We start from the raw sequence: 60,948 nt of genomic DNA, 5'->3' as shown, positions 1-60,948 counted from the left end.
GCCGCCGGCTCCTGTCCCGGCACGGCCGCCGCGCAGCGGCCCCGCGCCCCACGGGGCAACAGCCGCGCTCCCAGGGCCGAGCGCTCGTTCCGGCCCCGCGGGCGGCCGCGGCTCCGGGCTGCGGCTCGGGCACTCCCGGAGCAGCGTTCCCATGTGGGACACCGAGAGCTGCCGCTGCCCTCCCCACCCCAAAACTCTTGTGCGGACGCGAAGGGGTAGTTCAGGGTCTTCCTGCCTTTCATTCCGCACCAGAGGGGCAAAGGCAGCCTAGGTGCAGCCTTTTTTGTAGATGGAAAAATACATCACATACACAATACCCCAAACAGCAACAGTGAGTAGTACCAGTTCTTGTCAGACTCGGTTTTATTTTTAGTGTTTTCATACTACAGCTTTAAAACATCTTTAATATCAGCTACAAAGTTTCCAGCGTTTTGCACGAAGGGCCTGGTGCTTCTCCCACTTGCAGAATTGCCTGGGAGATGATTTCTCTTTAGGAAGCTGGAGGTGGAGGGTTTAGAATTAAAAAGTCGCATTCCAATTTCAAGCATTCCGCGAAGTGAACAGTTTGCAAGGAAGACTTAGCACCATTTCCTGATGACAGCCAAAGTCTGAAGTTCTGGCTTCTCCCCACCATCCCAGAGCAGAACACACTGTCCTCAGCACTCCTCTGTTATGTCACAGCATGTCTGATCTGCATAGCCCAAGAGAAAATGAACCACAGCAAGAGGGTGAAAGTTGGGGGTTAAAGTTGACAAACTTAATTGCTTTGAGAATTAGGACCTGCACCTAAAGCTACTAGTGAAAGCCGAATGGAAACTGGTGGGACTTGAACACTTCTTGGAATTGGGAAATAACCACTAAGAATAACCTTATTTTCCACACCCCACATTCTTCAGTTATTCTGATAATTATAAGCATAGCAGAAAAAGGTAACAAGAAGAGTCTAAACAATATTCCCTGCACATCAAAAATTCAAATAAAGTTTGCATTAACAAACCTTTTTAAAAATGCAACAAAGTCAAATGATTTTACATTACCCTTAAGAAGGTAACAGCAACAGGAAAAATAACTCTTTTGTTTATTTTCCTTTTTAATAAAGCTAATTCTGCAAAAATCTGTGATTTGGTCGACACTCATAACACATAAGTGTCAACAAATGCTGTTATAGGACTGAGGTTTATTAATTTACAGGATTCCTCAGTAACAACCCTAGTCCCAAGCAAATATAGCCAAGACACAATACAGGTGGTGTAGTAATACAAATGCTTTAGATTAGCAAGTATGCCATGGGGGGCATAAAAAACAAAACCCACACTTTAATATGGTCAAATTGGGTTTTTTTGATCACTTCTTTGAATTTTAACTCTCTTATTTACTAGAAAGGGAACTTCCCAGGAAAGGTTATCTGGAAACATCATGCATTTACTAACTGAATCAGCCATTCTTCCATGAAGTTCTGGAAGTGCTTTTCACTCTCCATTTGAAGGGGCAGAGAGGAGGGAAGAGGCTAATGCAATATTCCTTAAAAGTTGAAAAAAAATTCACGTCAGAGGAGAGAGAATCCTAAATGGGATTGTTATCATAGCAGGAACATAAAACTTTTCAGAAGTTTTACTGAAAGCCTAACACATCTTTGAACATGGTGCAGGGATTTATGTGAGCACCTCACAACGCCAGGGCTGCATCAGGACCTCACTGTGCTCCGAGCACACAGCAGCCACAATCCAACAGCATACAGATTATTACCATGGGATCTTACTGCAGTTCCCAAACAGCCTGATTAAAACCCATAATGTAATAGTAGTGCCAGGAGCTCCTGACACCCAGATTCAAAAGAAAAAAAACATGTTCCTATATGCTCATGTGTGCAAGCCTCAAATTAGGCTTTATGTGGTCACTGAATTACGTCTGTATGTTTGACAAAATGCCTCTCACAGAGAAAAGAAACTTACAAAAATTATACAGAAACAAAATGAGATTTAAGTGAATTTACTTCAATGGCTTCAATTTTTTCCCAGAAGGTACAAAAAAATAATAGTTTTAAATTATCTGAAAATTACACTGAAAAAACCCCACCACTCAAATAAAAGCTTCCTCAAATAGAAAGGCTCACCATGTGTCAGCCGTGGTGGAAAAACTGCAAGTTCCTTCATTTGTTGTCTGTCAGAGACCTCAGATTTTGCCAATTATCCTAAAGTTATATACCTTAACAGCTTGTCCAGAACAAACAATATATAGATTGTTTGCTCCAGTCACTTGTGCCAGAAAGGAACAATTACATTATTTTCAATTACCACTACCATTGCCTGAAATGGAATTTGCAACAGTAAATGTAAGGCTAGATGTTTCCACCCAATCCTCAGGAATGTTTTTATTGAAAATCCCTCACTAAGGAAACAGAACTTGAGTTTATGGACATTTTTGGTTGGTTGTTTTATGTTAATATTCTACAACATATGAATTTAATTTATAATATTTAAACTGCAAACTAATTTTAAACTCATTAGTTCTCCAACACAGCTCTCATTTTGTAATTTTACTGTGCTCTCATTTTTTTTGTATTTGTCTCTCAAAATGCAAACATCAAACCAAGCCAAGTACTACTTGTTGAAGTTATTCCTGTTTCTCTAGGAAGACAATCTTAAAACAAAGACTCCATACTGTGCAAAAAATTACCTTCAACACACACCATAACCCCCAAAAAGTTAAACTGTTGACTTGACTGTGGTATACAGCCATCTTCTGCTTCTGAACATCAAGGCATGATGTATAAACAACAAATACACAATTAAATCTTGTCACTTGTTTCTTTTCATACAAAGCAAGAATAAAACCACACAAGTGATACTTCTTAATTTCTACAGCTGGGAGTTAGCCTCCTTCACCCTCTACTTGATCCCAGAGCAAGGTAAGCTCAGCACCTATTTTGGTATTTCAGCTCAGAGCCAGTCTGCTGTGCTCAGCATCAGGCAGGGCCACAAGCAGAGCAGCAATCCATACTTTCCAAGGACTGTGGTTTTTAACTGAAGCAGACAGATGATGCCTTAGGGACCAGAATAAGCAACCCAATTCAGATACCTGTTTTGATACCAGTCTTATCTGTGTGATTAGATTAACTGATGAAGATCACTTACATATATTTAGTATCTATTTACTTATGCTACACACTGTCTACATCCATCCAATTTCTGCCATCAAGATCCATCTTCCCCTCTGCAGGCTGTAAAGGATCTTGTCTTTGTCTGAAGCTTACCCTAGACCTATAAAATAAACCAGTGCTCAAAGAGCCCCCAAAACATTTAATTTGCATATTCTAATCACTTCTGCTGCTGCCTTGATTTTCCTTAGTTGTGTCAGAACAACTTTTGTAGCCCCAATCTTGTAGCTTAGCTCTTTTGTGCCAGTGTATCTCATCTGGTTTTAGTCCCTGATTTGATGCTTCTTTAAATCACTCATAACTTGCTTTGTCTTCCATAGATGGATTAATATTCCTCTTTAAGTGATATGGTTTGTACTAGGCACCAATGTAATTGTGAAAATATTTTTCAAGACATTCAGCTACTCAGTGCATAGCAAAAAAAGAATCTGTGCCTCCCTATTGCCAGAATAGTTTAAGATCTAAATGTCAGTCTGTTTTTTCACTTGAAGGAAAAAAAAAAGGGTCTAACTGATTATATTAAGAAAACCATGTTTCTAGTGGATGCCTTATCTTCTGCACATTTATCTGCAACTTCCAGATTTGTATTTGCAGATGAAATGTTTTTTGTGATCATCAACCTAAAAGAAAAATCCAAAACAAAAAATAACATACTTTGGTTTTCTAATGGTCCCCAGGAAACAGATTCTGGCTGCTACACTTGTAAAATGCAAATTCCTACATTTGGGACAGTGCTCTTTACTGAATGACCAAAGGACAGCTTTGGAGAGAAGGACCAAAGGGTCCTGGTGGACAGTAAGCTGAAGCCAGCACGGTACCCTTGCAGTTAACAGCTAACAATAAACAGGCTGTGCTGGCAGAAGCATGGCCAGCAGGACAAGAAAACCAATCACTTGCCTCTACTGAGCACCTAGGAGATCACATCTGGAGTAGTGTGTCCAGTTTTGGGCCTCAGGACAAGACACAGCAGAGCAGGTCAAGCAGAAGGCCACTAGGATGGCTGGAGGGTGAGAGGGTGTACAAGGAACAGCTGGGAGAGCTGGGTTTATTTGGCTTGGAGAAGAAGGAAATACAATTGCTGTTTTCAGCTGCCAAGTGGGGGTTAGGAGATGGAGCCAGGCTCTTCTTGGTCATGTGCAAAGGACAAGAGGCACATTTTGCAGCACGGGAAAGTCCTACAAGGCACAAGGGGAAAAGGGAAAAAAAATGTGTTTCCAGTGAGAGAAGTCAAGCCCTGGGAAAGGCTGTCCAGTGTTGTAGAATTTCCATTCTGGGAGGTGCTCAAGGCATAGCACAACCCATCTCCCAAGTCAGCCCTGCTCTGATCAGAGGACTACACTAAGAGACCTCCAGAGATCCCTTCCAATCTAGAACTTTGCAATTTAATGTAGTACCCAAAAAATGAGAGCAGAACTTTTCACATGGAAGTCCTTTAAGTGCCCCAAACAAATACTAGTACCTTTCATCAGGCTAACAGGACACTATCCTCAGTGTACAGCAAGAATAACTAACACCAGGATTAATTAAAATCCACACACTGTAGGGCATTATGCCATAATCCACCTTTCCTCAGCTGTTACACTGCAGACCTATTCACTGCCTGCCTTGCCAAATCCTGAATAACCTTTCAACTGCCTCATGCTCTTGACTTCTGCTTTTCTCTAGTCCAGCCCCATTGGCCCTTGAGCCCTCCCAATGCCACCTCTCACTCCTTTGAGTGGCAGGCATCACACATTTCATCTGACTCCAGTCAAGTAACAGCACTTCAGGCAGTACAGCTGCTTAAACTCATCTTTCCTTCCTCTTGCAACCAATGAAATACCTTGTCAGGGTTTCAGAAACTCAGGCATTTGCAAGTTGCCAGTCAGTTCTCAAGTTTATTTCCCAGTCTTAGAGACTGAAATCTAACAAACCAAGCAAATTTGGTCTTTTTAAGTTCCATGCTTTTAACCTGGGAAAAAATTTGCCAAAAACTGGATGCCTGAGCTAAGGCAGCACATTGAGAGAGGAGAAAAAACCCTCCCATTTCAAAAACCAGCAAAACAAGATGCTTTTGTGTTTAGTTCTGAGGTTTTTTTCTTGAAAAATGTGTATGAGGACACCTCATTCACAGAAACAAAATCAAACCTTTTGATATACGGAAAATATCATACAATTTGCCTGAAGCAATGATATTTTTAAAAAATATTTTCTGTATTTTACAGCTTAAAAATCTCTATCACAAATATTTGCAAAAGGTATTTTAAGCAAATATAAATTTAGGTAATACTTCAATATAAAAAATACTCTCTGTTAGGTTTACTACTTCCCAGAATTCAAACTTGTACTGATGTAAAATTAAAAGGAAGACTGTGAAATAGGAGACTTGATTTTCAGAAGTACCAATCAAAATAAAGACAGGGTGCTGTGTCTAAGTGTATGATCTGCTTACACTGATTTTCACAGCAAAAAGCTATCATACTGAATTTATCATGAATGAATCTGAAAATTTTCTCCTGATGAACCTCATGAAATAACAGATCCAAATGCTGACTGGGATCTACACATTTGTCACACACTTCTTTTGGGATGTCTGCCATAAGTGCCTGTGCAATTCTAGGAACAGGTAAGAGCAAATTGCAAATATGAACATTCTCCCACTGCTCCATTCCCTGAAACAGACCTTGAGCTTTTACTTTTTGATTTTTTTCCAATCTGTCACATGACTGAGAATATTTTCAGAATTACTTTTTCACACAAGCGTTGTTTTCTGCCACGGTAAATGAAGATATCCAGGCAATGACAGTGGTGCTATGTACAGACCTCAGGACCTGAAGAGCACCTTCTTACCACTCCAACAACCTCAGGGTATGCTACAGGGTCTTTTATGCTGATATGTCTTTCATATTGCCTCAACCCAAAAGCATAAAAATACTGAATGTTATAAAATGTAGCATTAACATCAAAGCAAAACTGCTCTGCTCAGTAAAGTTTGGAAGTTCAAAACAGTTATATTTTTTGAAAACATTACTCAATAAGGAAAACCTTAAAAGTTCCTCGATGTTTCAAGTTGGGGTTTTCCCTAGTGTCTCCTGATATGCAATGAATCTTCTCAAATTCATCTTCACATTGTCAAGAACACACAGCTGATCAGTACTATATTGTCCTTTGCCTTCTTTTCGTATCTGTAAAATCAAAAAAACACATGGTTTACTGATGGAGGAGTTTCTCCCATCAGATCACCTCAAGTTTACTGTAATTCTGTGCACAGGTGTTCTGTGAGAACTCCAAGGTGTTCCTGTGTACACATGTGGAGCTCAGCAATTATTTCTGCAAGTCAATCTACTATAATGCACTGCTGCCTAAAGCTAGACTAATGGCACATTGTTTCATCCAAAAATCTGAGACATACACTTCTTTTCTGTGGCTTTTTATATGGAAAAGCTTGCACATTTAACCCAACACCTGAAGCACCATCAGGTATGTACTTTGTGTGTACAGTGCTTAGCTTTTGGACTATGGAAGTCACTCCTCAGGCTGCATCTGACCAAAGAAACAATGTGTGGAAGGTCAGTCTCTGTTTAAGTCTAAGATGTATCTAAAATCATAGTTTAGAATGCCAGCCTTGTTATTCTTGAAAATACAGGATAAATTAACTGTTTTAATTAACCCAGAATGGAACAAAAACATTGTTGTTGTAACTGCTTTGTTGTAACTGCTACTGCAAGTTAAAAACCAAAGATGTCAATGTAACTTCAGAAAGGACTTTTCTTCCACCTCCAGAGACATCTGCAGGATTTTTGTACAACTGTTTCAGAATAATACAGTGATTTGGACATCAGTAATACTGATGGTGTAATTCAGATATTGCAATGCAGGTGCTGTACTGTTACCTTGACACATCCATGAATTTTAAGGTATTTGCTTTTTTCTAAAGTCGAGTATCAGAAAATTAAACACTTTTTTTCTGTCATCTTATAAATCAATTATATCTTCTAGGAGTCCAAAATTCAACCTTTAACCCACATTGTGCGCTGAGACCCTGAGCAGGCTGCCCTTGATGCCTACCCTCATTCTGAACACTGGCTGAAATTCCTTCAGTGTTGAAAGCAACTTGATCTGTAACGCTGCCCTTTCTGCTTCTTCACCATCTGCAAATACATCAAAAAGTGCATCCAAGGCTTCCCCTGCTACCACAAGAGAAGATTCCTTCATAGCAACCTCAAGAAGAAATTTTCCAATCATCTGTAATAAGAAAGAAGAATTGATTTTTCCAGAAATGCTAAAGAAAATTGAAAGAAACATCAAAATTCTTTTAAGCCTGCAATGCAAAGTTTGCTTTTTCACCTTCAGTGTTTCAGCTGTATCTTGTCCTTTTGCCAGGACACTGCCAGAAATTCCAAGGATGCTCACCACGTTCACTCTAACACTGGCATTGCTGCTTTGAATACCAGCCTCACACAAAGCCAACAGCTGCTCAGGAGTCATGCACTGGTCAGCAGGGGAAAGGAGGTAAAGAAGGAAGACACACAGTTACATTTTCATGGAAATTTTGAAATATGACATTTAGAAACTGTACTTTTACAGAACACAGGCAAATTCTTCACAGAGTCCTAGATTATGAAAACTTGAAGAATTCTGAAAATGCAATTACCAAGAAATTTCAATTCCCTTTCAACTTGGTTCCTCCAGAATATATCCAAGGCTGAGATGAAGTTGAAGGAAAGGTTTTTGAGATTCTCACAAATTGACCTAGCTCAATAGCTGCTTCAAACTCATTACAACTTACAGCATAAAAGCTCAGTTTTCAGTTTAAGGCCAGAAAGGACTAGCAGACTATCTAGTACTGTGTCTTGTATAATAAATCATTATGCTTCATTCCTGTATTCAACTCACTAATTCATATCCAACCGAGATTCAAGGACCACCAGCTAGGTGACATCGGGAAATAAAGAAGCCACATTTCTAGGTGCTAAATTTCTGAATATTTGTCATTATAACTATCTTCTAAAGATATCTGTGGCTTATTGCTAGTCTGGTTTTGAATCTTTCATCTGTTTACACGTTGAGGAGGAGATATATAAAAAAATATTCCCATAAGGTCCATGAAAAACACAGTTAATGTTACTAATCTGCTCTTCCAGTGTTCACAACTGCTGAAATTTTGAACTAAAATTATATTGTTTTGTTTCAAAAAATTTCCAGTCTAATCTCACAGGAATTTGAACCTACCAGAGCATTTGAGTTTGAAAGCTTTTACCTGGGAGATGTTCTTTGATGCCATTGTTTGTAGGAGAGCCCTCAAAGCACTGGTTACAGCTTCCAGGAATTCTGTGTCTGTAGGGAGTTCTGTCAAAGAATAGAACCCAGAGCAGAAGTTAAACAGTAATATGAGGGACACAGGAGGCAAAGAAATACAAATTCCTTAATCCCTAATTGTTCCTCCAGGTACTACCACAACAGAAAAAGCTAGATTTTCAGAGACTGGTCTCTGTAGGTTGTAACCATAGTGATTTGTTTGAATTCAGCATTGAGGCTGGAACACAGCTGGGCCTCCTTTCCAGGCACATCCCTGGTTGAGACACTGTGTCACCTAAGGGACAGTGCCAGCCACTTCACCAGAACAGCAGCTGAAAACTGCTATCACATGGAAAAACATACAGGAACTGAGGAAACTGCAGGAGCTGACTGCAGACTTCACCTCCTTTCTTCTGCCTTCTTAAGCAAGCTTTTCAGACACCCAGAGAGTGTGCTGGACTCTTTCCAATTCATATAAAGAGCATGTTTTCCGGTGGTTTAATAACATTCCAGGAATGTATGACTCAAACACTGCATTATTCTTGTTTAACTACAAACTCATCAGTAGCAGCCATCACCTCCAATCTGTGTTCTGCATTTCTTGAGGCTTTTCATTTTCCTCTAATGGGTTTATTTTCTGGACCACTCCAGATGCAGAACTTCCTGATTTATGTGCACTCCTCCCTTCTCATGTAAACAAGCAGATCTTTATGCCTCTCTTTCACTTTGTAAACCACAGAATTCCTTCTAACCACATGTTGGTATGTTATCAGCTCTATCTGGCAGTTTTCATTACACAGCATTTAAACATGAAAAAATGGGCCTATGACAATTAATTAATTTTAGCATCCTTAGCTATCTTCAGATAGCAACTTCTCCAGCTTCATCTGAGAGCTTTCTATAACAAAGCATAACATATAGACCCAAAATTTGGAAGTCCTCTCTTCAAGCATGAGACATATTTTATGTGAACTTCCTTGGATATGTTTTCATAGATATTTTCATTTCTGCATTTTAGTGTTCCACACACTGCACTCAGTAATAATGTTCCCATAGACTCATCACATGTCTTTAAAAACATTGAGAAAAAAATGTGTTTTACAGGCAGATGCATTTTCAAGCACTAATGCAGTGTCATTTTCTACACCACAGCAGAGCACTACATAAGCTACGTCTATGGCTACAAATAGACACTTGAAGGAAGGGAAGGAAACTAAATTTCTTGAGCTTCTAAGAGATGAGAAATGACAAAGCCACACATATGCCAGACTTCAACAGAACTGTCTTAGGGAAAATGTTTTCTGACAGTCTGGAGAATTGGCAGCTTTTCCAGGCTCTAAGAATCTCTCTTATTTTTTGGAAACCCATCACCACTGATCTTAAAACAAAGATTATCAGAATAGTCTGAAGAACACAGCCTGTCAGGGACCCACATCCTCAGTTTGGAAACAGGTGGGCTTTTCTTAAACCTTTTTTTTCCCCCTAATCTTGGTTCAGCTTCTCTCATGTCAGTAACAGAGAGATCATAGCATAAATCATCTAACAGGATTATGGAAATAATTATGGAAATGATGCTGCTCTCATGTTCATGATCCCAGAAAGCAGCTGGAAATGCTGCCTGCTGTAGACACGATCCAGTAACACTGTACTACCAGCAGGTGTGTGGGGAGACCTCCATAGCATGTCTATGAAATAATGCACTCTGGAGGAATCACAGTGAAGACATTCTAGTATTCATCAGGAAGTATCACAGAATCTGTGAGGCTGGGAAAGCCCTGAGATCAGTTCAGCCTGTGACTGACCAGAACCTGGTAGTGAGTGCCACGTCCAGTCTGTCCTTAAACATCTCCAGGGATGGTGACTCCACAGCCTCCCTGAGCAGCCCACTCCACTGTCTAAATACAGATCTTTATATATATATATAGATAGATAGATAAATAGATATAGTATTTTTAGAAGAATTACATTTATTACCTTCTCTGTTGAAATTGAATTCACAACCAGAACAGGGAGCTGAGCAGCTTTACCACTTAGTTGTAAAAACTTTGCACACTTTCTTACTACAAATATAATTCCAATAAAGCTAAGCCATCATAAGCATAAAGCATGTCCTGGGGACAAGGTGGCTGCTCTCTTTTCTGCTGTAATAAGGATGGACATTCTTGAGATTTTTGCATCAATTGCTTTTGCCACAATTTGTTAAGATTACTAGGAAAAAATGATGTGAAAGACTGTGCTAGACATGTATTGTTTTCACATCTCCTTAGGCTAGTTAGGGCATTTAAAAAGAAAATGTCCCATCTTCTTCATGCTTGTCTGATGGCTGAAAAACTGTTATTACCACAAATATGATCCAGCAAACAGTTCTGGTCAACAAGGCAGTGTTAATCCACTCAGAGACTTTCTGTGCAGACCCAAACATGAAGCAGGTTCTTGCACTACAAGCAGACCTGCTCAGGGTGCAGTTTGGATAAACACATCCCAACAGGATACACTGTCCTGTCGGTACATTGCCAACATTCAGTATCCTTATCTTGCAGGACTAGAGGGATAAAGTTAGTAATAAATATAGCATAGGAACATGGCTACCTTATATCTAGACAATCAGCAAGGGGGATCAGCAATTCCCCTTTACCATACATCTTACCTGTTTTAGAAAAGATGAGCTGTGAGAGATGCTGTGCAAGGGACTGAAGTGCTGAAGCTCCCCCAAGACAATCCACATCTGACACCAACAAAATGCTCTGAAGACACGTTAAAGCTCTGCACTGCACTGCATTCAGTCTGAAACAAACAAAAAACACACTGAGCAGGTATTTTTGAACACACCTGTTGAAATATAAAGAGGAATCTTGAATTTAATAAGGCTGCGATGCAGTATGCAGTTCACAAAAACATCTGTATCTCTTTATTCAAAATCATCTATCAGATCTACCAGTTTCCAGATCTCAAGAGCAGCCCAAAGATGGGCAATCCTTCTACGCGTTCTAAAACAACTGAATTACATGAAAGATAGTAAGAGAGACAATGAAATGCCTACTTTTTAATTAATGGTTTCCAAGATGGATTGTGCATACAGATGTCTACAGCAACACTGTTCGGAAAAGCAGTTTTTTCAAGAATCTGAGGAGGGGAAAAAGAAAGGTTTAGCAATAAAGCCCTTTTTTCATTTTCTTTTTTTATAGTATGTTCAGAGGGAAGACTGAAATTTTAGCTTAATGTCAAATAGATACTTCTAACTACATATTTCAAAGTTCTCCAGATAGCAAATATCTTGCTTCTAAAAATGCCAGAATTTTCCTCTATCACTTAAATGGTGCAATTATACACTGAGTTTAGCATAGAGTATTTAAAGTGTTGAACTGTACTAACAACAGGTGATTTTCTAGGTCTCTGCTTTTCTTTCTTCTTTATCTCTTTCTTCTTATAGATTCTGCTATAGGATTTTCAGATAGCTGCAATTCTGGACGGCCTTGCCATGAAACTCTGGCTATTAAGTACAAAAACCCTTCAAAGTTTTCATCTCACACCTTGATGTCTTAGCTCAGAATTCTACAATGCTGCTGAGCTAACACAGTGACTGATTCAAATAACAAACTTCACCTTTACAACCCCAAATAAAAATGAGCAAAACAACTCTGAAACAAAAACATCTGATTTCCTGTCAGTGCCAAGTACTGTATTTCAGACACTTTGTATAAAACAGGGGGAGAGGAACTTGCACTTTTTCAGTGCTGACTGTTGCCATTCATTAATGTTACTTCCACCTCATTTAGCTAATACAGAAATCTGGCTGTCATGCTTCAGCCAAGTTTCTTTTCTTTCTGTGGGTAATCTTTTCCATGTCCAAATCAAGGAATAACAACCATTGTATTTTGGGGGGAAAAAATTTTAAAAAGACCTACCAGATTTCTGAAACACATGACCCTTCTATTCTCACTTACATGAGTAAATTATTTAGGTCATGCAACGATGCACCATCTCTAGGCCAAAAAAGTGAGGCCAAACTCACTTAAAAAAATACTCCCTTCTCCAGGTGGATTGGAGTAATTTGTTTGTCTAACCTGGGATACAAAGCAGAAACAAGGGCAAGACTGTAACATGTGCTGGGAATAATAAAGAAGACAATACCTTCTTTGGAATGAGGTTGTTCAGAAATGCTGAGTTAACTTCATCAGAGAGGCACAGGGGTGACAGCAGCAGCCCACTCCCCTCATTGTATGAGTTTTCCATGAACAAGTCACTCTCATCACTGCTGGAGAGCTCTTCCCACTCATCATCAGAGGGATCTGAGAACACAAAACAGATTTGTAAATGTAACAGCCCTCATGAAACAGGTATCTCATTTCCCAACTGAAACCGGCTCCTCCAAACTTCTTGGTTTAGGAGTCTCTAAGTTCTTGGGCTCTAACAAACTCCTCACAAACCAAGCACCATTAAGCGACAGTTCTAAATATCTTATTAAAAATATTTTACACTCATTGAGACACAAATATTCTTATGAGAGAGGTTCTTTATATGTGGGCACATTAATCACTGATATTAACAATGTGTTGTTTAAAAATATCAAAAAAAGGTACAGAAGAAACATTTCATTAAGATTTTAACTTGGATTGTACCACTTCATTTTCTGAGGCTAATTCAAGCATGCAAATACACCAGTTTAACTTAACTTGTTTACTAATTGCAGTCAGTTGAAGGCAATTGTTTCCTCTGGCAATACTGAAGCCACAGACAGATGTCCTCTGCCTGGGCAGTAACTGGGCTGGATGAAGATGTTACTGTCTCCACAGCAAGGTCAGTTGAAACAAAATGATGACAGCAAAGAAAGCCAAATAATCTCTGACAGTTATTTCAAGCAACACATTTCACATAAATTAAACTAGGTTTATAATCTTAAACCTGAACTAGGCTACTTACATGACTTATTCTACCAGCAGATCTTTAAGGGCAGGTATGGTGAGAGGAGTAGAAGTTCTATTACCAACAGGCTGCTGTGTGAATAATCTGTCCACAGCTGAAGGGGGACTTTGGCTGACAAGCACAAACTAAAACCACCCTCATTTATATTTGAACTCATCTGTCTACCTCCACAGAGTTCACATTTAGTTGAAGTTTCTTTAAATTTGGTTACATTTTAACTGGTGTGTACCCAAGTCCTAAGTCTACAGGTTGGACTGATCCTCCTTTCCAACAGATGAAAGCTCTGTGTACATAGGTCAGGATATTTAACTATTGTGACAAAAAAAAATACACCATCATATTGACTCCTGAGTAATTCTGTTTGACAACACAGATTCTTATGAGATGTAGGTCCTGTAGCAACTACAGAAACAGACATGCACTTCTGTGGCAAAAGGTAAATTCACTAAAAATACAGCAAGAAAGATCCAAATGAATGCATTTCACTTGTAGTGTGCAAATTAAAGAATTTATTTGAAGGTGATGGTTATTGTTTATGAGATGTAAAGATGTCAAGGTGTAGCAACTTGACCACACAGGCATCTTATGGTAATATCCAATTAATTCTACAGCCATAACTTGCTGGTGTTAATAGCCTAAAACATGAAAACAAAGCAAGATATCCTGCTTTCAGTCTCTTACCTCTTCTAAAAAATTACTTTTGCACCTTTAAAAAACAAAGAAAGCAAAACGCATCCCTTGAAGACTAACTGATAACAATACAACCTGACAATGCAATTCAGCAATAACAAAGACAGAAGTTGTCATAAGTCGACAGCAAGTGACCAGGGCAGAGCAGGAACTGGGATCTAGAACTCTGGCCCATAACTATGGTCAGGTTTCTTCTAATGTTCTGAGAAACACAGAGGCATTTCCAGCAGCAATCCCATCTTACTGGTGACCCAAGAATTACAGACTGCACAGCAGTGCAGGAGCCTCTTGGCTTCTTGCCCGGGTGCCCATCAAAGGGGAGCTCTCTGCTCCCTCCAAGCACTGCCCAGTGCTCAGTACAGCACATCCCTCACCAGCCTGGTTACTTCTCTCAGTCCTGCTGCAAGCTGAGTGTTTTAATGAACTCAGCATAATGGCTACAGCTATTTTAGTCCTCAAATAATTTGAAAATTAAATGAACAGCTGCCTCTGGATTCATCCTAATTTCTAGAGACTGTCTGCCCACGAATGGGTAAAGTACTGTAGCAAAATACAACACAATCAATCTTACATTACACTGAGTGAATGGCAGAATATGCAGCTTATCCACAAGAGATTTTCCAATTAAAGGGGAAAGCTTATGAATTACAGCTCATTAGATGAGAAATGCAGTTATGAAAGGAGCTTCATATACTAGGTGCAGAATTTCCGTGTGTTGTAAGAGGAAAAAAAAGTTACCATTGGGAATAACTGAGTATTACTGTGGATTTTATAAGAACCTGAACATTTTACTCAGTTACTTTCTACACAATTACTCCTGCATCAGGCTGAAACTACAATAGCAGGCAAAGTTTTCAGGTTTTGGAGGGTTTAGGGGATTAGTTTCGTTTGTTTGTTGGCTTCATGAAATAGAATTTGATAATCTCTCATTTGTTTTCCTGAAGGTTAGAAGAAAAGCTATCAAAACAGAATTTGAGTTCATAAAAGATACAGAATATCAATAGCCTACTCCCCTCCAAATCACAGCCTCTTTCTCCTCCTCCTCAGGCTCATAAAGGCAGGACTCTGGAAGCCAAGATCTACATTGTTGCCAGAGTTGCATAAAAAAGCTGTCCCTACTCCTAATTTTGCAACACCTGTAGTATCAAAACTAAATCAAAGCTGTAAGACTTATCTGTTTTAAAAAATTTGATGCCCCCATCCTGCAGTCAGATTCACACACATCTTGCATCAGAAGTCAGACCTCACTCTAACTGACCAAAGATTTTGCTGCAACACTTTAGGAAATACCTCTCTGGCATGAGTGTTTTTTTGTTTGTTCTTAAATGTTTGCACATGCAGGATCACACAAAAAAATTAAGCAACATAAATCATTTAAATGAAGAAAAAACAATAAATTAGTAATAGAAATTAAAACCTACTTTGCCACCAGATGAGGGTATCAGGGACAATATGCCCATGGGCATTTGCCCTTGAAAACCCAGATGAGCAAACAGCAACCTAAAGGTGACCTACTCAGAAACAAAACACACCACAACAGTTGCAATGAACGAGACTCCTACAAACCTTCACTGCAGCACATATTAACAATGATCTCCAGAGCAGTCTGCTGAGCCGTCAGTAAAGCTGTCACTTCTTTCAGTTCCCACTTATCAGACTAAAAAATTAAAAACATGAACCAAATTTGATTTTGGAAAACAACATTTAAGTGCCATTTAAAGTATCCACGCTGTCAGTTAAAAATACAGTCCCAGCCATCTCCTCTTCTCAGTCTACACCCAAACTTGAAAAAACCCCCAAAACACAAATCCAAGCAGTGTTATCTACCATCTTTCTGTTGGATGTTCCAGAGCAAATTTAATTCTCAAGGAATGCCACTTGCACTAAAGCTGTCCAAAAGCCAGCCAGCCACACTTACTGGAAGTAAATCTGAAACATCATTTTCTGTTCTGAATTTTCCTTTTGGTATTTCTTCCATGTTATCATCTTCACTCAAAACACAGTTTTCTGTAGTATCACTCATGTTTTCCTCAGTTTCTGGTTCCACAGCAAGTTTTAACCTGTTTTTCTCAGCTTCATTCATACGAATAATTGTTTCACCAGCATCTATTGCCAATGATTCTGAAAATATCTTCAGGATTGCATTAACTGTGCTTCCCAGGCTGCCTGGTGGAATGGTATCCTTTATATTCCAGATAGTGCCTAAATATGAGGTAACCAAATCATATAAATTATTAAAGTGCTCAATTCCCAGCTCTGTAATAGCCATTTTGTAAGGACACAGCCTCCATTACTTAAAACACTCAGTGCTTATATTTACTATAAATATTAAGGTCTTTTCTCTACAGATTTCTTTTTTTTTTGTACAATTAATATACTTATCTGTAATAACTGTTATGCCCACATCTTAAGCTCAAGTAAATTTCAGCATGTAAATATTTACAGAATATTTATGTGGAGTGACCTCGGTGTCACTCTGTACCTGAGATAACAAATCCACATGCAAGAATCATGTTCTACGGAGTCTCAAAATTAATTTTTAACACTCCAGTATCAAAAATCACCCTGGTTACCATTTGAGGTAACAAGAAGAATTCAAGGTAGAGAACTTGAGGTAAAAAAAAATTTACAGCTAGTAAGATCAAAACAACTCCTGTACCACTTATTATTGACTCATTTAACTGTTAAAAACTAAATGAGCAGTTAAAGTAGGCAATCACATTGAGCAGGGGCTGAATTCAGAATCAAGCATTCAAGCCAATTTTAAAACTAGTTGCAAATACCTACTTGCAGTTCCGAAAGGCAGCTATAACCTCACAAACCATCTTGATTGTACACCTTGACAATGACACGTGCAGACCACAGCAGAGAAGACTAAGCCTTCTGTCCTTCCCAGCCTCCTTTACCTGCCAGGCTCCCCACCTCAAAGCAATGAAGCCCCCTGAGCACTGTACCTGCTATCAGTGTTCTCAGAAGGATGTGCTTCATGGTGCTCTCTGGACTCAACATCACTGCTTCCAGTATTTGCTGCGCAGAAGCATTAAATGAAGAAAGAAGATCTGGATTATCTTCTGTCACTGCCTGCAAGCAGTTTGCTGCAGCAAACAACAAGAGCAAACATAATTAACAAACCCAGTTGTACAGTTGTAGCTTTTGCTCTGCTAATGAGAAAGCACTATCCTCCTGAAAGCTGGAGTAATGAAATGCTGACACAGGAAAAAAATTTCATGCAGCATCATGTTGTAATGGCCTGACACTGTGCTTCACAAGCTGTATTTTGGATTAAAAGACATTCTGTGGTAAACCCATACATAAAACAGGTGAGGATGATACCACATCAGCCATAGAATTGGTTATATTAATTTCAGCTACTCAAAATTAAATTTATCCATTATATACTGACAATGGACAACATAAAAAAATATTGGAAGCACACATACCTGCATGACCATTATGAAACTGTAATAACAATAAGATTGATAAAACCAGACTGAAAATGATTGGAATTGTTTGGGGTTTTTTTAGAAGGACTATCTCCTCTGCTCAACAAATTAAACCCTCCATTACCAAAACATGAACACAGAATGAAAAAACACAGCCTGCCTTTAAAGTCCTCTTCCCACAAAATTTTTCTTCCCATGCAACCACCAATAAGCCATTCTCTTTTGGACTGAAAATAAGCACACCAGACGTCAATTTCTTTTTATGTGCTGTTCAAAAATGAATGTACAGTCTTACACTCACAGCAAACTTCAGCAATGCTAAAGCAGGTCCATTATGCATTGAATGTAATATCAGTGTTACATTCATATAATTTTAAAAAAAGGTATCTTTAAAGCTTTATCTTCTCTTTTTACCACTTACCTACTGAAATAGCCAGATCCACATTCGTGGCAAATTTCTTCATGTAATGTAAGACAGCCTCCAGACATCCTTCTTTATTGAATATGTATAGGGCAGTATTGTTGCATTCACTAATGTATGGAAAAGATCAGTCAAACATTTTTCTAGGAAAAAAAAGTACTGTAGCAACATCTTAAGCACCCCATACTTGTTATTACTCACGTTTTTAAAAGCTACCTAAGAATTATGCATTAGTCAAAGAGCTATCCTTCATTACTGAGGTTATGATTAACTCGGCACGAGATGCTGAAAGAGAAGCTGCAAAATCCTGGGCACTTTTGAGGAAAGCTGGCTTGTGCCAGCTGCTTTCTTCACAGTGTTTGGAGTTTATCTGGGAGCCTCACTACAGCTCCTGCTGGAGTGAGCAAGGCAGTTCAGAGCTGTGGGCTGCCAGCCAGCCCAGGGCTTCCTGCAGCCACAGGAGACTTCACCCACAAACCCACTGCCAGCAGAGCAGGCTGCTGCCTCTCAATCAGTACCCACTCACTCCAAAAGTGACTGCTCTTACCATTCAGAAATGCAGTTACTTTCATTATCCAACAGCAGCATTTGTGTTTCTTCAAGTACTCACAGCTACTCTCTGTTTTAAACTTATATGTTGATATAAGAGTAATTCAAACTAAAAAAAGCACAGGAGCTAACTAGCTACAAGGGTCTTCAAAACTTTCATTTTGAAAATATTATGTCTCAGCATCTATGCCAGCCCTAATTTTATCAGAATCAAACTTAGCAAGGAAACAAGCAGTTCACATTCATTACCACAAAGTTCAAACTACAGAAGTGATTTACATCACACTTAATAATCATACTTCCTGTTCTCAAGCACTGACTAAAAAACAAAAATAAATATGAACACACAACATTGCTGAGTCAGTTACAAAAGGTCATGTATTCTGTGCAAGATGCTGAACAAGGAGTTTATCTACTGTTCTAGATTCCAATCCCTAAAAAATAAATATCCCAGTTCAGAAATAAGGCCTCAAGCCAGCAGTCACATCACACAAACAGGCACAAAGGCAGTTCCACTGTGGCACTGTACAGTGCTAAATAAAATCCTCTATGCAAAGTGTACAATGTGAGAAAAAATAAAGAGAAACAACACAAAGTTCAAGGAGAACTTTGTTTTGGAACAGATTTGTATCACTTCAATGTTTACAGTAATTTCTGTATTAATAGCATTGCCATTTCTCTTCCTTCACCGGGTGTTTCCAATATAAACTACTAATAGAACAATTTACATTTTCTCACATAATAAGTACATTTTTATCAGTGTCTCAGTAACTAAGGGATAGTTGCCCCAAACAGTTAATATTAATTTTTGGGGATGACCTGCAGAGGAAGGAAGTAGTATAAAAACTCCTCATATTCCTAGAGCACTGATCCACTGATTAGAATTTCATTTTCTCTGTTTCTTGTATCGTGATACAGATCTACGGGAAATACCTGCAAGAAGCCACAATCCACACAGCAGACTATGACAGAACATGTTTAGAAAACAGGATCAGAACTCAGGATGAAGAACCAGTAGAAAAAGAATTTGTTACTCATCTAAAACTATTTACCAATTTCTGGAATCCTTCACTTAAAACAAGTAATCTATACTGGAAGATAAACTTCTATTTCACATGGGATGAGGGCTCATCATTATTAAAGCAAGATAGGAGAAACACAATCAGAATCAGCAAATGAATGCATCTTCCCATGCCAGGACAACCATTTCTTTTCTGCCTCAATTACCACACTCCTTTTCAGGAACAATTTAATTGTTTACACAGTACTTACCATATATTCCACAGTAAATTAATAGCCTCATTGGCTATGTCTTCAATATAATTTTTGTTCACTCCTCTGCATTTCTTTGGAGAGAGCTGGTTAGCATCCAGTCCAGTGCTGCACTACAACCAAACAAAAGAAGCAGGGTTGGGAAATAATCAGCCACAAAGAGAGGCAAAACTTTAAAGTGTTATCAGCACTGAGTGGAGAGATCCTCTCATGCAGTGTTTATTACCTGACTAGCTTACATGTATTACAACACCTGACTAGCTTCCTTTCTTTATGAAAACTTGAACCATTGATAACTTTTCTCTTGTAGAAAGACTCTTACAGTACTTGCTTTGCAGTTAGTGCTTAGAAGCACTTTCTATAAAAAATTAAAAAAAAAATATTGGGAATTTTACAACCTGAAGTACTGTTTCTTGCTATTAGTCTGTATGGAGCTATCAACAGTTATTTCTCCACAAAGATTAACTCAGCTAATACCTTACTATGCTCTATAGTAATGCTATTACTCATATTTTAAAAAGGGGAAGAAACATACAGAAAATGATGACATTGCTCAAGGTTGCTCATACAAAGACAGCAGGTAAGAGAAATCAATGCAATATCCAAACTGCAGTGCAACACCTGGACCAAACAAAGAATACAAATTCAGTACATGTTATTCTCCACTAACTACCCAGTTCTACATCCATTGAGACAAAATTGCTCAGCAAAATAACATCACTGGAATAATGCTGCAACATAAATGAAGGACCTTGATTCTCACTGACGGAATAAACTTGTCTTAACTGACATTACAGACCCAAATATCCAGACCTTTCACTCAAAAATCACCCTAGGCAGCAAACCTCACTATGGACACAGGTTAGCTGGCCAGAAGGCAGGGGTTAGAAATCTCTGGAATAACTTTTGTATCACTAAACCTATCAAAACATTCTTTCAAAAGATCTTGCAAGTACCTTATTGTATTAACAGCTACGGAAATAGAACTGTGTTTGCATACGGGACAATTCAGCGGCTAGACCAGGTTTAAAATAAAATAAAAATAAGCACACCTCTTTCAGAAGTGCAACCAGGGGTGTCATGATGTCATCTGTCACCATGTCATCACAGACATCAAATCCTCCACAAGCACTCAGATTTCTAGGGAAAACAAAAAAAAGTAATGCTTTGGATGAGATACAATACTTTCCAAGAATGCTTCAAAACCCCCATACCTTTGATATTCTTCTCTACAAGTTATGGTATGCTGTCACCTTATCACAGGGGTTCCATACTGTTGTCTCCTTATCATATAACTTTCATACCTTCTTGGTGTTTCTCGTGGTCAGCTCCTCCAAGCACTGACTCTTTCTTCTTCACAAAGCAGCCGGTGACTCCAGCTCCCTCTCACCCAGCCACCCCACTCTTTTATAGCACTCTTCTTCTCACTGCTTACAGCTGTGGCCTGTTAAAGTCAGGCCTGTTCCTAATCTTTGCTCATTGACCCAGCTGCAACTCCTTAGGGGTAAGATTACTTTCTGCACTACCTTTATTTTCTTATATTCTATCCCCCTACATGGTACCTTTTGTTTTAAACTCAATTTGCTTAAACAGTAGCTTTAGTCTTCTACCTCACTAACACAAGAGAATAGCTTTGGAGTTAAAAACAAAATATTATGTCCATTTATTCATTGTCACAGACATATTTTCTGAAAAATCCTTTCCTTAGGATTTCTTCTCCTGAGAAGCTGAGAGGCCTCAGGAACATAATGCAAACAATGATTATCTGCTGCTGAGGAATGCAAAAGGTGCATCTGTGATTGGTCTCATGTGGTTGTTTCTAATTAATGGCCAATCACAGTCAGATGGCTCAGACACAAGCCTTTGTTATTCATTCCTTCTTTTTCTATTCTTAGCTGGCCTTCTGATGAAATTCTTTCTTCTATTCTTTTAGTATAGTTTTAATATAATATATATCATAAAATAATAAATCAGCCTTCTGAAACGTGGAGTCAGATCCTCGTCTCATCCCTCATCCTAAGACCCCTGTGAACACCATCACAATTCATGAATTAGAAACCTTATCTGTACTAAAACATCATGATACAAAATGCCATCCAAACTGCACTCGAGTCTCTATTTCCTCATACAGCCATACATTTCATAAAGCCTGCTCCTGATATAAAAGTCTCACAGAGCAAGAAAAGCCCCTCTCTCACAGACCTCAGCTGATGTAGGCATAGTTCCTCACACCACAATTAAAGCAAGAGAGGCTGGCACTGCAGCCCACAGCTGTCACCAGCAGAACCCCAGCTTTCCCCCATGCCAGGATCCCTGATTAAGCTGAGCAGCAGCGAGTGCTCACCTGAGAGCGCCCGCAGCCGTTTCGCGCACAGCCAGGCTGGGGTCCATGAGCAGCGGCCCCAGGCAGCGCACCACGTCCCGCTGCACGAAGGCGGGGATGACCTGCTCCTGCTGCAGCAGCTGCGAAATGCTGGCACAGGCATACTCCCTCACCTCAGCACTGGGATGCTGCAGCTGCGGAGACACAGAGCACATACACTGAGGGAAAAGGGAGCCAGAGGGTTTTACTGAGTGAAGGGATTGATCGGGACACTGTGGCTCCCATTTACTGCTCCTGAGTGAAAGCAGGAACTTTTACCTTCCATGAAAGCTTATAAATCCTTGCCTGGGTTATGTGTGTTAACTTTATGACTAGATAAATTCCATTCTGGGTATTTGACGAGATAGCCAGTCCAGACACAGATTTGACACTAGCTGGCACTGGTGAGACCTCAATTACCATGCATTAAAAACACTGAAGTGGGGGGAAAATATCATCAACTAAGTATAAGACATAACACATGCCACCATAAAGGAAAGCTGAAGAAACATAAAACAAAAAAAAGTTATAGCCTTTAAATTAAAAGTATCTGCATAACAGCAAGAAACAAGTCTTCCCTACATTCCCCAAGACAATGTTGACACATCCTATAACAGAGTTTTAGGTGAGATACAGGAATTACAAATTGCAAAATAATAACACAGTAGAAGTGCATATCCTGGAAGGCTACGGAGTTTGTTGAAAACCTAGCAGATAAACATCTGCTGAAGAGCAGAACAGAGGAGTGGTAACATCAGATCCTGCCTCTATTGAAAAAGACGTCTCAGCTCATCCTCACCTGTGCCATTATTTATTCTCTCTTTCCTAAACAGGTTAGTCCAGAAAAATATCAATCAGTGATCTGTTCAATGAATTAGGTTGGGTGAAGTGAGCAAAGGGAATTTAATTACTTAAAGGAAAACGGATTTTTTCTTCTGATTCTAAAGTAACACCTGCAGAAGGAGATTTACATCCGTTTTTACCTGCAATACTTAAGCCAGGACTATGGTCGTGACCATAGTCAAGTGACCAAACCCAGTCTTCCTCAACATTTTCCATCCTTTATACCTTACATGTGGCGCTTGGACACTTGGCTCTGGCCAAGTAGAAGTCTCCGGCCGGGGAGCCCGAACGCAAGCCCCGCCGGAAGGGCCTGGCACCGGCGCAGGGCCGAGGGGCACGGCGCTGTCCCCCGGCCCGCCGCCGCATCGCGCACGACGGCAGCGCGGGCGGAGCCGGGGCCGCGCGGCCGTGACGCCGTGGGAGCGACGGGAGGGGAGCGGAGTGAGGCGCGGCCCCGTGCGGCCGCTCGGCTCCTGCCCGCCGGGGGCGGGACCGCGCCCGGGCCCTCGCCCCGCACCTCCGCGGGGGAAGCCGCGGCCTCGCCCCCCGCACCCGGCCCCGCAGCCCCCGCCGCTCCCCCGGGCCGGAGCGGGGCTCTCGCCACGCCCGCCCGCGCCCGCCGCCCGCCCCCGCCCGCACCTTCTCCAGCAGTTCCGCCGCCGCCTCCTCCTCGGGGCCGCGCTCGCCGTCGCGCTGCAGCGCGGGGCCGGCGGGGGCTGCGGGCGCCCTGCGGAACCGCCGCGCCCGGCTCTTGCCCATGGCTGCGCTCGGCGCCGGCGCGCCCACGTGTGCGGCCCCGCGCAGGCGCCGCGCCCGCCCCGCTCCGCACACCCCGCCCTGCCGCGGCCGCCGGACATCCGCGCTCGGCCCAACACCGGCACCGCCGCAGCCCGCACCGAGGGAGCACACCGCGCCTACTGCGCTCAAACAAGAACATTATCAATAGAAACAATTTCCTCTAAGGGCACTTACAGAGGCGGGATTGCCTGGAGGATGGAAACCTGGAAGGGGTTTCCTCTCTGATGTCAGTATCTTAGATTATAAAACCCACATCAAATACAGGAAATGTTGGTCCGGTATGAAAGTTAGAGAGTGCAGCTATAAATTTTCTGAAGTTCTTCTGTGTTCAGTGGAGATCTGTATTTGTACAGTACAAAAAAAGATAACACCTGTTTATACAAAGATTTTATTTTATACACATTTACCTACAAAATATACAGCAGTTAAAAATAATGGATGGGCAGAAGACTTACTGGAAAAAAAATCCAGAAGACGATTCTTAAAGTTTCAACTGACAAAGTTACATCAATAGGCTGCCTTTAAAAGCCAGTCTACCCTGTAGTAGGGGTTACTGAAGTTGCAAGAGCTTTGCAGTTAGAGTCAATTTAAAGAGTTCAAAACATTTAAAAAGGCACCTTGAACAACTTAAACTCTTAAAACTTGACAGTTTTAGCTATTCAGAAGTTACACTTTATGCATATATCATCCACACCTGCTTGTTAACACTCTGAATAACAAATTTTGTTATTTTATTGTGGCATTCCTTAGATTTTCTTCACCAAATCTGATGTTACACATTTGCAATACCGGTTTCATATTCTGACTATCAGAGCATAAAAATCCACTCAGAATGGTCTGGTGGATTTAGATACAGTACTACCTTACAATTGGGAAGATACAAGCATATATTTAAGACAATTTTTTAAAAAATTAAAATCTTAAAATAAGTGTTTTGAACCAGATCAAAGAAGGAACTACATATGACCACAAGGAAAGTGGCTGGTGCACTATATACACAACTTGACAAATGTAATCCTTGATATATTTGCGAAGTTCTTTAACAGTAAGACCAGTTTTCTCCGGCACAAACAGTCAGTCTTCCTGTGAGCCTTTAAACCAGTTCCAAAAGTGTGACCAGGAGACAAGGACGGCTGTAATGAGGAAGTGTGCTAATAAAACATCAGGAGAATGGCAAATGTTCCTTTCAATACTCCTCATGAGAACAAGAAAATCCATACACCAGATATTTCTTTTTTTCCTCAACATTGGCATCGATCTGCTATTTACAATAGCTTAGAAAGACACGTAACACAAATGAGGTTTCGTTTTCAAGTTCAACTTCATTGCCGATTAACATACTTCACCTGTATGTTCTGTTCTAGCTGAAGTAAAAAAGTGACACTAATACTGAAAAAGAGGTAATCAGAAGTAGCAAAAGCACTGATAACGTGATAACAAAGAATTTGGATAAATATTCAAGAAAGTAATATTGCACACTTTCACTGTCAACTGTGTTAAGACTTTTACTCCCAGGCAGTGACAACCAGTCCATTTGATTTTTTTGCTGTCATACTACCTTAAAAAAGGTCATTTTTGGTTTCCATGGCAGTGGAAAAAAAATGAAGGAAGACAGCCCTTATTGAACATGAGGCCTAGGTTTCAAAATTAATTTTCCAGTCTGCAAGACAGAAAACAAAATAAATAAAGTTTAAACCCTGAAAGTTGAACCCAACAATTAAGCTTCAATGTTACAGGGAGAGTTTAAAACAACACACAAAATGATACTAAGTATTCCACATTCCAGTTTTACAGACACACAGAATTTGCAGAGGTTTATACAAATGCTGTTCGGAAAAACAGACTATGTGTCTCTTTGGATTATTTCCTTTTTTTCTTTTAACAAAGAAGGTTTAAGCAATGAAGCAGCAACACTTACATCATCACAGGACATATTATATTCTGCCAAAACAGTCCGGCATCGGGCTGCTATACTGCATGGATTGTGTCAAGGAAAGCAACCCACACTTGTCAGCAAAAACTAAAACAGCAGAATTAGCACAGGCTCCAACAACTGCAGGAACTACACTTTTAATGTGACAAACATTATCAAAGGATACATTGATGGTGCCACCACTCTTTTATGTATTCCAGCAAAGAACAAGCCTATTAGGGTAATACAGCTAATTGTGAAAAATGGGTGATTCCAAAGTGACGTGAAAAATGATACCTAGGAAAGAAATCAGGTTAGTTCAACTGCATACTTTCTAAAACACACAATGTCACTGCCTAGATCCCTTAACTAAAAATAAAATACTGCTCCCAGCCATTTCCAAGTACTTGTGAACAATTTTTTAGATAAGCATACAGTGTTTTGGCAGGCATCGTCCCAGGACACATTCCACAACAACTCCAGACAGCTTGATAGCTTTACTAAAGATCACCTCCCAGTTTCATGTGAGAATGTGTTCGGCCTTTCAGTTTTCAATACACCACCTGACTGCAGCACCAAGCTATGGAACACAGCACATTTGGCATTAGCCTGACCTTACCTTTTGTGTCTCTGGGTCTATTAACCAGTTCCAAGCCCCGGTTGCTGTGCAGACTGACACCACTATCAAAATCACTGATGAGGAAAAGAATGAGAGTCAAACAGTACACCTCACTCAAATTTAAATGCATTTATTTGTCAGCAGCAACTCTTAAACACTTATTTCTTTTCTCACTTCTGAGAGAGGAAAAGCTCTTAACTGGAAAGCAGAAATGAAAAGATGCAAAGAAACTTCTAATTTGTGAAACCCTAAGGAATCTGTACAAAGTTCCCGGACAGAACAAGTATATCTGAAAATCTAAATTCTGTCAAGTAAAAACATCCTGGTCCTTTGAAAGAACCAAAGTTATCTTTTCAAAAGGAAGTTGAAATAATTCAATCAAAAGCATAGAGCTTCTTCTCTATATCACATAAATACTTTCTTTTCAGGATAACAGGAAGAAAAGTTAACATTGGTCACACACCCCATTATAATTAAAATAGAAAGTCCTTCTTTTATGTGAATTATGAAACAAGCAATTTGGGAAAAAACATGAGCCACTGAATACAATACCAGTTATGCAAACCATTTAAATATGCTTAAAAGTTTCCAGTATTTTTTTTTAAATTATAACTGACAGAAAACAGCAATTTTGGAAGCCAAATGCATTCCTAAAGTAGGTGAGCACAAACTCAGCAGAATTACATGTAAATATCTGACTCCTCTGAAACAAGAGGGTTTGAGGTGGTGCTAGTGATGTTTGGTTTTGCTCTCTAAGCAGTCATTCTTTCAGTTCCTTCATTCAAAATTGACCTCTCAGGAGAAGAGATGCTATTTTATGTGTTCTAAAAAAAGTCTGTATTCTTTGAGTAGAAAAACTTCAGCAGAGTCTCAAAAACAAAACAAAACAAAAAACCACCAAAACCCCTAAAGTTGTGTCTTTCTACCACAGACCAGATCCCAAAGCTGGCAGCATATCTGTGGAATTTTTTGCCTTCCCCCCCTCCTTCAAACCTTCCTGTCATAACAAAGCTGCCATTACAGTCTGGGAAGTCTGAGTCTTGAAGAATAAAACTTCAGTAACATAATAAAAACTGAATAAAACAAACACAACTTATTGTTTCAGATATTTCCAGAATAATTCAGCTTTGAGCTAATTCAATCTTAACCTCATTTTCCTAACTCTGGCTAAAATATTAGTTTATTATCCTGTATGAACTTGCTGCAGAGTGTTTGAATGTATGCCACAAATTTTAAACCAAGTATAAATAAAAATTTTTCTTTGGGCAAATTTAAATAAAGGATAAACACTGGTAAATCTAACAAGCTTGAAAGACAGACTCCTATTTATCCCTTGGAACACCAAACTTACTTCTCCAACGTCCTGTAGCTGGTTGCAAACATGCAATGTATTCAGTAAGTCTTCTTTCAAAAGCTTTGAGATCTGGGAAAGATGTATATCAAGCATAATTAGATCTTCATCTATTTAGTCATTTTTTAAAGTAGAAGATAAAAAGAACTCCCCCATGCACACTCAGCTCTTAAACAGGCAGAGAAAACCACTGCAATGATTCTTTATATGCAGTAGAAGTCCAGTATAGCAGCTTTACTCAGCTTCAGGTAAGAAGTTCAGTGGTGGAATTAATCTAAAAGCAAAAAACATTCCCACTTATAAAAAGAAAATCAATTCAGTTGAGAAATCACACTATTTCAGACATCTTTAGAATAGTGACTTAGATTTATAGTAACTTAAATTGCCTCTTAAAACAAAGTAACACATTTTGAAGTACTAAGTATATCAGGAAACCATTACATTCTACTATCAATATAATGGCAATTTAAAAAGTTGGCCATTTGCCACTGTTCAAGGGGTAATTGTAGCAGTGTGTAGCAGTTGTAGCAGTTGATGACTTTGTTTTGTAGAAACTTTGAATGTCATTTCATATATATATATATATATATATATATATATATATATACATACATACGCATATGCAAAAAATACCCCAGCACAAACACTGCTCCAATGATCTTATTCCAATCAATATTCCTTAAAAATAGATCTTCCTTCTTACTGCCATCGTTCTCCCATGGTCTTTCCACTGAAATTGCTGTTAAATCTATTTCAAGTTGATATTCCTAATTGTCTCCAAGGAGCTGTTTCACCTTAATTCCAGGTTAGATTTACACTTCCTTTCAACAAGGTCAATATTTGATAATATTCCAGTTAAAGCTAGAATTCTACCTGAAGTAAAGTTTTAATTAGGATCAACGTAACTTTCAGCTAAAGTCTCTGTCAGGATCAATGTGGAACTTCAACTTCCAACTACTGCTATATTAGTTATCTCAATAACGCAATTAAAGAATAAGCTTGGAAGAAATAAATCTATTAATATCACTATGAAAGCATTTTCTACACTGTGAATTTATTCCTAAATGGCTTGCAGGTGAATTTATGGGAGAAGATTACAGTACCTTGACTTCAGCCAAAGAACAGCTAACTAGTCTTAATTACTGCCAAGAAGACGGAAGTTAATGGCCTGTCCTCCACATCCCTTCTGGGGAAGTTAAACCACCGCCGGCAATTACAGCTAATTAACTGTTCCCTGACTAGCACAAACCCCCCCAACTAGTCACTGAAGCGAGAGGGGGAACACAAGGCACCACACGAAAACCTGCTATTTGAGAAACAGCACCCTGAAGGCATAAAAACAGGCTATTGACAACAAAGCTCTCAAGAAAACACTCACATAATGCAGCCATCGCTGAAACAAAATATGGAAAAAACTTTTTCAGAAAAAAGAAAACGGAAGTTTAAACTTATTTTCAACTATCCACATTCTAAGAACCTTCTCTGAGTTGATCCCTTTAGCAGCTGTGGCTAGCAGGGCACACTTTGGGAACCCTCAGATTGCACAAGCATAGCAACAAAGCCCTGACAACGCCGGACTACCGGTTTCTGTGGACATTGCCTACTTCTGGTGCCAGCTACAAAACACCTGCTAATTCCGAAACATTCTGGGCCATTCTAAAAATCTCTACAGTCTTTGGACACTGAAAAGTCCTTTCAGGGTTTTGACACTTTCTGTAAGCTGTAACTTCAAAGAACTTGTAACCCAAACTATCAAGTGTCCCCGGACAAGAAGGGGCTACTTGAGGTCGCGTTCGTCAAAGGCGAAAGGAGCCCCGGCTCAGTGTAATGCCTAGTGGGGCTCAAGAGCCGTAAGAAACGCGTCTCCTGCAAAAAGCCGGGAGCGGGCAAGGAGCTCCCACAGCACAAGGGGATTTTCCTCAGCTGCAGCCGAGCAGCGGCACCGAAAGGGAACCGCGGGCACTCCCTCCTCCCGGGGCAGGCAGCAGCCCTCAGCACAGGCCCTCCCGCGGGCGCTGCTCTCCGGGGAGCAGCACAGCCCGCCCCGAGCGCGGGATGCCGAGCAGGCCCCGGAACCCCGCCCTAGCTCGCCTGTCTGGGCCGAGGAGGAGCGCCGGGAGCGCGGTGCAGAGGGAGCCGAGGCCTCCCGCGGCCGCTTCGTCCCGCTCCGCAGGGACGGGGCAGCGCGCTCGGGCAGCCCAGGCGCAGAGCCGGCAGCTCCCGGCGCGCCGAAGAAGCAGCTCCGGGCTCGCTCCGAGCGGCCGCACTCACCCTCAGCCTGGTCCAGGGAGTTCATGGCGGGCGGGCGGGCGGAGCGGCGCGCACCGGGCGGAGCACCGAGCACGGGCCGTTCCCCGCGGCCCCGCGCACCGCCCCGCCGGCCCGGCCCCGCAACAACGCCCCGCGCTACTCGCCCGCCGCGCCGCCCGCAGCAAGCGCGCCTCGCATTGGCTACCGGCAGCGAAGGGGCGCGGCTCGGCCGGCTGTGGGGATGTTGCCGAGCAGCTGTGTTGAACTTTATTTATTAAACAGCAGCGTCGCGGTTTTTTCTTTTTCTGCGCCTACTGACATCCTCACAACACTTGAGACGGCTTTTCAATATACGTGTCTCGGCAGAAAATAAAAGCTAGAAAAGAAGATACAGTATTCTTCCTTCAAGACAGCACAGGTCAACCTCTACACTTGTTCATTTTCTACATCTCCCCACTCGCAGTCACCAGCCAGCGCTCCGGCACGGCCAGGCTGCTCGCCCAGGCGCTTGTGAGAGCCCTGCAGTGCACAGGTTTAAAGGCTGCTTTTGGAAACAGGCCCAGCAAGACTGGCCTGGGATTTCCTCAGTAGGGCCAAGCAAAGCTGTTGCAAGCTACAGGCCCGAGCAGTAGGCTGAAAATCCTACACAGGCAATTCAGTTGATCAGGGTTTCTGTGCAGGAGGACGGCACTGGGGCACGAAGACCGTGTGTCTCTGGGTATGGGCCTGTATCTCTGTCAGAAGGGCTGTGAGGTGCTTCCACATATCCCCCCTCACCCCCATCCCCTGGGTTTATTGCTGCAGGAGCGCTGTGGCCCCACAGGGACAGCAGCACTGGTGGCGGCCCTGCTGAGCCGCCAACCCAGGCCCGGCTGTGCTCCTGCGGCAGCAATCGCGGACTGGATGGCAACAGCCCAATAATGGTCAGCCAAAAGCAGCGCTGAAGGGTTGGTTTTCTTTGCCTGTTGTTGGTGTCCCATGGGGCATCAGGGATCAGCCATCATGATCCCACAGCCCTGCCTGCTGCTAGCCCAGCTGGGCCACGGAGGTAACTGAACTGGTCTGTTTGCTAAATGAAAGCTTTCTGAGTTAGTGAGTGACTCGATTAGTGAGCTCTCCCGGGAGCCGGGCTCTCTGCACTGCCATCTGTTTTCAGCTAACTGGTACTGGAACCTGGATTGTATTTGTAGTCCAGTAAGAATTTTGTGTTGCTTAAAGCAGAGGCACTGCAGTGCTCTCGAGGTAGGGATGTGGTCTAATTTCTCTCCTTCTGTTTCTTAAAAGGAACCTAGAAAATCATGAAAATATGATTTATAGTAGTTTTGCTCTTACTGGTTTAAGCATAACTACAAAAAAATGTGTATTCTAGAAATTCATGCATTACTTTTGCTTTGGTGATGTCTCACTGAATGTAAATGATGGCCTGTTATTTTCTTAAGAGTGTTTGAGTCCAGCCTGTTATAGGTTCGCCTACTTAGTTTATACCAATTTTGCCAGTGTAAAAACCAGAAGAACAAGGAGATGTTTTCTTCCTTTCTACAACTGTACTCTTGCAGTTTGTAGAACCTTAAATCAATCAGACCCCAGGAAACTGGATGCTGCTCTGAAAAAGTGAGTTCTCTGCATAGCCCTTGGAGATTTCCAGCATCCTGAAAGGATCAGAAGGTTGTCATTTGCATTAAGCTATTTATATTTGTGTCAGCTTGCTGATGTGCAGATCTCCTCTGGTCTTTTACATTGCTCCAGCTATTAGGTTTATATCTGGACAGATACAGATATTAAAGCTGTTTTTTATTCGAACCTCAATGATTTGTGACACTCAGAGGCTGAATATACATCAGGGAAAAAATTCCAAGATCTATAACCCTTGATATACCTAAGTAAATTATAATTCCTTGATTGTTTCTAATGTGAAACTTCTTGGATTGTTAAAAATGTTTTGGGTTTGTTTTTTCCCCCAAATAGCTTTTACTGTCTACTATACAACTCTGTTGACTAGCCAGGATAAATGAGGCAAGGCAATGTAACTGTCATCTCACTACAGCTATGACTTAAATAAACTGTTTCTTAGGGTTAGTGCATCTGCTAGTAACCCTTGATATCTTTCTCTGCCAACACGTGTGAAGCCTGAAAATGAGCAGCCTAAGCAAAAGGGCTGGGTGTACACTGGATTGCTTCACAAGGCAGAGGTGGTTGCAGAACCATGCTTTGTCACTTTCGAGTGCCGTCTCAAGTATCTCTTCTCGAGGTGCAAGGAATGCATCTTTCTGAGTTTAGCGTCTTTGGTGCCTATTTCTGATTCTCACAGCTGTACTTGGAGCATAATGTGAGAGCATCTGTTGGCAGCATCTGCTATCAGAGATAATTAGGATGGGTCACTTGTTTCTTAGTTTGCTTTTCCAGCCATCTGCATTTTTTAGTCTACATATCCTTTCTCATAATCATTTTCCTCTGAACAATCCCTCCCTCTTGAGGCCACATGTTACTTCAGAGATTCTGTGGTAATGTTTAAGACTGTTACATATTCAGTCTTTTTGCATTTACTAAACCTGTATTTTTAGAAATCTGTTTACTGTAATAAGTTTTAAGAGTATAATCCTAATTTGTATTTAGTGATACAGTGATAGTGTTTACATGCTTCATATGCCTTTCTTGAGTAGATTTTGGAAGCTTAAAGCTTAAATCTTTTCAAGAGACTGTCCTTTTTTTTCTTCATTCTATCTCATTTTCCCTATGGAGTCTTTTACTTATCTATAGTACTGCTGGGGTTTTTCTGTAAGAGGATCCATACCAGGACTTCTTGGTTTAGACAACAAAAAAAAATCTGATCAGAAAATTCCATAACTTTTTTTTTTTTTTTTTTTTTTTTTTTTTTTTTTTTTTTTGTAGCTGGCCTATAGAAAATATTTTAAAGTTTATCCTGGAAGATGAGCTTCATCAAATAGATGCATATTCTGTAGAAGAGAGAATGCCTTTTGTTAGACATCTGAACGAAGTCCAGAGGATCATCTCTCCACAATGTAAGTATAGGGTAGAAATATGGATTTTGTGTGTGTGGCTTGATGTAATAGAAGATTCATTTTCACTTCTTGGAAGTGTAGTATGCAACTTGTTCTGCCACATTGAACATGATAAGTTATGTCTTGAAATGCTATAAATGGTTTGAATTTTGGTAGACTGTAAAGCTAATTTGTGTTCCTCTGCTCTTTTTCTGCAACTGGAATGACATTTATTATTTGAGGTACTTACAGCAGATGTGGTAAAACTTCACTGTCATATTCCATCTAACACTTCATAAGAGGCTTCTTTTATTCAGGATAACTTAATCTCTTATTTAGTTTATTGTTCTTCTGTGCACAGCTGTAACACTAGAGGCACATCAGTTTCTGAGCAAGAAATCAAATCCAGCAATCCAATAAGAATCTGCATTTCTGCTGCTTCAATAATTTGCTATTTGTGAATGAGGCTGTGATAGTTCTTATGGAATGTGGCTGAGCCTGTAGTGCTGAACTGGCTCTGCACTTACTGTGCTGAATTGGCTTTTACTCAGAAATTAGGCCCAGCCACCCCCAGCCCTCTGATAACTGAGGATCTGCTGGAATGCAAGGGAATTTATTTTTTGCCAAATTTGCTTACTCTTAGCACAAGAAACTCCCTCATCAACTTCTTGTTCACTTTTTTGACACTTTTTAAAAATAGGATATGGATTCTTGCTCAGTCTTGAACCATATGTATTCAGCTTCCCCATTTTCTAGTCCTTCCCATTTAATTCCCCAGTAGAGTCTTCTCAGCCTCTTAATCCCCATGTTCTCCTACACATTGTATTTGATTTTCTAAAAGCTGTCAGGGAACAAATTTATTCACCTGATTTTGCCTTGTTTTCAAGGCTGCTTTAGTACTTCAAATGTCACTCCTGGTATGATAATAGAGTGACAACATTGTCTTCTTTTACTGACTCTCAGGTTGAAAGTTAAGTGTTTAGAGCAAGGACATTTTTTTTGAAATCTTAGATTTATGCCAAAAACATCAGTCCACAACAAGGCTTATAGGAAAACCAAACTGTTTGCTACTAACAATGCAGAGAAGCCAAGACTGGAAGCTGGCTTTGTTTCATTTCTTTTGGAGGTAGTGGTGTGGGATCTGTGCTGTGGGCAGGCAAACCTTGAGAGGTGATGGGGCTGCTGTTCCTGTGTGCCTGGTCATTCTCCGTGGGTATGTCCCCATCTCCCTCCCTGGCTGGCAGCTGCCACCTCTCAGTGGGGCAGCCCTGAGGTGTTCTCAGCAGCTGTGATGGGTGCAGGGCACAGTGGGACAGGTTGTGCTGCTGAAACAGCTGCATTCCTGTGGCAGCTTCTGAGAGCTGGCATCCAGTCCCTTGTTTGAGCTGCTCTGTCACAGCCTGCTTTGTGCCAGACACAGGAGTAGGAGGTTTGTTGGCTTTTGAAATGATGAGCCATGTACACTGCTGGCTTGCCAGGAGATGCTGTATTTCTTGCTGTATTTCTTGTTGTTTCCAGCAATCACTTTGGGCATTTGTTTGTTCAGCTTGAGATCCTATTCACAGCAGCTGCTGTGAGGGTTGTTTGCATTCAGTTGTCTGCTTGTCCTGCAGGGTTAAAGTTGTTACTACTTTTGCATAGGATTCCTTCCAGCCTAATAAGTACTTCTTATGAAAAACAAACAAAATAACCACAAGAACACAAATCTGATTATAGCTTTTTGCTCACATAGCTCCACCCTACACCTGTTTCCAGAAGGGCATATCCTGAAATAACATGGCAATCTCTCTGTTAAGTAAACTTCTCTTGCTTTTCTCTCTGTAGTATTGCAGCTACACCAGAGAAGTGGGAGATAATTTCTCTTGAGGTTTTTGGTTAATCATCTTCTGAGGAAAAACACTGTTTTTATATAAACACAGAATTTAAATGGATTCTTTATATTTAATTATTTGTACTCAGGTTATCAGTACCTTTATAAAACAAAATTCATTGTTAATGCCCTTATAACTGGCAATTCTGAACCCACTTTCCTGTTGCTTCAATGAACTGTGCTATTTATGAACCTGTAATCATGGAAGTTCTTATTGAATTCAACCAGACCTGTACTGCTGAATTGATTCTAATCAGAAATCAAGCCTGGTCACACCCAGCCCCTCTGAGGACCAGCTGGAATGCAAAGGGGGTGTTTATTCTGCTGAATTTCTATTCCCTTAATGCAGAACTCACTTGTAGCTGCTGATGCTTAATGAAGGCACTTGCTGCTGTACTACTTTTTCAGTAGCTCTTTACTTAAGGGGAAAGTGGATGTAGCAAAAGCTTTACAAGCATCTTGTGTAAGCAGAAAGTTTGGATTAAAATGTCCCACTGTGGCTGCAAATTTTTGCCATGACTGTTGTCATGTCCATGTACTTTAGGTTTTATTTAAGCACTGTCAGGAGGAGCTGACTGAGCTGCTCTGTGTTATCAGGCATTCAGTAATTTAGGCAAGCCCAAAGAAGGAAATCTGACCTTTTCACATCTCTCTAGAGTTTGTTAATGAAGAGTGGTGAAGGAAAAATAGTATATCACTTCTACTGGATATGGCACTCTTTACAAAACAAATGTATGAAAATCTATTAAATATGCTTATTTTATCTGTTTAACACCTTGGATTAGTCTAGCTTTTAAAAGTCTTTTCTGGTAACCTATACCTAAACTTATATTCTTATCTTTTCTAGTAGAAATCTTTACAAAATGGATTGTACCTTTAAATCAAGGTGAGAGAAACTTAAACAAATAATCATATTTAATAGTATCTAATAATAATAGTAGCTTAGCCAGGTAGTGATGTAGATTCGTTATGCAAATATTGCCTGAATAGAACTGTATAAATATGCTTGTACTTTTGGCCTTTGGTATGCTGTGTGTAGATTTTGCAGATCTTCAAAATATTGGAAGGTGGCTTCTGTTGGAGATAGGCATGCAAGCTCATTTCTCATGACTCCTACATTGGTGAACATCTGTTGTGGGTATTTTTGCAACGTGGCTTTGAAAGTATTTAGGAAAGATGTTTTGTAACACAGGTAAAAAATGTTCCTGGTTAGTTTCTAGTGTCTGGCTGTAGTCTGGTGGCTTTTCCTAGTCCCACTGCCTTCCCTTTGAGTCCCAACATCAAAATGGAAGACAGTTCAGGTGAGAATCCTACAAAAATAATATTCTGTGGATTGGAATAGATTAATGGGCTGCTCTCAGTAGAATAATTCTGAGAAGTTTGCAGCCCAGTTTAACCAGCCACGTTCTTAGCATTTTTTACATGTCTAAGAAATACACTAGGGGAAATGAAAATTGGGGGGGGGGACCCCTTGCTTTAAGAAACTGTTTTTATCATTTTTAGCAGCATTGTTAAGCAGTAAAGTAGTGAAACTTGGTGACAGTCTAGTACAGTTTTGCAGTCTGTGCTGCTCCTTAATTGATTTTCCAGTTGGTTGCAGATGACTACACCAGGGGTGATTGTAGAGAGAAGCAGTTTTACCAACAGATGCAGAAAGAATCAGACACTTCTGGCTGTCATAGCTGCCACCAGCAAGGAGGAAAAGTAGGTTTCTGTTAAAGGGTTTGGCTAACTCTGTTACAGAGATGGTAATTACGTAGGTAGGTGTAACCCAGTTCAGAAATGTGACCCTGCAAATATGTAGATAATGTTTGAAGATCATGCCTATTTAATGTTTCTGGATCACCTTAAAACTTCTAGTTAGTTTTAAAATTTCTTATGCATCTAGGCAATATCTTTTGCAATATCTAATTCCCTTCCTCCTCACTGATTTCCAAATTTGATGTATGTCCTTCTGATAGTGATATGACTGGAACTACACCAGAGATTCTCTCATTTGGTTCATGGAATGTTGCACATGTGTAGCAGTACATAATCTCTTCAAATGAGAGTTAGAAATTCTCTGCTACTATCACAGTTTAGTGATCTATTGAAATGTTTAGGCACAGGAATCCAGATAGAACTACAGCTGCTGCAGCTGGGTTGGTTAATGTGTCTGAAATTCAAAGATCATGTGGGATCATTGGAGCAGGTTGTAAATGGACTTGTAATTTTTAAATAAACATTAAATAGCAAAGCTGAGAAATTAATTTGTTTTCAGTTGTTTTAAACCAAATATGTGGCTTTATTATGTATATGAGACACTTTGAGAACTGCTTAAAAAAGTAGGTGTATTCCAATATAAAAAAATTAGTTCTTCCTTGACTATCTACTGTTCCACTTGTAATTTCAGGATCAGTATGAACAAACATTTTTGTTGATGAAGCAAATGGAACTTGTGACTTTCCTCTCTTTACATTGCTAAGAAATGTAATCTTCCAAGTAAAATTACTAAAATCAAGTTATCAGTAAAATTCTTAAAGGTTAACATTCAGCATCAATCCTCAGAACATATGTATTACTAATTTTAATTTTTTGAGCTATCTTCAGTATTTTTGCAAAAAAACAGGCTACTAACAAAATTAATCAGTGTAATAGTTCATAATAGACAATATTCTTTTCAGCTGCATATTTCTCAGTATGCTAGGATCATGAAATAAAATCAGATTATAAATATAAATTTTAATAATTTTTCACTCTAGCACTAAAATGTGATCAAGCAGGAATCATTAACTAAAAATCTTCCTCTGATGTATATTACAGCTTCCTACTGTAACAAATAAGTTATTTTCTGCATAGCTTAAAATAGAGATCACAGATACCTCCCATTTTTTAAGACGGTGTTTCTGATCAAAGAGCACATTGTTCTGTGATTTCTCAGAGCTCAGCATTGGACTTGGTACTTGTGGCTTCTGGTACATACAAGGTGGCAACAGCACAGCAGTGGGAAACAGACTTTTAGTTTGATATAACCAACTTCTCTTTTCTTCAGGGGATTATTCTAGAATTATAGGCAATCACTTACAGGAACCTGAACATGAGGTGAAAATAACATACCTCACATAAGTCAGATCTCACACCTGCACTCCACTGTTAATTGACTGTTTTGTATTCTTGAACAGCTCAACATAGCATTTTCCTCTTGCCCTGTAATCAGACTTCATTATTCTGTCTAGAGAAAGTTTAAGTTGTTTGAGAGATGTTGCTTAAAATATTCTCCATTCAGAACTGCAGTTTAAATTTCTTTCAACACCTTTAAATTTTAAACACAGATTCATTGCACTTCTGGGTAACAGAATTTGACCTAGTTAAAATGAGACAGCTTTGAAATAGTTCACTGAATTAATTTCTAATAATGCATAATACATGTAGTGATTCAATGTCTGTCCTGGATTGCTGCTTACATGGCATAAATGCACTTAACAGACTCACATACAATAATTAAATGATAGGAAATTATATAGTAATTGCCTAATTATAATTTCAGTTTCTTGTGTTGATTCTATGTAACTAAATAAAAATGCATTTTAAGATTTATCTCTATTTGTTTCAGAACTTTTTATTGTAAATTTACAAATTTCACATATTTCCATGTATCAGGAACACAGTAACAAAAATGCAATTTCTCCTGGAGCAAAAGCAACTGCCCTGTTCTTCAGTTAAAAATATTCTGAAATTAAGAACAAATCTGTACCAATCCTATTGTTTTGGGTGTTTGTGAAAGACTTTGTGTAGAATTGGGAATCTTTATCTTGTTCATGATCTAAAGTTAAAACTGACCAATAATTATTTGAAAGGGGGAAGGACAACTTACAGCTTTTCCTTTATATTTTAAATTGAGTTCATATACTGGTTCTAAATCAAAACTAACCTCTGCAGCTACAGGAGGGCTGGGTCAATACTGAGCTTTAAACATCTCACCCTGTTATATTGCACAGACTCACAGCTGTATTTTTCTATCTGTCTGGAGAAGTGCAAAGTCGATGAGAACACCAGTTTGATAAAGCCATCTCTGTTCTCTGGAGCACATCATGGTGTGCCTGTGCAGGATGCACTGGCTCTCATAGCCAAAGCTCTTGGGAACAGATCTGCTGAGTGCACCAGGGTTTCACACAAGACAGCTGATCTGGTAGGTGACTGCCCAGCATGGGAGCTGTGAGATGTGCAGTGTGCCTCTGGACATGAGACTTGTTTCTGTTACAAGCAGGAAATTACTGGGATTGGTTGGAGTTGAACCCAGTAAGTGACCCTGCACCTACCAGATAATTGAAGGAATTCATTTTTTTTCCCTCTGAAATACAACTTTGAGCAACTTTTAAATCTGATTTAAGCTTGCTTGTACATAAGAAATAATCTGTAAATAAATGACAGGCGCTAGAGATAAAATGTTTGTGTATAAAATGCTGGCATGTCTATTAATGGGCATGTGCACCCTGCAGTATGTGCAGATATTCTTCACAAAATTAGACAAGTTCTAAGGAAATATACACATGTCCCTAAGGGGAATTGCTCTCTCACAGGTTATGTTTGCAAAGTGTTTGATCATCTGCTAATTCTGTTGAGGATTTAAGTTGTAATGGCACTGTACACAGAAATGCATTTAAGTTAGTGATATCCATCAAAATAAAATACAATTCTTGGTTTGACAAGAGTTAGACTTGGAATGTTGGTGTCATTTTGTCTGTAGAACTACTCTACAGAAAATTATTCGATGCCCTTGTGATAAGAAGGTGTGAGATTCTCACAGGCTTCTACTTGTGCTCCTAGTTTCTTTTGAAGAGTTGCTCACTACTTCTGTTTATTTAGACTCAGACTTATTGAGCAAACTCATCCTTTACCTGAAGATGAAGACAATCTCATGAGGATGTGAGGCCATGGACAGGCACTGCCATCCACACCTTGAACACACCTTCACCTCCTCTGCTGCCAAGCAGTACTGCTGTCTTATGCTAGTCATCCTTTCCTGGGCTTAAACCTTGACTTGGGTGAAAGGCTGTCAGGGGCTCTTCTTCCAGCACTCTTTCAGCTTCATATTTCAAAGTAATTCATTCTTTTTCCGTGACTGACTTGATCCCTTGCCACAGTACATTTATTCATAGAAGTAGAACAAAACATAGTAGATACTACATGAACTGCAATCAAGTAGACGGGTGAGATGTGGAAAAATCTGAACTTGCAAATATTTGGCAGTGATCAAATAATAGTTGAAAGAGCGGAACTCAGCCATGCTATTTTCAGAGCAAATTTTATGTGAAAGAATTGGAGAGTAGGGGAGTATACTATTCTTTATCTAAAAATGAATTTGTTCTAACGTTATAAAAGCATAAGAACATAAAACTCATCTTTCATGTCCTTAGTCTGAAATCAGATTCAGCTACTGTCCTTGCATCTGTTTGAAGTTGGTATGGGTTGAGGTGAACACCTGGCTATTTTAGAATGCTTTTTTTCCTCCCCTGTTGTGAACTTTTCCCATTCCACAAAGCTTTCTTTTTTAGTTACCAAGTTGGTTGCAATTCTTTTGAGTTACTGAAGCTCATGGGGAAACCAGAAGGGCAGCAGAAACGGTGAGGGCGGTTCAGGTTTTAAAGATGAATATTCTTGGATGCATAGAATTATAGTGTTTTGTTGTAAATTAAATACTGCTTTAATGATTGAAAGTTATGGGGAAGTCAGCAGAAAAATATTGTGACATCTGCTTAATTGGATTATTTTCTTTTATTAATCGCTGGTGTAAAAAGAAACTACATGTACACTCTTGACAGCTATTGATGTGCTGGGTCTGATTCCTTGGATGAATACCAGGCACAAACTCTATCAAAAATAGTGACCTACATTATGGTCATGGATTAAATCCTTGCTTAGAACCAGCCTCAGATGACATCTGTTTATCATGAACTAAAATCTGGCTTTAACTTTTCATACCAATTGCACTTCATTAGTCAGTTTGTTTTAACTTGTGTGCAGGTTAACATTAATATCAGAGAGTTTGGCTTTGTAGTGTGCTCATGCTATGATTAGTAACCCTGCAGGTCAGTGTGCTCTGTTGTTAATACATATGGGACTGGTAGCTCGGTGCCTGTACATCTTTGAAAGTAGGGCACTGAATGAGAGAGGCCAAGGCGTTTGTAGCTCTTGGGCTGTGGTGCCACTGCTTTGGCTGCACATTGCTGTATCTGCTTTCAGTTACCTGTTTTCAGGCATTGCTCAAGCCTGGTGGTTTTAGACCTTCACAGTTAAAGGAGTGTCCTGTACAAACCAAGATGGATTTTACTGTTTGTTTTAAAGCAGTTGACAACAAAACACAAAAACTATTTCCAAACAGGACTCTCAGATGCAAAGGAAAATCCTCGACCTCTTCTTTTAGCACCTGTTAAAAGGTTTGGACTTCTGGGATGTTCTTCATATCAACCTGCAGAATGGCCACAGCTTGGAGGGACACCTGCCCTTTTGCCACCAGGTGAGTGACAAAGACCTGTAGCTGTTTGGTTTAATAACTGTAAATCATTTCTGCCTAGAACCTGATGCTGACAACTACACAGCTACTCTAGCTTGAGAACTTAAATCATTTAAATAATGATTTAAAGGAATTTTCATTTAAATAGTGAAAACAGCAGCCATGTCAGCCTGAAAAGTACTGTTTCTATATTGAAAATAATTCCTTCCTTCCCTTCCTTCCCTTCCACCCTCCCTTCCTCCCATCCCTGCCCCTTCCTCAAAAATTCACCACCATGTGTTTATGCTAGAAGGGACTAAATAACCATGTTTTCAGGCCAAAATAAAACTTTGTGAGTTTTTGTGGTCCCTCTGACTTCTGTCATTCCTATCCAGCCATGGGCATCTATGCAGCTGCCTGGTTCTTTCCCTTTCAGGGATGCCACAAGGACATGAATACACAAAAGTGTATATCAAATCATTAGGTTTCATAATACAATAAAATGAAATATTAAGGTGGCAATTAACCTTTCACTGATGAAAGAGGGGATTGATTTTTAGATGTAAGCATATATGGGAAGGATTACCAAATCCTAAAACTGCCTTACAGTATTTGTTGTATTTTGTCACAGCAATTCGTGTTAAACCACTGCAGCACCAATGGGGAGCTAAGAAGACACTGACAGCACTGAGAATGTGGAAGTCCTGTAACCACTATCACACCCTCTGTCACCTGTGAGAGATGAAAAATTGAAGAAGGCTTTTCCTTTAAAACAAATGCTCATGAATGTCACTGCTGCACCTTTGTGATTTTAAATTCAAGTTGTAAAGAGTCACAGAATAAAGTTGTGTGTTTTACACAGTTGCCACCAGTTTCAGCCTGTGTTTGAGCTTCTTCAGACTGTTCAGATTAGAATGGGCAAGTCTCATCAGACCTGGCTTTCTCTGCATTTTGGATAGGATGGAATTTCTCTTAATTCATGGAAAGTCCCTCAGTCATTTCTGCATTTTACATTAGAGAGATGAAGGTGAAGACTCTGACCAAGAATTGCTGGTGTGAATTTCTGGTCTGTTAACTGACAGTTTGAAACAGTTTTATAGCAGTCTCTTGAATGTGGAATTTGCTTGTGATTGGATATTTTTAATTTTCAACTGCTTTAACTTCTATTATAAGTTGAAATTGTAAGTGGGAAAATTGAAGAAAAAAATTGAAATAATTATAATTAGAAAAGCAGTGAAGTAAAATAATGTGAAGAATTGCCTTAATTTGTAGTTACATACATTCCAATCAAATATCAGATTTAAACATTTTTAACATCCATTCCACAAAAATGCCAAGTATGCTCAGACTTAATACATGTAAAATAAATGGCAGATGCTCTGCCAAAATATTTAACATTAGGTTTAAAGTATGGCTTATAGATTGAACATAAACAAACATGCCAGCAATGCTGTTCTTGAAATTTTATGAGCATTTTTCCAACTTCTGAGAGAGACAATTGTTCTGACATAGAAAATAGTTTAGAAGTATGTGAAGTATATGTCTAGTTACTGAAAGTAACTTTTGTAATGCATTAAATACATCATTATCTGTAACTATAATAGGCATAGTAACTTGGCAGAAATTAGTGAAATTTTAAAATGATTGCCATATCTTTAAAAATGTGAAGTACCTTTTGCTTTATATTTCTGGTGTGTGACAGCTGTTTTTCATTATAGTAGGAGAAAATTTCCACTGGTGGTGAATAGCAAAGAACATGACTAGTATGTGTTCTTATCAGTATTTCAGAGTAGTTAAATTGTTTTGTTCTTTTTGCAAGACATTGTCTGATGTCATCACAGTGCATTGTGTAGTGCAGTGCTTCACTGTCTAGAAGGTGACTACACAGTCACTTCAGTATTATGTTTTTCTGATAGTGCTTGCTGGATTTTCTCTATCACAACCCACTGTCAGATTAGTTTTCATTATTAAATTTATTCATTCTATGAATTAGATTTTTTTTTTTTTGCCAAGAAACAATACCAGCTATAAATCTTAATGGAACAAAATTGCTCTGCAGTGCAAACCATAGAAAATAGTCCTATGCTTGAGAACTAAGTGGTGTCTTTCTGTAAGACCTGCCAATTTATTTTTATCTTGCAGGTTTTTTCATTCATTCATCATTTTCATTAATACATTAACTAAACCCTTAGGTACTACCTGTCAGCCCAGGAGTAAGTAATAATGTAGCTCACTATTTTTCAAGAATGTAATACCAATTTTTAAGAATGATTTGTGATAAGTGATAGTGTAATGGTAGTGCTGTCATTGAATAGATAACTAGCCCTCAAAATTATTGAACCTCACCTAAGTACTAACTATGAATTTATTTAGCTGTTGGTACTACAATGTCTGAGGGCTGCACACACTTAAAAATTGCCCTGCTGGTGTCCATGTGAGATAGGAGATTGCATAGGCTTTCCCAGGGGAACCTGGAAGCTTGTTTCAGAGTCTGGAATTGAACTAATTCTCTTGAGCCCCACAGTAGGTCCTTAATCACAAAATCATTCCCCACTTCCCCCAAAGGGATTAAATGTAATAACTTGTATCATTTAAGGGCTTTTCTTTTTTAACACTTGAGGTTGAGGGTTTGAGGTGAACTTTGCTAAAGAGTTAGCTGTCATGGTGTAGAATTTCTCTTTCCAAAGAGGGGGAGAGGGCAGTTGAGATGCTGCTCTGGCACTCGGGGATTGATCAGGCCCTGCTGGCCCTGCAGTGGCCTCCAGCTCTGAGTGGCACCCTGACAAACACCAATCCCTCTGTGAACTGAGGAAGGTGCTCAAACCAAGTATCCCAAGGAAACAGACTGAAAGATGTGCACGCCTGCGCTGTGAAGAAAAGAAACATGTAAAAGGGAAAAGAAATAATATGTTGCCAATTTAGGAGTCAGCTTGGGCCTCTGCTTTCACATATGAATATAGGAAATTTAAGGGAGCTAAAAAACACAAAACCAGTTTATACCTTCTATGGATGCTTACTTTTCAAGTAAATTAGATTAAAGTTAGTGGTTTTAACATGAAATTAGCATAAAGCTAAATTCAGCACACCTGTGCACAAAGGAAATCATGTTTGAATCTTCAGAGATTTAAATACAGGAAAAAAACCCACACAAACGAATCAAGCCAAACAAACAAACCCAAGCCTTGCAGAATGTTATCATCTAAGTGAATTGTAATTTATTTTTCTGAGAAAACTTCTGAGCAGCATATGTACCTCTTTCATTGTCCTGCTATTTTTGGATTCCCACAAATGGTCTTCATCAGTACTGGGCAAATAAAAATGCTTGGTTTTCCTTCAGTTAGGTGTTTGGGTGAGGTATATTCTTTTAAAATCATTGTAAAAGGCCAGTGGTCCTTAAACATTCACTGTGCTGACAAGTGTGGAAGAAGAAAATATGAAGCACTGTAGAGATGAATAAAGTGAAAGAAAAGGTAAACAGAACCGTGGATAGTTCCTAAGTCCTACTGCACTTTGGAAGAGCTGGCAGTGCTTCCCTCAGGGAAGAAGTGCTGCAGTGGTTGAGTCGTGGTGTGAGGGAGGTGGGCACACAGCAGTGCCCAGCACAGTGTGAGGGAGATGGGCACACAGCACTGCCCAGCCCAGTGTGAGGGAGATGGGCACACAGCACTGCCCAGCATGGTGTGAGGGAGATGGGCACACAGCACTGCCCAGCCCAGTGTGAGGGAGCTGGGTACACAGCACTGCCCAGCACGGTGTGAGGGAGCTGGGTACACAGCAGTGCCCAGCCCAGTGTGAGGGAGCTGGGTACACAGCAGTGCCCAGCACAGTGTGAGGGAGATGGGCACACCGCACTGCCCAGCATCGTGTGAGGGAGATGGGCACACAGCACTGCCCAGCACGGTGTGAGGGAGCTGGGTACACAGCAGTGCCCAGCACAGTGTGAGGGAGATGGGCACACCGCACTGCCCAGCATCGTGTGAGGGAGATGGGCATACAGCACTGCCCAGCCCGGTGTGAGGGAGGTGGGCACACAGCAGTGCCCAGCCTGTTGTGAGGGAGCTGGGCACACAGCACTGCCCAGCCCGGTGTGAGGGAGATGGGCACACAGCACTGCCCAGCACAGTGTGAGGGAGGTGGGCACACAGCAGTGCCCAGCACGGTGTAAGGGAGCTGGGCACACAGCACTGCCCAGCACGGGAGCACCTCCTTGCCCAGGAGCATGAGGGCTCCAACACAGCCCACCCTGGGCCCCTGTTTGTGGAAAGATCCAATTCCCACTTGGCTGCTTTTGCTGCTCGTTCTTGAGTCACCTGGGAGCTTCCCGAGGTGCCGCTGCTCCCCTCAGAGCCGGCGGCCGTGTGGAGTGTGGGGCTGTGTGACGCAGCCACCTGGCTGAGGCCAGGGTAGAGAGCACGAACTGTCTCCATTTTCTGTCCTCAAACCTCTGTTACACCTGAGGATGGGAACAAACTCCATGTTTGACCAGCATCAGGGTCCACGAGAGGGCTGCTGAGGGCAGAAAATTGCTCTCAACACATCCTTTGATCAATCTGCTGTTTGTTTTCTGAACTGCTTAGCTGGACAGGAGTCGCTTGAGGCCTACATTGCGTTTTACCAAAAAGAAAACATATCAGGTGAGATTTTAACCAGAACCCTGCTCCAGTGATCAAGTAGAAAGAGGAATGATAACTTTCATCTATAGTTAAGGCTAAAATATTGCCCAGAGTGCTTGAATTATTGACTTTCTTCATATCGCCAGTACTGCCGTTGATTTCCACTTCCTCAGGTCTCATGTGGTGATATATTTTAAAGGCACTGTATTTCTCATTCTGCCCTCTTACATCTCTAGCTGGATTTACTTTTCTGACAGAAAACTTGTATTTAAAATATTTTTCAAACACCAGTGCTATTCTGACCTGCTTTTGAACTCAGATATTATACATGGACTAAATGAAAATGTTGTTGAACTGTAGGCCGGCTGCAGAGGCCTGGTGAAGTTTGAGTAACCAAGGCAGGAGAAAGTGACTTCCTTGTTCAAAATGTGTTCTTTCAGAGCATAGAACTTTTCTGCAGTGTACCAACATCCTGGCTGCATCTCAGCCTGATGCTTGCCCTGGTGCCATGCACCTGCCATGGCAGAGGCAGGACAAGGAGTGAAGGGAGTGGGAAGCTGCCCATTTCCCCAGCTAGCAGCTGTGCTTCACCTTTGTGGTCAGAGCTGCCCAGGAGGAAAACAGCTCTCACTGCTAGCCCTGCACCGAGAACCTGGGAGTTGAGCACAAGTTGTGGAGGGCAAGGAGGCATCTGAAGCTGGTGTCCTGCTGGAGCAGATCAAAGTGACACAGGGAGCATTGCAGCTGCTGCAATCCAACCAAGAGGGAGGAACCAGTGCCCTCACTTTGCCTTTCATTTCCATGGACAAAATGCAGATGGCATGCTCTCTACCCACTGCAGACTGAGGAGGAAAGTGCACCGCTCCCTTTGCCTGACTTTTCTTTTATCCTGTTGCTTCACCAGCTGGCAGCTAGTGACAGGCAGGTGAGCGTTGTGCCAGGGGTGGGCAGCTCTCCCACACCACCTTGAAGGCTGCCTGCTGCTGCAGTGCCAGGAGAAGGATCCTGCTGCAGGTAAGAACGTCTTCATGATATGTTTGTCTAAAGTAATCTGCAAGCTGTGAAAGTTACTGAGTTTTGCTTATGCTTGTTGCAAAGCTGCATGTAAAACCTCAGCAAATTGGTTTAGCTGTTTCTGTGCCTTGTGGTGCCCAGGCACAGAATGAATCCTGGGTGGGCTGCAGGAAAACCTGTCAGCTCAGTCCCCTCAAACACTCACATGGGCTGTGGGATTGAGAATGAAGAGTTACTGGTTTATGAAGGTGATTTCTCATGTTTTCCAGCTGCAGAGCATGACTGAGAGACTGTGGTAAGGCAGCAGTAAACTGTCTTTACTGTCTAAACAGTCTTTGCAACAGATGTGTTGAAAAATACAAATACTGGTTGCCTGAGTGATGAGGGCTGCTGCTTTAGTCTGAGTGCACTGATGATTAAAATAATTAATCATCAAGTTTCCATCATCTTGCACTGTCTGAGTGCATGATGATGGAAGCTTGGTGATTAATTATTTTAATGCCTTTAGATACTGTTCTTTTAAACATTTTGTAATTCTGCATTTTTTCTCTTTTTTTCGTAGTTCTGTGCTATGTAGGGCTGAGCATAAGTTCTTTATTGCATTTTTAGTTTGCTTTTTTGTTTTAATGAGTTTTACTAACTATGAGAGTGTTCTGTGTGTACCAGGCAGGATGCTGTTTCCTCTTGTGTTAAGAAATTGTCACGTGTGCTTGGTTTTTCTTGGTTTGTGGGCTGAATAAATGGTGTGAGCCTAAGGCTCTTATCCTTTCTTTTGGGCTCATTTGTGTGTTGTAAACTTCCTACTATGTTTGTAAAAGTACATATTTTATTGGGTATTTCCCTCTTTGGTACTTTTTCCTTATAATTCTTTCATAGTGTTTAATGGGGTGTAACACTGTTGGAGAGGTAAGTGGAACGTGTAGAGGGAAGAAAAATTCCTTTCTCAAGTCTGTTATGAATGAAATTATGTACAGTGTTGGCTTGACAGTACTTAAACTACTTTGATGTCTTAGCAGCTTCTTAATATCTCTTCAGTGAGAACTAATTGTTCAGAAATGTTCCCTGGCAAATTCTGGCATCAGTAATTATAATTCCTGATTTCCTGGGTAGATCTTAGACTCAAGTCTAAGACAGAAACTGAAGACTGTGGAGTTCTGGTTCATTTAGTTATGTTTAGTGCTGGTTTATGTATCAGGGCTACATTAACAACACTAAAGCTGCAATATCAAGTGTCTAGAAGATGATGAACTGAGTCTCCAGTCCAGTCTCATCCAGTGTGAATGATGATGTTGGTGTGTTCCCTAGTTATGGTTGTCCTCTGTTGTGTGTGACCATTGCTCACTTATTTGTGCAGCATGTTTGTGTCAATATATCTGGGATATTTTAAACTCAAAGCTGCCTTATGTAATAGAGGCAGAGAGTGTTGCCAAAATTGGAAGTCTCCTCAGTCAGCAACACACTGTAAATTTCTAAGACTGTGGTAATCCTGAGAGCTGAGATGTCACAAAAAGCATTATGTTCTTCCTGGAGTTTCTTGCCTGTCACAACATTTCCCTGTAACTTTGGGCAAACCAAGTAAAGTGTCTGTAACTGGATCCTGTTTGTGTAAGGATTTCTTTATTTTGAGTACCCAGGTTGGTATGCTGTCCGTGGATATCCGAAACCCTCGGACTCTTTTGTCCTCAGCCTCAGTGACAAGAGATGAAGAAAAGTGGCTTCCACTGTGTGCTAAATGCTGGGTGATAATAGAAGGCACTCCAGTGGTTATAATCCCTGTAGTAAAAAACCCCAAACTTGACGATAAATAAAACTATGCTGTGTTCCTTATCAAATAGTCACCCAATTAAAGAAGCGGTGCATCTTTATTTAAATATATAATGTTGTAATCAGAGAATGTGCTATACTTTACATGGGCATTGGAAACACCTTCAACTTGGACACAATTTAACACCTGAGCACTTTGTTCTGCATCTGTAAAGCTTCATGAGGTTTCCTAGAGTATGAAAAGCAAACAGAAGCATCACTGTATTGCTTTATTTAGAGTCAGTATTGCTTTACTGCATAGCTTTGCTTTACTTAGTAGCAATTTCTTTCATATTTCAGTGCAAATCAGATGTGGAACATTTTAGTGATGTCTGCTTTCGTCCTTCTTCTCTCTGTCTTTTGGAGGGAAGAGTTCTGGATTGTGTAATTTGTGTAAACTAATGAGCTGTAGTGAAGTAAGACATATCACAGATGGCATGAATGGAAGTAGAAACTTCTTGGCAATGTATCTGCTGCCTCTTGTGAGCTACTCTGAAATTGCAACAGGATGTGTACTCGTTTCTCATGAAAGCTGTGAGGCTTCAAGCTTCTTCATCCTTCACTGTAAGTTTAGGCTCTTGGCTAAATCTTTCTGAAACTCCAGCCAGTGACACCTGTGTGGAAAGGCAGGAGGCAGAGGCAGGCTGTGGGCAGGCCGAGTTGGTTTGCCAGGCTGAGCACAGCCTCTGTACCATAGATTGGGCTCTTCTAAGTGATGGGAACCCTTTTGTGGAGAAACTTTCTGACAGCAAAGCAGCAATGTAGTAAATATCCAAGATTTTGCTTCTGAGTGACCTGGTTGGCTAAGTGGACTCAGTCAGTGAGCACAGGCACAGGCCAGAGCTGGCTCTTGCACATCCAGGCACAAAGAAAGCAAGTTGTGTTTCAGCTGGGACATGGTGCTTTGCAGCTGTACTGACCAAGTGCTGTACTGGCTGCACTGAAACACATAAACCCAATCCTTGCATGGCTTTTTTTCTCTTTTGGTTCCATTAGCAGGAGGAAGAGCACTTTTACGAGTGCTGCTTTCAGAGGAAAATACTGGAATTGCCTGGTTTGAGTCTGTATTTTAGGGAGGATTTGGAGATACACCAGTATTCTATTAGAGACCACAGAAATGAGCTATGGCTGAGAAAACAAGCCTCATGCTGTTAAAGTGTTAAGAGACTTGTTTTTCTCATTAAAAAAAAAAAAAAAAAAAAAGGCAAGAAAAAAACACCCAACCATGTTGTTTGGATGTGATAAGAGGATAAGAGTGTCCAGGTACCTCAGCAGAGCAAATAACTAGGAAGTTCTTTACCCTTCCTGACAATGAAGCAATGTGCTTCAAGTTCCAGGGCTGGCCCATTAAATCAGGGACTTCTCTTTTTACTTTTTTTTTTTCTTTTCTTCTTGTCCTTGTTAGGTCTTGCTGAAACCACTGTTGCTACGGTGTTTCTCTGATGTTTCTTCCACAGTTTTTAACTTTCAGGGGTGGTTCTGCCTGACGGAACGGGCAGAGTAATCAAATAATCTAACGGTGCTGGGCCCTGGCAGTAGCCGGAGGGGTTTCAGTGCCTCCCGCCTGCCCAGCCGGGGCTGTCGCACGTTTCCTGAGCTCGCTGAACTGTTCCTTCAGTGCTTTTGTTTTCTCCAGCGCCGAGTCTTTCTTTCACAGGAATGCCATATGCCTGAGTCCTCAAGCAGTGACGAAAGGGGGGAGGGAAGGAGAAAACAGCTCTTTACATAAACTGCTCCGCGACTTTTTAAGTTGTTCGCACACGAATGTACCTGTGCACTTTGCTTCCTCTGCCCCCTGCTCGCAGGGCCCCGGTACCAGCTCTCCAGCTTTGTGGGAAAGGGCCGTGAGGGTTAGGAAAATTGGGGTTTAAAGCGAGTGGGTCGTTAGGACAAGCGGGAAGTTGGAGGGCTGTTTGGACAGTTTTTGATAGGCGTTGCCAGGCGGGAGCAGCGCTCGGTGGGCCGCGCTTTATTTCAGGGCTTTGGCAGAGCCCGCAGATGTGGAGTTGCAGGTTAAGACAAAACCTACAGGAAATCCGGAGGCTGCCCGTGCCCGCGGGGCGGGCTGGCTCTGCAGAGCCCACGGGTGCCGCCCCGGGGAAGGGAAGTGCCCCTGCAGCAGGACGGAGAGGAGAACCCCGCTCCCCGAGCCTCCTTCCCGGGGCGGTGCCGGTGTCCGCCCGGCCCCTGCCCTGCTCCGCCTGCGCTGCCGCCCGTGCCCGCCAGGGGGCAGCCGCGCACCGGGCAGCGGGTGGGGCGGGGGTTCCCGGTCCGCGCTGGAATCGCCGCGGGGCCGGGGGCCTTTCCCGGCTGGAATATTCGCAGGGAGCCCGGGCCTTTCCCGGCTGGAATATTCGCAGGGAGCCCGGGCCTTTGCCGGCTGGAACGTTCGCAGGGGGCACCGGCCTTTCCCAGCTGGAATGGTCGCAGGGAGCCCTGGCCTTTCCCGGCTGTAGTGTCGTAGGGAGCTCGGGCCTTTCCCGGCTGGAACGTTCGCAGGGAGCCCTGGCGTTTCCCGCTGCAATACTCGTAGGGAACCCGGACCATGGGGGATGGCCGGGCCGCAGGGAGCGCGGGCCAGGCAGACTCAGCAAGACCCGTGCCGGGGGCGGGGGAGGCGGTCAGCGGGATCCTGGCGCTGCAGGACACATTTGGCTTCTGGAGCCATCGGAAAAGAAAGGAGCGGGGAAAAGCAAGAAGGGGAATTATAATAATGCGTCTGAGCATTGTTCGGCTCGGTTGGGATGGTTCTCATATAGCTCGGGATGCTTATGTCAGTATAACATGATGGAAGGGCTGCATTGTTTCCCTGCTATCCATCTGTATCAGTACCGTATCCTAGGGTATTTTTAACCATTCAGTATGGAGTCTGCTCTGGCTGATGATTACAGAAAGAACAGAAAGGAAAAATAGAGCTGCCTGACAGAGGACTTCCTTCCCCAGGCTGAGGGGTGTCCCGCACAGCTCCTTTCCCGTATCCTGAACACATCAATCAGAGCAGCTGGGGCTGTGTGTGGCGGGTCGGGGCCGCGATGGGCGAGAGCCGCAGCCCCGGGGCCGGGCACAGGGAGCAGCTTTGTGCGGCTGCACTCCCAGGCCGGCCCGCGCCTCGGCACAAGAGGCACAGGAAAGCTCAGCAGTGCCGCGAGGCTGAGGAAATCACCAGCCCTCACTTGATTAAACTGGCATTTTGATTTAAAGTTGTTTCATTTGGGGAAAATCAAAGGTGGTCTTCTGTTTCTGCATCTGCCCTCCTCAGTTCTGCCACTGAGAGCTTGTGGAGATGAACTTGGAAGCAGAGGGGCAGAAAGTTGTTTATGGGTTGCAGTTTCTTTGTTTGGCTTCCTACCTGGAGCATTTATATGAGAACATGTAACAAAATTAAAAACTTGGTTCAAAAGATGGAAATTTCTATTTAAACATTGAATTAGATTTGGGTGAGAAATGGATACTCTTTGTTAGCTACCTCTGAGTTTTAAAAACAAGGAAACAAAATTAGAAACAAACCCCCCTGGCTCACCCAACCACCCGAGCCTGTCCCAGAGGGGTGACATCAGTGTTTAGGGACAGTGGGAGTGACAGGCAGTAACCAGGAGCACTCCACCTCCTGTGCAGGGAGCACTGTGCCCACCTGAACCATACAGATCATGTAGAAAATTGTGTGTGGCTGTCATTTGCTATAACATGTAGCGAATGCAGACTGGATCATATATTAATAGTCTCCTCAATATGCTATTGAAAGATTTTATAAATGCCACAGCAATTAAACAGTTGCTTTTCTCCAAAATTTCCCAAGTTAGAAACCCTCCCTTTGCACTTTGGGTTCTTTCCCGTCTTCCCACAGTAGCAAAGCAGGCTTGAAAACTCTTTGCTCACAAGCCTCAAATGAGATTCTGAAGGAAAGAGTTTAATTTCATTTTTTGATGTGGGAAGTTAACAAAATTAGCATAATTGTGCTCTGCAGGGTGAGTGCTGTGCAGGCCAGCCAGCCACACAGTGCTGAGCTCTGTGCAGCAGAGCTTGGTGCCCTGGCTGCTGCTATTTTGTACACCTCTCCAGTTATTCTTGCTGATTTTTAGAATTAAAGTGATCCCCTTTAACATCTTATTGGAGAACTGCGAAGTATGCAGAGAAACACACTTGCTCCTTTCTCCACAGGGTGGAGCACGGCTGTGTCGAGGAGGTCACCTGGCTCGGGGTGCACCAGGGCTGCTGGGGACATGAACACATCCAGCAGCCCCTTAGCAAAGTGCCTGCACCACAGCCCCATGAAGGCAGGACCCTCCTGAGCTGCTGATTTACCATGTGTGGCCTGGGCAGGGCAGGGTGGCTCCTGCCAATGTCCTGGGCCTGTCTGCCCTGGAAAAATGCATCCCCTCAGAAGTGGAGTTGTTTTGCACTGTAGAAAGCATTCCTTCATCCCACTGGTGTGAGAAGTCACCTCCCATGCTTAGGCACAAACTGAATTACCTGACTAATGTTAGTCTTCATCTGCACTTTCAGCCTGGGCTAATTTTAGAGCTTGGAATAAGGTTCACAATGGATTTGGTTGGTCAGAAATAGCTATTGTGCTTTGAATACAGCTGGATTGAGATGAATTTCCCCACAGAGGCAAGTTGTTGAAGCTAAGTGGGTTTTGCCCATGTGGTGTGTCACCTACCAGCAGGGCAGGGCCCCTCTCAGAGGTGGGCACTGGGCTCAGCTGGGCTCCTCAGTACCCGTGAGGGCCCCAGGCCAGCCAGAAAGAGACAGGGGGCTCCAGCAGTCATCCCAGCCTGCCTGCCAGTCCCAGCCTTTCCCTGTGGGATGGGGTACCTCAGCCCCCCGGTGGCAGAATTACGAGCTCCCTGGAGGCACAGGCTGGTTTTGGTGCTGTTTATTTATGGTACCTTGCAGGTGACACTTTGCTGTTTGTTTTGCTGGTTTCTGTTTGAAAATAAATTGCTGTGTCAAAAAATTGATGCAGATACCTGGAATGTTTTGGAGAGTGATGAGGTTTGGGAGGCACGTTTGTCTGTGAATAAAAGTGGATAGAAGCTCCCTTTCAATCTCTCCCCAGTGCATTTGCCTTTGTGAGCCCCTTTCTGTCCCCACTGCAGTGCTGTGGTTGTGGTTATGCTGCCATCACACAGGCCTGTGACAGCACACTGTCACTGGGAAGGCACCACAGCCACCTGAGCCAGCACACAGGGCTGGATGGAGACACTGCTATTTCAGGGAAGCCTTGAAAATAATTAAAATTCCATCTGGTCTCTTCTTTAAGAAAAATGCTGTCAAAGAGAAATAGATTGCCAAAAGGAGGAAATATCCCTTCTCAAGTTTGATAACCCTGTCTGTGGGGCCCTCCTTTCACACTGCACAGCACCTGCCCAGTGGGGATGTGGCCATGCTGGGCATCCCCAGCACACAGTGTGCCCCTTCCCCATGCCAACCCTGACTCCAGACTGATGGAAATGTTGGATGTGAGATTTCAATATTGAGGTTCAGTGTGAATGAAGCATGGCAGGGATGTTGTTTCATGAAGAAATTGTTTGAGAGCAAATTGCAATGGATCAATGTAATCTAATTCCTTTGCTTCTCTGATCTAGATACATGCTTTAATAATTTATTAAGGGGGAGCATCTAACGGGCAGGAGGGAAATTATAAAGGGTGGTTTAACAGAAAGTGGTATAGGGCAATAAAATATTGAAGTCAGTCATTAAAAGGTGGATAATGTTGAAGTAGTTAAAGGTGGGAGGAGAGAGACAAAGTGAAACAGGCTTGGAGTGTTGGGCAAGAAGCCCTGCAGGACCATTAGAAAGTCCTTGGGGTGTGAGGCTTGTTCTGTGCCTTTCCATAGAGATCCTAAAGGCTAGACTAAAGGTTCTTTCATCTCTGAATTAGATTTAAACTTAAACCTGAAGAGATACAATAGGAGGTTTCTGATTCTCAGAATTCACTGTACTTTTCTCCTCTGCTATTAGCTTAGTTCACAGAAAGGTTTTGTTATGGCTTGAGCTGCTGGACTTGGGGCAGAGCACCCCTAAAGCAGCCTTGTTGGGGGACAGCTGTTGTGCACAGAGCCATCCAGGTGCCACTGTGTCAGCCATCGTCCCCTTCCTCTTGTTGTATGGCCCATTTTTGGAAGAAAGTAAAAGCAGACAAAAGCTGTTCTGAGGTGCTTTTAAAGGGAAACATCCTCACTGCTGACACTGTCTGTCCACAGAGAGTGAGAGGACTGAAGCTGCACAGCAGTGACAGTATTTGGGGCAAAAATAACACCAGGAGGTACTGGGAGGATTTAATTGCACTGAAAGTTCAGCAGATCTTGTTCAGATGTTTGAATGTAAGTATTCAGCTGAATCCCACCAGGATCACAGACATTCTGTACATTCTTCCTGGACATTATTTTCTGTACTTGTGGGGGTCCTCACACAAACTGACACACAGGGAATATGGGTCCTGTTCACACTGTGTCTTTGCATTTGCATGTGCAAAAACTTCTAGCCTGGACATCACATGGACATCATCTGGTAAACAAGCAGGAATGGAAGCTTAGGGGGGTTGGATTTTTTTTCTGCCTTATTATGTCTTTAAATACCTTACAATGTGCTATTTATGTTCCTGGACATAATTCTGCATTAAATACAATGCAATAGGAAGGACTTACCTGAGGCTTGCTCAACCTTTTAGACAAGGACTTGTCCAAGACACCAGTTTGATTTTCTGCCACATTGGAAATTCTTCCTTACAGCTCTGAAGATGTTTCTGAACTGCAGGGTCCTGGTGGTGGGACAGTTCTCAGGCTTGCGAGGGCTCAGACAGGCTGAGGGCTGAAGAAATGCTACAAAGAATTAATTATTTGCTCCATGTATCCTTGATTTTGCACCCAATAACAGGAAATTGTAATTTGCATTGATTTTCTATATATTTAATGTTTTTTAAAGTTTACTCTGCAGAAAAGCATCATTGATCTCTTATACAATTCTGGATCCTGGCTGTACTCTGTGATCCCTTAATGTATTTCTTTTGCTATTAGTAGTACTTACTGATTTGTATGTAGTAAGTGATTTAGTCAAAACTATTTGGAGGCCAAATTTTCTAGGGACTTCTTGAGGTTTCACGATATCATTACTAATGGGATGGATTTCAAATATATTCAAATTTGTTTAATATTTAGCAATCTGAAGTCTCTGTAAGCATTGTTTGTGGTGTGCCTGCTCTAGATGTCCAGTGTGCATTAGGAAAGGTTTGTATCCATGACATTGCTTCAACAGAAAAGCACTGAAATAAATAAATGCAACGGTAACACTTTGCCAAACTGTGCTCCAGACAAAATCCTTCCCCGCCACTTTCATTCACCTCTAATTATGACTGGCCCCTCCCCTCTCCCCCCTCTTGCCAGGCTTTCATTCCTGCATTTATGTCCTGCTCCGGAGCTGTTGGTTGGAGGAGCTCGACAATGGGGACAGGAGTTGGGACAGAGCGGCTGACAGGAGTAATGGCTTTGCTTTGTACGTCTGTCATCTAATGCTTAACTAATGCAGAATTACTGTCAGCCTCCCGTGGAGCTCCCTTTCCTCTCCACCTGAATTCGTAATGACTCCGTGGCATGGAATTTGAAATAAACACTTAATGGCTGGACATGTAGCAAATTAGGAAAGTAGGTGAATTTTGTCAGGTTATTGTCCCTGCCAGCTCTCTCTCTCTGTCTCTCTGTGACAGGTGTGGGACAGGAGGTGCCCACACCTCCCGTGGCCAGCCCCTCGCGGCACAGGTGATCCCTGGGCAGCCTCTGCCCACCGGGCACCGACCTCACTGGCATGCAGCGTTGCCTGGGGACACCAGCAGGGCTCCTTTGCTTTCTGGTCGAGTTGGATCCGCCTTGCCCTGAAGGGGTGCTCTGCCTGCAGGAATGTGTCCCCGGTGCCAAGCCCCTGGCCCGCTGCAGTGCTGGTGCGTGGGACTTCTCCCGGGCTGCGGTGCACCCTGGAGCCGCCGCGATGCTGCGCCCCAGAGAGCAGAGCAGTCCCTGCTGAGCTCTTGTCGCTCAGTTTGCAAACCCCTCTGGAACCATGTGGGAGGAAATATGTTTTCTAAATGGCAGTCATTACCAGCTAATGGGAATGTTAGCAAAAGGGGAGAGCTTGGAGACGCGGGGGTGGTCGAGTGGGGGCCAGCAGGAGAGCTGTGCCACCACAGGGGCTTGGCAGGATGTGGGGGCTTGCTATGGGCAGGCCCAAGACAGCCAGTGCCTCCAAAAATGACTGCTGGACCTGGAGAACTACAGCTTGGTAGGATGGAGGCAAAGCCAGGTGACATCTCCCTGTAGTCAGGATTGTGTTCCCACTCCTCAATGTCTGTTCCCTCCCACAGAGGGACCCAATGGTATATGGGAACATAGGAGTGTTTCCATGCTGCTTTCAGACAAAGTGGTCTGGGTTAGTTTTCATCAATTTTGGCTCAACTCTGCATGGGCTGTACTGGCCTGCAGCCTGCCCCAGTGACACGGTGACAGCTGAAGCCAGCTGTGCTTCCTAGAGATGCTGCTGGGATCAAAGGTGGTTCTTTGTTCAAGGTCCACTCCTCCTGAGGTCTCCCAGGAATCTACACCAAAATCATTCTAGGCTGTGCATTTCTACCTGCCTTGTCTGTCATCAGAAATGTTTGGAAAACAGCCTTGACTTCCCTGCTTTAGGCAGGCATGTGCACAGAAAAGTTTTGGAGGTGGAAACATTTCCACTGGTGCTGTAAAAAAAGTTACACGTCTGAACTGAGCATCCTGCTTTCACATGTGGTGCAATAGCTGTGTTAGATCACAACTGAGGAAAATGGGCAGGGCTGAGATACCTGCTGTGAGTGGGCAGCTGTGAGCTCCTCCACACAAGGATGGGACCACCCTGCCATGTGGGAGGATGTTTTCTGACTCCAGTGGTCAAATTTGAGTTTGTTCTTGTTAGTTTTCCCCCATATACTACTTTTCAGCTGGCAGAAAACATTCAGGAGAATAATTGGGTTAAAAAAATTTCAATCCACCATAATTTCTTAGTACAACCACCAGGAAAAATACATGGCATATACAAATATCGAGTTAGGTTTTAAAAACAAGCAGTGTCAGAGGTGATTGGTGTTTAGTCTTTGGAATACTGCATGAATCTTGCATTTGGAAACCCAAACATGAGCCAAAAGCGCAGAGCAAAGGCTGGAGCTGCTCTGTGCTGAGGTGGGTGGTGGCAGGATGGGCTGGTGCCCAGCTGCTTGGCCAGCCTCAGCATGGGTACAGGGTACCTGCACATAGCTGTGGAAGAGGCTGGCAGTGTCCTCCTTGGGAGCCCAGCCAGTGCCCTGCCCTGTGACTGTGCCCTGCCCTGTGATCCAGGTGTGCTGTGTTATGGCCACGCTGCCTGCTGAAGGGTATGGCTCTAAGGTGATGGGCCTGGGGAGGAGATGCCTGAGCTGGCTCCTGTGCCCAGCAGTGCCCTGGGGGTCAGGAGGAGCTTCCCACTGGCTTAATAACCAGACACGGAGCAAGTCCTCGATGCTGGGATTTAATATGGGCTGTAGTTATTAATGCATCTGAAAAATGGAAACCACAAGTGAGATGCCATCTCCAAGTTGCCCTAATGGAAGGATTGTTCCATTTTACTTAGCGCAAGCCATTAAAACAGCTTTCAACAAATAGCCTGTGCATAAAGAAATCTAGGAAGTAACTGGTCACTGAACCTTGGTGTTTGTGCGCTCATTTGTTTGCTAAGATAATAAAAATATGCTTAATTAATTAGAATCATTAGTTTAATAAGGACTTCCCGCTTTTGAAAACAGATTTGAAAGCTATTTCTGAACACTGTGTCTTTCAAGAACATGTTGCACATGTTATCTGCCCAGAGTGCCTTGAGGCTGGTACCAGGCAGCCTGGTCTGCATACCTGAACTCACACCATTGCTGTAGTGACAAATTGCAAAGCCATTAATTTGTCATGCACTTCTGGTTTGCTTCTCTCCACTGTGTCTAATCCAGGCTCTCTGATGTGAGCTGATGTCTCAGGGCTCCTTTGCAGATCATGGCACCTCCAGCAACTGCGTGCTGTGCCCAGACCTGTTAATGTATCCAAAGCAGGGAGAGCACTTTGGGTTGGATTGAGTGCAGTTTGTATATCTTTATTCCTCATGTCACTCCACTGTTCTTATGGCTGGTGCTTAAACTGAATTAAAAAAAAAGAAAAGAGAAAAAAAAAGCCAGCAGATAAGGAAGGGGTTAGCCAAGAGCTCTGTGCATCCATAACTACCCCACAAAATTAGTCAGCTGCTGGAAATCAGCATATTTGCCTCTCTCTTCCCCAGGCTCTACAAAATGCTTGGTGGCCTGGTAGACCTTTGCCATGTGGGATATTTTTGTCTGCATGTATTTCCAGAGAAGGTAACTCAAACTGCTTTGGGAAAGCATCCTAGGTCCCAATGCAGACAAACTTGCACAAAGTTCCCAGGGCCCAACTCCTTTGAATTCATGGGTCCAAACCACCAAATTTCTCAGCTTTAGGGCCCTGTCTCCTGTAATCTGGCAGTGCAGCAGAAACAGGAATTCTCACCCAGCACATTGCTCCTGCCATGTGAGATGTTTGCTTTTTGCCCTGGAAATCCTCAAAGTACCGTAGAAACAGTATTTTGGGAATCCAGGTTATTGTATCCTGTTGATTCCAAATCCAGTTTACTCCCTTTCCTGGTAAAGGATGTTTTTTCCTAACTGCAGCTGTTGTGAGCCAGCCTGACAGTCAGGCTAGAGCAGCTTCTTTTCAGGGATTACCATTGGTAGCTGAGATTTTGGCAGTCAAACACGGCCTTCAAGGCAGCTACAGCAATGCAGCTGAGACATGTGCATGTCTGCAGCCAAGGTCAGCGTGGCCACAGAGACTCTGGTCCCCAACAGTTCTGCATGACCAACTCACTTGTGTCACTGGGTAGAGTTACACAGGGTCTGTTGGTGGGTAGGACAAGTACACACTTGTCATGTATTGGCCAGTCATGCCCTGTACCAGATTCCACCATTTCTGAATAAAGGGAAATTGACCTTATGTTTAGACAATGTCCTTGGAAAAACTTAATTCCAGCTCATAGCAACCACAGTGACCCCCTAGGTCTCCACTCTTGGGTGGTCTAAAGCTGTACAAAATGAAGGGGTGTTTACTCAGCTCTTCCAGGGCTCCTTCATTTCTGCCAGAAGTGACAAACATGGTATGCTCATCTAGACCTATGAGGACCAAATATTAGCTACAGACATGTCCAGCTGTCAGATGACTTAATTGGAGTGGACACCCCCATCCTATACAGGGTTTAGCTCTCTCCTTCAAACAGCCACTTCCACATTCTATCCATGGGTTCCCCACAGCAGCATCACCTGTCTCCTAACAGGCACAGCTCTAATTGTTTTGTTAAATTTGATGCACAGTTTGTAGAATCCATTATCTCTTTTAGAGGATCCCTTTTGAAGGGGAGGCTCCACACAGGCTCATTCGTGTAGTTCCAGCAGACCTAAAAGGCCAATCTTCAGCTCTTCTTGGTACAGCTCCATCTGCAGAAATCAGAGCATAAACGCAGAGTGAGAAAGGGCAGCAACAACAAGAGCAGAAGAAAGCAGCGTGCCTGGGAGAGGGATATGAGGAGTAAAAGAGAGAATTGTCTTTGATGTATTCGTTTCCTCTTATTAGTATCCATCTAGTGGTGCTCAGGCTGAGATAGCTGACCTGTCCAAAAGTTAGTGATCCACACACAATCCACTCCCAATAGTGCAAAAGTACAGACATCACAGAATGAAAATAGCAGTCAAGATGAAGGAGGAAACCACGGGCTGCCAGATATGAGTGGGAATAACCTAAGTTCACCCAAGTGGCAGAGGTACTATCTTAGTTTGTGGAAAGTGAGGGGAAAAATGTCTTAACAATCTCATTCTCCCACCTATAAGCACATCTTTTCTGTTTTCTATGCTGCTACTGATAAAGACTGCCCATGCTTGAAAGGACCTGGCAGGGTACAAGGTCAACCTTACACAATTTCCTCTAATTGTGTGGGTCTGGCTGACCTCCTTCTTCCAGTGCAAGGAGGGATAACGGCAGGCAGAGATGACAAAGAAAAAGACAGCCAAAACTTTTCCTGTGCCTGTGTCAGGAGACTTTGTACCATCACAGAGTGCAATTTCCATGAAACAGGCTCTGTGTGTGCGGGTGGCTGTCTCCTCCCATGGCCTGCCAGGGACCTCAGCCTGCCCACACTGCCCATGCAAAGCACACAGGGGCATTGCCCACCCAAATTAGCCCAGCCTGCCTGGGGCATGTGGCAA

General features: G+C 42.0%; 2 protein-coding genes across 9 annotated transcripts; both read right to left on the bottom strand.

The window, feature by feature from the left end:
* Positions 1-345: 345 nt before the first annotated feature.
* On the bottom strand, positions 346-23,672 carry HEATR3 (HEAT repeat containing 3). Of its 5 annotated transcripts, XM_059481283.1 has the most exons (16): positions 23,577-23,672; positions 22,077-22,249; positions 20,785-20,872; positions 19,733-19,845; positions 17,912-18,021; positions 17,002-17,142; positions 15,966-16,249; positions 15,614-15,704; positions 12,566-12,723; positions 11,475-11,557; positions 11,082-11,218; positions 8,397-8,485; positions 7,484-7,627; positions 7,205-7,381; positions 6,182-6,321; positions 346-691 (listed from the first exon to the last, which is right to left on the bottom strand). In XM_059481283.1, exons 2-15 carry the CDS (start codon positions 22,121-22,123, stop codon positions 6,202-6,204), a joined length of 1,782 nt encoding a protein of 593 aa, XP_059337266.1. In that variant the 5' UTR covers positions 22,124-22,249; positions 23,577-23,672; the 3' UTR covers positions 346-691; positions 6,182-6,201. The 5 variants fall into 5 exon arrangements, with proteins under 5 accessions (XP_059337266.1, XP_059337265.1, XP_059337269.1 ...); XM_059481282.1 differs by having other exon boundaries at positions 346-6,321; XM_059481286.1 differs by lacking the exons at positions 22,077-22,249; positions 23,577-23,672 and adding exons at positions 20,268-20,353; positions 21,037-21,105 and having other exon boundaries at positions 346-6,321.
* A 248-nt stretch (positions 23,673-23,920) lies between these two features.
* On the bottom strand, positions 23,921-30,034 carry CNEP1R1 (CTD nuclear envelope phosphatase 1 regulatory subunit 1). Of its 4 annotated transcripts, none has more exons than XR_009419354.1 (7): positions 29,709-29,924; positions 27,618-27,689; positions 26,267-26,340; positions 25,835-25,944; positions 25,654-25,708; positions 25,294-25,395; positions 23,921-24,074 (listed from the first exon to the last, which is right to left on the bottom strand). XR_009419354.1 is itself a non-coding variant. In XM_059481630.1 (6 exons), exons 1-6 carry the CDS (start codon positions 29,911-29,913, stop codon positions 25,354-25,356), a joined length of 378 nt encoding a protein of 125 aa, XP_059337613.1. In that variant the 5' UTR covers positions 29,914-30,034; the 3' UTR covers positions 24,110-25,353. The 4 variants fall into 4 exon arrangements, 2 of the variants coding, with proteins under 2 accessions (XP_059337613.1, XP_059337612.1); XR_009419353.1 differs by lacking the exon at positions 23,921-24,074 and adding an exon at positions 24,110-24,868; XM_059481630.1 differs by lacking the exon at positions 23,921-24,074 and having other exon boundaries at positions 24,110-25,395; positions 29,889-30,034.
* Positions 30,035-60,948: the final 30,914 nt, after the last annotated feature.

The sequence above is a fragment of the Ammospiza nelsoni genome, chromosome 13 (assembly GCF_027579445.1).
Source record: "Ammospiza nelsoni isolate bAmmNel1 chromosome 13, bAmmNel1.pri, whole genome shotgun sequence".
Classification (NCBI taxonomy): Eukaryota; Metazoa; Chordata; class Aves; order Passeriformes; family Passerellidae; genus Ammospiza; species Ammospiza nelsoni.
The sequence above is the reverse complement of the archived record's forward strand: the minus strand, read 5'-3'. Positions and strand labels throughout refer to the sequence as shown.

Bases quoted from the DNA above. Each gene is read 5' to 3' on its own strand.
- HEATR3 (XM_059481282.1), bottom strand. From the start codon at position 22,123: ATGGACCCCAGCCTGGCTGTGCGCGAAACGGCTGCGGGCGCTCTCAG. The intron at 20,873-22,076 runs GTGAGCACTCGC...TGTTTTCCCTAG, and splicing joins ACGGCTGCGGGCGCTCTCAG to AAATCTGAGTGCTTGTGGAG. The intron at 12,724-15,613 runs GTTTGTAGGAGT...TTGTGTTCTCAG, and splicing joins TAATATGTGCTGCAGTGAAG to ATCCCTCTGATGATGAGTGG.
- CNEP1R1 (XM_059481629.1), bottom strand. From the start codon at position 29,913: ATGAACTCCCTGGACCAGGCTGAGGGTGAGTGCGGCCGCTCGGAGCGA. The intron at 25,945-26,266 runs GTAAGGTCAGGC...TTTCTTTCCTAG, and splicing joins TAGACCCAGAGACACAAAAG to GTATCATTTTTCACGTCACT. The intron at 25,396-25,653 runs GTAAGTGTTGCT...TCTGTCTTGCAG, and splicing joins ATAATATGTCCTGTGATGAT to ACTGGAAAATTAATTTTGAA.